The sequence below is a fragment of the Mauremys mutica genome, unplaced genomic scaffold (genome assembly GCF_020497125.1).
Source record: "Mauremys mutica isolate MM-2020 ecotype Southern unplaced genomic scaffold, ASM2049712v1 000799F_np12_subseq_33995:85158_obj, whole genome shotgun sequence".
In the NCBI taxonomy this organism is placed as follows: domain Eukaryota; kingdom Metazoa; phylum Chordata; order Testudines; family Geoemydidae; genus Mauremys; species Mauremys mutica.
In genome coordinates, this window is record NW_025423053.1 from 1 (window position 1) to 51,164 (window position 51,164).

General features: G+C 42.0%; 1 protein-coding gene across 1 annotated transcript; it reads left to right on the forward strand.

The window, feature by feature from the left end:
* Positions 1–22,217: 22,217 nt before the first annotated feature.
* On the forward strand, positions 22,218–40,450 carry LOC123357566 (1-phosphatidylinositol 4,5-bisphosphate phosphodiesterase zeta-1-like; the record flags this gene model as incomplete). The annotated part of the gene is made up of 4 exons (XM_045000722.1): positions 22,218–22,390; positions 34,239–34,371; positions 37,445–37,594; positions 40,257–40,450. Coding segments are annotated over 4 exons (539 nt in total), but the record flags the coding sequence as incomplete, so codon positions are not given.
* Positions 40,451–51,164: the final 10,714 nt, after the last annotated feature.

Consider the following 51,164-nt stretch of genomic DNA (forward strand, 5'->3'; position numbering starts at 1 on the left):
ACATTTGTAGACTATTAGCGTGCTTCTTCTTAAGTCAGTCCCTCCAGCCTCCCAGTCATTTTCATTACTCTTTTCTGAACTTTCTTCAGAACATCAACATCTTTGTAGATAAGTACCGAAAAGACATGAATCTCCCTAAGGCTTGAGAACACAGAGACTTCAAGGTCTACTGAATTTGTTTCATGTGGAGATATACCGTGGATATTAAAAAACTCTGTTGCAGCCGTCAGGCCCTGTAATGGGGTATACAAACCCCACACAAGTGGAGAAGGGGTTAAGCAGCTGCTTTGGACCCAGGCAGCTCCACCTGCAAAGCACGCATGGCTTGGAGGAAGAGCTCAAAAGGAAAGCAGCTCAGCTCAGGAAGGCAGCAGACAGTGGAGGTGAACTGCCTTCTGAGCCCTTCCGAAGGAGCTCCAGCTACCTGTGGTGTGGCAGTAATAAAGTTGGCAAACTCAAAGGGAAGAGACTTGTGAGTCTCAGGAGGTCTGAGACTTTATCTTTGATTCCAGGTATTTAATGCCTTTACTTTACTGTTGAGAAAGAGGGATCTGGTAGGGAGTGATGAGGGAGGCAGCAGTATAGCACTTTGGTGGTACAGACAGAGCTGCTTACACTGGGCCCTGGATTGGAACCTGTCAGACACGGTGAGCCTGGATTCCCCTACCAACACCTCCGGGTGCCAAAGGCAGAAGCTGACCCCCAAAACAAAGAGTCTAAGGAAAAGAAGCGTCTGAGGACAGAAGGGTTAAGACGCTGAGACCTCAAGCCAGAGGGAAGACCTGGACCCCTGCACCTAGCCCAGAGGGCTGCCCCATTGCTGGACTTTTTATAAACCCCAAAAGGGGATGGCACAAAACATGTGACCTGGCCAGAGGACTGAATCACAGAAGGGGCAGACCCCCGCAGGACCAGAGTGGCTGCCAAGGGGAAGTTCCAGGAAAGAATAGAACCTGCCACACTCTGCTCAACCATGGGGTGGCCACTGTGGTGAGTGATCCCCTTCACAGGCCCTACGTCAACATCATCCTTGCAGATACCTGCCGGCTCTGGCAAATCCTACCAGATGTAAAATGACCTGAATCCCAACTAGAGTTCAATTAAAAGAAGGCTTTGAATTAAGTCATGTCTGTCAGGATTCCAATGTATTCCAGTTGTCTTTTCAGCTAAATCTGTGACTTTGAATAGTTTATCAGGGACCTAGCACACCAAAAGGTGGCATAATATAGCCATGGATTCCTTCCAGCATGCTGCCCATGATTAGCCAGTTGTCCATCTGTATAGTTATGAGAACTGCCACTAAGCACTTTGTGAATACATGTGGTACCAGCTCCAGCCCAAAGAAAATACAAAGAATTTGTAGCAGTGTTCATATATGACAAATCTGAGATACATTATGTGCTTAAGAAGTACATCCCGTACTACTAGTGTTTGTGTGGTTCATAGCCCGTTGCTGTAATCTAGAACAGTGGTTTTCAATGTTTTTTTCATTTGCAGCGCCCTAAAAAAGTTTCGAATGCAGGTATGGACCCCTTTAGGAATTCAACCTGTGGGCCATGGACCACTACTGTAGAAGTCTTTGACTGAAAACCGATTGAACAGAATTCAACTATAAATGTTGCGCCTGCTCAGCACAGGATTTGACACAGCATGAGAAAGGGCACTAAAACGGTGGGCTTCTATGGTAAGAACAGCACTTCTGGGTTTTGACCTGTAGGTGGGGATATTCACATACTTTTCACTGAGCAGAAAACCAGAATACCTTTTCTGGGATCTGAAACTTTCTTTTCATAGTCACCTTTTTGTAGACTCCTTAGAAGTAGTCTGCAGACTCTTAGGAGTTCATGGACCACAGATTGAAAATCACTGGTCTAGAAGAAGTATGATAGGATATACGTAGATATGCAATTTTGAAAAAAAAATACCATGAAAAATTTTAGGTCTTAGATGTCAGGGAATTGGGCAGTACCTAGATTAAAACTTATGTCCTCTTTTGCTCAGTTGCATGGTCTTGATGAGCTTCTTTGCCAGGAGACATTGAACCTTGTGCAATCTCACTTCTTGCTTTTGCTGAGCTTGAAGGTGGAACTTTGAAATAATTTCTCTGTAATGTGCTTTGTGGCCCCGCCAAACTGATTATTTATTTTGGCTGTTTCTAAAGCCTTGGGGATTTTTACTGTTCTGTGGCTTTGAACCTCTGACATATGCTGGAAAGGAACCCAAACATGCTCAGTCTGGGACTATCTCTATATTAGGACATTTTAGGAAAAGATTCCCATTGGTGCTACCATACTACCACCAGAGAGAGTTTGAGTGTAGGAAAGACTCCAGTAGCTTCCAGTGTTTTTACTACTACGGCAATTAAACTTGCTCCTTTGCTTTCCCATTCAGCACCAAAAGGCCCTTGGTATTGGCACCCACACCAAAGCCACAGAGTTTGTTTCAGATTGACTCATTATTGACTCAGAGGATATCAGCACAGAATCCTTCACATTGGCCACTGAAGTGGATTACGGAGACTAAAGCTAGTCTTTTCTGAGTCTGCATAGAATCAGAAGACTGAATCTTAGGCAGCTCAGAGGATTTCACCTTCAAGTCTTCCTTAAAACAAAGCCTGAAACCTGTACTGGTTTTCCTTGGCAGTCCAGGATGTCAAGGACTTTATACACCAAACACTAGCTAGGGGATTGGCCTCCCCCCCAAGAGGACAAAGCAGTGAGTTATGGTATCTGGATCTAGGAAAATAGCGACTGCATTTTAACCTAAGGCTGGGTCCACCATATCACCATCACCAAGCCAAAATCAGTCCAGCAACTAACTCCATAAATATGAAGAAAGTTCAAAAAATGACTTAAAAACTAAGAAAATTACTCAAAGATGACACCCTTAACTAACACTGAAATTCTAAAAGTAGTGATTTACTAAGGGATTTTTAGAGAAAAAGTGAGATTTCTGAAAACCAAACTGAGCTCTGGCGTTTCTTGGTTCACAAGCAACTGTGGTTAGAAGGCAATCAGGGGTGCTGTATGTCCCATATATAACCTTGGTCTATGAACATTTGGTGCTGCAAGACGCTCATATGGCATGCAGTGGGCACAGCTTCTAGAAAGTTCCAGTGGTCCCGCATCACTGGCATGCATCCTATTGGTGGCAATGAACGGAGGCCACCCTGAAGAAAAGTAGCTTAGAATATCATTTGTGTTGTAATAAATATACAGGACAAGTAATACAGCTAAACAAATATTCCCATTGGGATCTTTACATTGGCCTTCTTTTCAAAAAACTTTCTGTGGTTTTTAGCTGTGCTACATAATGCTGTATTTAACACAGTTGGTTGTTTTTGGCTTTTTTTGTATTTGCCATACATAATGGCAAAGGGGGAGATTCCAGCTATAAAAATGAGAGTTTGGTGACCTCCAATGGAAGTAGAGCACCTAACTGTCTTTTGAACCTTTAAAATCCCTCCCAAATGTTTTTAAATTGTATGCAAGCCCCAAGAATACTATATGTGAATGAGCTGAAGGCTGGTGGTTTACATCTTCCAACAATTACTTTAGTCAGTTAGGTAAGACTTAGTCAGTCCAGGGTCAAGTAGCATCTATTTAAATATTTTATTTTGAATATATCCAACTAAAAATGAAAAAGATAAGATTAACATTATCCTAACTATGGGCCAAATGCAAAACTGATGGAGATCAGTGTAGCTGGATTAAAGTCAGTGGAGCTATGTTGATTTTACCATCAGCCTAGGATCTGATACATTTCCAGTCTTCAACACAAGAACAAGATATTCAACTAGGAATCCCATCTGGTTCTGCCAGTTTGGAAGTGGCACACAATATTAGGACACTTATAAAAATTACCCATGGCCTATAAGTGTTATATAGTCTTCTAGAAACAGATAATATGGTGTTACCTTGTCTAATTAATTTTTGCAAGTAAAGAATGGATTTTGTGAATAAAAGAAACTATGATGAAGAAATATATTAATATATAAACTGATTAAAGGCATCACTTTTGAAACCAACAAAGAAATCAAGCATTCAAGCAATATCTTGAGTCTCCTAGATCTTATTATAAATGGATACATTTCTTAGTTTGTTGGTTTATTATAAGCATATGAAAATATGTTTTAACAAAGCTTACTGAAGCTGCAGTGATCATGGTGCACTGCGGTACAGTTCTGTTCCCAAAAGACTGCCATCTGGAAGAATTGCTCCCAGACGTTAAGGCATATAAAATGGGTAAGGTTGGACTAAGATGTCAGAACAAGTTCATGGGCAGTTAAAAGAACATTGTTTTTTATTAAAAGTTTTTAGTGGATAGTATGTAAGTATACAATTATGTGTCAGGAACTCAGATGGCTCCAGGCATTGTCACCTGGCAACCTGAGTAGCTGGGGTATTTTGCACCGTAAAAAAAACAAAAGAAATAGTATTTTTCAGTTCACCTAATAGAAATACTGTAGTGCAATCTCTTTAATGTGAAAGTTGAACTTACAAATGTAGAATTATGTATAAAAAAACTGCATTCAAAAATAAAACAAAGTCCACTCAGTCCTACTTCTTGTTAGGCCAATCGCTCAGACAAACATGTATGTTTACATTTGCGGGAGATAATGCTGCCCACTTCTTGTTTACAATGTTACCTTAAAGTGAGAACAGGCATTCACAGGGCACTCTTGTAGCCCGCATCTCAAGATATTTATGTGCCAGATGCGCTAAAGATTCATATGTCCCTTCATGCTTCAACCACCATTCCGGGGGACATGCATCCATGATGAATACAGGATCTGCTCAATAATAATCCAAAGCAGTGCGGACCGATGCATGTTCACTTTCATTATCTGAGTCAGATGCCACTAGCAGAAGGTTGATTTTCTTTTTTGGTGGTTTGGGTTCTGTAGTTTCCACATCTGAGTATTGCTCTTTTAAGATTTCTGAAAGCATGCTCCACACTTCATCTATCTCAGATTTGGAAGGCACTTCAGATTTTTAAACCTTGGGTTGAGTGCTGTAGCTATCTTTAGGAATCTCACATTGGTACCTTCCTTCTTTGCGTTTTGTCAAATTTGCAGTGAAAGTGTTCCCTAAAATGAACAATATCTGCTGGTCATCATCTGAGACTGCTATAACATGAAATATATGGCAGAATGTGGGTAAAACAGACCAGGGGGTATACAATTCTCCTCCAAGGAGTTCAGTCATAAATTTAATTAACGCATTTCTTTTAATGAGCATCATCAGCATGTCAGCATGTCCTCTGGAATGGCAGCCAAAGCATGAAGGGGCATATGAATGTTTAGCATATCTGGCATGTAAATATCTTGAGACATCGGCTACAACAGTGCCATCAGAACACTTGTTCTCACTTTCAGGTGACATTGTAAACAAGCAGGAGGCAGCAGTATCTCCTGCAAATATAAAAAAACTTGTTTGTCTTAGCAATTGGCTGAACAAGAAGTAGGGCTGAGCGGACTTGTAGGCTCTCAAGTTTTACATTGTTTTGTTTTTGAGAGCAGTTATGTAACAAAAAAAATCTACATTTGTAAATTGCACTTTCACAACAAAGAGATTGCACTTCAGTACTTGTATGATGTGAATTGAAAAAACTATTTATTTTGTTTATCATTGTTACAGTGCAAATGTTTGTAATAAAAAAATATATACTTTGATTTCAATTACAACACAGAATACAATATATATGAAAATGTAGAAAAACATCCAAACGAAACTGCTCCAGAGTGCATGTACAAGTGAGTATGGAAAACGATAGATAGGGATGAGGAAGTAGGCAGGTAATATGACAATGGGGTTATATAGACAAGCTATGTGCAAACTTGATATTTCCAAATAACTTTAAAAATGGAAGGTTTGAGGGTGGGCTGGGATGTGGGAGTTGCTACTGATCTTTCCACTATTGTTAGATGACTGATTTCTTGTAGGCATCACAGCAGTTGTGGGTTCTGAGAGGGATATGAAGGAGAAAAGCCTTATAGATTAGTTTAGAGTGAGTGAGATGTGGAAGGGAGATATGGAAGAAAGCACCAAGATGAAGGCACTAGTGAGAGACGTGGACAAGGAGTCAGATGAGATTACCATCGTAGTCAGATAGGGGAAAGAGATAAGAGAAAAGCAATGAAGAAGATAGGCACAGAATTGTGACAGCCTTGAAAGTGAGGTCAAGAAATGTGAACTTGTTGCAGTGGAAAACAAGGAACCTGTAGCGGGATTCAAGTGGGAATGACAAGCATAGAGTGCTGGTCAAGGACAATTAACATGCTCATTGAATAGTAAAAAGACATGAACTAGTCATTTAAGTAATCTCATGAGGCTAGGATAATGGATGACTTTAAAAACAATTAAGTGGCACATGGTATACTGAGCTGGCAGGCAGGTGCACTTGACTGATGACAAAAAAAAGACTTTATAGACTTCAAATTTGAGTAAACCGTTCAAATTAGATAGATAGGGACGGAGCATGGAGACAGATTGTAATTAGCTGTGCATCGAAAAAACATCTTCCACTTTTGGGAGTAACATTTTAACACAGATGGTTTCCTGGACAGCAGCAAGATTGTGTCATCATCATCATCCCCACATATCCCAAAGGGATGTAGTCTCCTTGCAGATTGAGCACCACCTGGATCGATCTCTAGCTAGGTCAATAAAATGGGCTGGCAGATTAATTTGTCCATGTTGGCAATCGTATCACGCCACAGAAACTTTTCTAACCACATGATTGCTTTCCTGTGCAGTAGCATTCCTTGGTAAATATGTTTCATAATTTGTTGGTCTTCTAACCAAATAATATCTATATACCAGGAAAGATGCCAGAACTGAACCAGTGTTGATGGAGCTGGTTGGTGGGTTCAGTTCTGAATATCCTCATTGCTTATATTGCCCTGTCAATTAATCTGGAGCTGCAGAAAACATGACATGAATTAAAAATGTCAATCCACCCCCTCGTTGGCCTTCCTCAGCACCCACGTTTGACTGCTGTACAATAATGGTATAACCAGTAAGAGCAAGTATCAGAGAGGTAGCCGTGTTAGTCTGGATCTGTAAAAGCAGCAAAGAGTCCTGTGGCACCTTATAGACTAACAGCTATATTGGAGCATGAGCTTTCGTGAGTGAATACCCACTTTGTCGGATGTGGGTGTTCACCCATGAAAGCTCATGCTCCAATACGTCTGTTAGTCTATAAGGTGCCACAGGACTCTTTGCTGCTTTTACAGATCCAGACTAACACGGCTACCTCTCTGATACTTGCTCTTACTGGTTATACCATTATTGTACAGCAGTCAAACGTGGGTGCTGAGGAAGGCCAACGAGGGGGTGGATTGACATTTTTGATTCATGTCATGTTTTCTGCAGCTCCATATTAATTGACAGGGCAATATAAGCAATGAGGATATTCAGAACTGAACCCAACAACCAGCTCCATCAACACTGGTTCAATTCTGGCATCTTTCCTGGTATATAGATATTATTAGGATAGAAGACCAACAAATTATGAAACATATTTACCAAGGAATGCTACTGCATAGGAAGCAATCACGTGGTTTAGAAAAGTTTCTGTGGCATGATACGATTGCCAACAATGGACAAATTAAACAGCCAGCCCATTTTAATGACCTAGCTAGAGATCGATCCAGGTGGTGCTCAATCTGCAAGGAGACTACATCCCTTTGGGATATGTGTGGATGATGATGATGACACAATCTTGCTGCAGTCCAGGAAACCTTCTGTGTTAAAATGTTACTCCCAAAAGTGGAAGATGTTTTTTCGATGCACAGCTAATTACAATCTGTCTCCATGCTCCGTCCCTATCTAATCTAATTTGAACGGTTTACTCAAATTTGAAGTCTATAAAGTCTTTTCTTGTCATCAGTCAAGTGCACCTGCCTGCCAGCTCAGTATACCATGTGCCACTTAATGTTTTTAAAGTCATCCATTATCCTAGCCTCATGAGATTACTTAAATGACTAGTTCATGTCTTTCTACTATTCAATGAGCATGTTAATTGTCCTTGACCAGCACTCTATGCTTGTCATTCCCACTTGAATCCCGCTACAGGTTCCTTGTTTTCCACTGCAACAAGTTCACATTTCTTGACCTCACTTTCAAGGCTGTCACAATTCTGTGCCTATCTTCTTCATTGCTTTTCTCTTATCTCTTTCCCCTATCTGACTACGATGGTAATCTCATCTGACTCCTTGTCCACGTCTCTCACTAGTGCCTTCATCTTGGTGCTTTCTTCCATATCTCCCTTCCACATCTCACTCACTCTAAACTAATCTATAAGGCTTTTCTCCTTCATATCCCTCTCAGAACCCACAACTGCTGTGATGCCTACAAGAAATCAGTCATCTAACAATAGTGGATAGATCAGTAGCAACTCCCACATCCCAGCCCACCCTCAAACCTTCCATTTTTAAAGTTATTTGGAAATATCAAGTTTGCACATAGCTTGTCTATATAACCCCATTGTCATATTACCTGCCTACTTCCTCATCCCTATCTATCGTTTTCCATACTCACTTGTACATGCACTCTGGAGCAGTTTAGTTTGGATGTTTTTCTACATTTTCATATATATTGTATTCTGTGTTGTAATTGAAATCAAAGTATATATTTTTTTATTACAAACATTTGCACTGTAACAATGATAAACAAAATAAATAGTTTTTTCAATTCACATCATACAAGTACTGAAGTGCAATCTCTTTGTTGTGAAAGTGCAATTTACAAATGTAGATGTTTTTTGTTACATAACTGCTCTCAAAAACAAAACAATGTAAAACTTGAGAGCCTACAAGTCCGCTCAGCCCTACTTCTTGTTCAGCCAATTGCTAAGACAAACAAGTTTTTTTACATTTGCAGGAGATACTGCTGCCTCCTGCTTGTTTACAATGTCACCTGAAAGTGAGAACAAGTGTTCTGATGGCACTGTTGTAGCCGATGTCTCAAGATATTTACATGCCAGATACGCTAAACATTCATATGCCCCTTCATGCTTTGGCTGCCATTCCAGAGGACATGCTGACATGCTGATGATGCTCATTAAAAGAAATGCGTTAATTAAATTTATGACTGAACTCCTTGGAGGAGAATTGTATACCCCCTGGTCTGTTTTACCCACATTCTGCCATATATTTCATGTTATAGCAGTCTCAGATGATGACCCAGCACATATTGTTCATTTTAGGAACACTTTCACTGCAAATTTGACAAAACGCAAAGAAGGAAGGTACCAATGTGAGATTCCTAAAGATAGCTACAGCACTCAACCCAAGGTTTAAGAATCTGAAGTGCCTTCCAAATCTGAGATAGATGAAGTGTGGAGCATGCTTTCAGAAATCTTAAAAGAGCAATACTCAGATGTGGAAACTACAGAACCCAAGCCACCAAAAAAGAAAATCAACCTTCTGCTAGTGGCATCTGACTCAGATAATGAAAGTGAACATGCATCGGTCCGCACTGCTTTGGATTATTATTGAGCAGATCCTGTATTCATCATGGATGCATGTCCCCCGGAATGGTGGTTGAAGCATGAAGGGACATATGAATCTTTAGCGCATCTGGCACGTAAATATCTTGAGATGCGGGCTACAAGAGTGCCCTGTGAATGCCTGTTCTCACTTTAAGGTAACATTGTAAACAAGAAGTGGGCAGCATTATCTCCCGCAAATGTAAACATACATGTTTGTCTGAGCGATTGGCCTAACAAGAAGTAGGACTGAGTGGACTTTGTTTTATTTTTGAATGCAGTTTTTTTAATTCTACATTTGTAAGTTCAACTTTCACAATAAAGAGATTGCACTACAGTATTTCTATTAGGTGAACTGAAAAATACCATTTCTTTTGTTTTTTTTACGGTGCAAATACCCCAGCTACTCAGGTTGCCAGGTGACAATGCCTGGAGCCATCTGAGTTCCTGACACATAATTGTATACTTACATACTATCCACTAAAAACTTTTAATAAAAAATAATGTTCTTTACTGCCCATGAACTTGTTCTGACATCTTAGTCCAACCTTACCCATTTTATATGCCTTAACGTCTGGGAGCAATTCTTCCAGATGGCAGTCTTTTGGGAACAGAACTGTACCGCAGTGCACCATGATCACTGCAGCTTCAGTAAGCTTTGTTAAACATATTTTCATATGCTTATAATAAACCAACAAACTAAGAAATGTATCCATTTATAATAAGATCTAGGAGACTCAAGATATTGCTTGAATGCTTGATTTCTTTGTTGGTTTCAAAAGTGATGCCTTTAATCAGTTATATATTAATATATTTCTTCATCATAGTTTCTTTTATTCACAAAATCCATTCTTTACTTGCAAAAATTAATTAGACAAGGTAACACCATATTATCTGTTTCTAGAAGACTATATAACACTTATAGGCCTGGGTAATTTTTATAAGTGTCCTAATATTGTGGTGCCACTTCCAAACTGCAGAACCAGATGGGATTCCTAGTTGAATATCTTGTTCTTTGTTGAAGACTGGAAATGTATCAGATCCTAGGCTGATGGTAAATCAACATAGCTCCACTGACTTTAATCCAGCTACACTGATCTCCATCAGTTTTGCATTTGGCCCATAGTTAGGATAATGTTAATCTTATCTTTTCATTTTTAGTTGGATATATTCAAAATAAAATATTAAATAGATGCTACTTGACCCTGGACTGACTAAGTCTTACCTAACTGACTAAAGTAATTGTTGGAGATGTAACCACCAGCCTTCAGCTCATTCACATATAGTATTCTTGGGGCTTGCATACAATTTAAAACATTTGGGAGGGATTTTAAAGGTTCAAAAGACAGTTAGGTGCTCTACTTCCATTGGAGGTCACCAAACTCTCATTTTTATAGCTGGAATCTCCCCCTTTGCCATTATGTATGGCAAATACAAAAAAAGCCAAAAACAACCAACTGTGTTAAATACAGCATTATGTAGCACAGCTAAAAACCACAGAAAGTTTTTTGAAAAGAAGGCCAATGTAAAGATCCCAATGGGAATATTTGTTTAGCTGTATTACTTGTCCTGTATATTTATTACAACACAAATGATATTCTAAGCTACTTTTCTTCAGGGTGGCCTCCGTTCATTGCCACCAATAGGATGCATGCCAGTGATGCGGGACCACTGGAACTTTCTAGAAGCTGTGCCCACTGCATGCCATATGAGCGTCTTGCAGCACCAAATGTTCATAGACCAAGGTTATATATGGGACATACAGCACCCCTGATTGCCTTCTAACTACAGTTGCTTGTGAACCAAGAAACGCCAGAGCTCAGTTTGGTTTTCAGAAATCTCACTTTTTCTCTAAAAATCCCTTAGTAAATCACTACTTTTAGAATTTCAGTGTTAGTTAAGGGTGTCATCTTTGAGTAATTTTCTTAGTTTTTAAGTCATTTTTTGAACTTTCTTCATATTTATGGAGTTAGTTGCTGGACTGATTTTGGCTTGGTGATGGTGATATGGTGGACCCAGCCTTAGGTTAAAATGCAGTCGCTATTTTCCTAGATCCAGATACCATAACTCACTGCTTTGTCCTCTTGCGGGGGGAGGCCAATCCCCTAGCTAGTGTTTGGTGTATAAAGTCCTTGACATCCTGGACTGCCAAGGAAAACCAGTACAGGTTTCAGGCTTTGTTTTAAGGAAGACTTGAAGGTGAAATCCTCTGAGCTGCCTAAGATTCAGTCTTCTGATTCTATGCAGACTCAGAAAAGACTAGCTTTAGTCTCCGTAATCCACTTCAGTGGCCAATGTGAAGGATTCTGTGCTGATATCCTCTGAGTCAATAATGAGTCAATCTGAAACAAACTCTGTGGCTTTGGTGTGGGTGCCAATACCAAGGGGCTTTTGGTGCTGAATGGGAAAGCTAAGGAGCAAGTTTAATTGCCGTAGTAGTAAAAACACTGGAAGCTACTGGAGTCTTTCCTACACTCACACTCTCTCTGGTGGTAGTATGGTAGCACCAATGGGAATCTTTTCCTAAAATGTCCTAATATAGAGATAGTCCCAGACTGAGCATGTTTGGGTTCCTTTCCAGAATATGTCAGAGGTTCAAAGCCACACAACAGTAAAAATCCCCAAGGCTTTAGAAACAGCCAAAATAAATAATCAGTTTGGCGGGGCCACAAAGCACATTACAGAGAAATTATTTCAAAGTTCCACCTTCAAGCTCAGCAAAAGCAAGAAGTGAGATTGCACAAGGTTCAATGTCTCCTGGCAAAGAAGCTCATCAAGACCATGCAACTGAGCAAAAGAGGACATAAGTTTTTAATCTAGGTACTGCCCAATTCCCTGACATCTAAGACCTAAAATTTTTCATGGTATTTTTTTTTCAAAATTGCATATCTACGTATATCCTATCATACTTCTTCTAGACCAGTGATTTTCAATCTGTGGTCCATGAACCCCTAAGAGTCTGCAGACTACTTCTAAGGAGTCTACAAAAAGGTGACTATGAAAAGAAAGTTTCAGATCCCAGAAAAGGTATTCTGGTTTTCTGCTCAGTGAAAAGTATGTGAATATCCCCACCTACAGGTCAAAACCCAGAAGTGCTGTTCTTACCATAGAAACCCACCGTTTAGTGCCCTTTCTCATGCTGTGTCAAATCCTGTGCTGAGCAGGCGCAACATTTATAGTTGAATTCTGTTCAATCGGTTTTCAGTCAAAGACTTCTACAGTAGCGGTCCATGGCCCACAGGTTGAATTCCTAAAGGGGTTCATACCTGCATTCGAAACTTTTTTAGGGCGCTGCAAATGAAAAAAACATTGAAAACCACTGTTCTAGATTACAGCAACGGGCTATGAACCACACAAACACTAGTAGTACGGGATATACTTCTTAAGCACATGATGTATCTCAGATTTGTCATATATGAACACTGCTACAAATTCTTTGTATTTTCTTTGGGCTGGAGCTAGTACCACATGTATTCACAAAGTGCTTAGTGGCAGTTCTCATAACTATACAGATGGACAACTGGCTAATCATGGGCAGCATGCTGGAAGGAATCCATGGCTATATTATGCCACCTTTGGTGTGCTAGGTCCCTGATAAACTATTCAAAGTCACAGATTTAGCTGAAAAGACAACTGGAATACATTGGAATCCTGACAGACATGACTTAATTCAAAGCCTTCTTTTAATTGAACTCTAGTTGGGATTCAGGTCATTTTACATCTGGTAGGATTTGCCAGAGCCGGCAGGTATCTGCAAGGATGATGTTGACGTAGGGCCTGTGAAGGGGATCACTCACCACAGTGGCCACCCCATGGTTGAGCAGAGTGTGGCAGGTTCTATTCTTTCCTGGAACTTCCCCATTGGCAGCCACTCTGGTCCTGCGGGGGTCTGCCCCTTCTGTGATTCAGTCCTCTGGCCAGGTCACATGTTTTGTGCCATCCCCTTTTGGGGTTTATAAAAAGTCCAGCAATGGGGCAGCCCTCTGGGCTAGGTGCAGGGGTCCAGGTCTTCCCTCTGGCTTGAGGTCTCAGCGTCTTAACCCTTCTGTCCTCAGACGCTTCTTTTCCTTAGACTCTTTGTTTTGGGGGTCAGCTTCTGCCTTTGGCACCCGTAGGTGTTGGTAGGGGAATCCAGGCTCACCGTGTCTGACAGGTTCCAATCCAGGGCCCAGTGTAAGCAGCTCTGTCTGTACCACCAAAGTGCTATACTGCTGCCTCCCTCATCACTCCCTACCAGATCCCTCTTTCTCAACAGTAAAGTAAAGGCATTAAATACCTGGAATCAAAGATAAAGTCTCAGACCTCCTGAGACTCACAAGTCTCTTCCCTTTGAGTTTGCCAACTTTATTACTGCCACACCACAGGTAGCTGGAGCTCCTTCGGAAGGGCTCAGAAGGCAGTTCACCTCCACTGTCTGCTGCCTTCCTGAGCTGAGCTGCTTTCCTTTTGAGCTCTTCCTCCAAGCCATGCGTGCTTTGCAGGTGGAGCTGCCTGGGTCCAAAGCAGCTGCTTAACCCCTTCTCCACTTGTGTGGGGTTTGTATACCCCATTACAGGGCCTGACGGCTGCAACAGAGTTTTTTAATATCCACGGTATATCTCCACATGAAACAAATTCAGTAGACCTTGAAGTCTCTGTGTTCTCAAGCCTTAGGGAGATTCATGTCTTTTCGGTACTTATCTACAAAGATGTTGATGTTCTGAAGAAAGTTCAGAAAAGAGTAATGAAAATGACTGGGAGGCTGGAGGGACTGACTTAAGAAGAAGCACGCTAATAGTCTACAAATGTTTAAAGTGTGTACCAAGGGGAGAAGCCTGACTTAGTACTGTTCATGTCCTTGCTGCTATTCCATAACCAGATCTTTAGGTCAATTACATGTAACTACTTGAAAATATTAGTTTAAAGCAAGGTTTCTCAGTGCTTTTCATATTTTGATGCCACCATCTTCCTTTCACATCCTGCCCTCCTCAGATGTGCCCCAGAATCTTTTGCACCATTTCCTGTAGATCTTCAGTGTTGCTGCAATAGTTCCTGGAGGTCTGTTTACCTTTGTGCTTGAGAACTGATTAAAGGTGACTGCACAAATTTGGTTCAACAGAGGAGTAGAGAAAGGGAGTGGAATCAAATTCATGTGTTCTTGCTCCCCTTGAAAACTGTTGGTTTAGTTTCAGTATTGCCGGGGCATCTGTCTTGTTATGGTCCATTTAGAAAAGAAAGTTAAGAACCGGGGATGACAATAGAAACTTGTATTCTTTCTTTAATCCAGTCAGTCAGAATGGGAATTTTTTCAGCTACTGTTCACAGACAGGCACAACTGAATAATAGACATGCCAGGACAGGCCAAGTTCGCCAGTCACGTTGCTGATATTTTCACTGAATGATTAGGAAATAAAAGCCAAGCATATGTGTATATAGTAAAACAAAAATCTTCAACTGAAATCTTATCTCAGTTACACGTATGTAGCCATATTGACTTTAATGGCTAAATTAAGAATCTTATCCTCAGTACATTTTTAATTTCTAATTTGAGGCAAAAAAAAAAAGAAGTAAAAATACAGTGCTGGCGTTCTGGTGTATCAATTCACAATAGTATTATAGCTCTATGTTTGTACCACAGTAGTATGTTACCTAATACAAGACACCATCAAATATTCCCCATTGCTTGTTACATCGGGTTTTTCTGTTTAGCAGTTTATGAAGTTTAGCAAAGTTAGCAGCAGTTTCATTATGTACATTCATGTAGTTTTTCATCATGCAGAAGTTACAAAAAACATTTGCAATTTTTTCACTGCTATTTGAAGCCATCACTGTTTTGTTTTTGTCTTGATTCACTTCAGCTACACACTTTAAACTATACCATCACCAAAGACATGCTGACCTACTTTATGTTATAACTCCTTGGTAGTAAACGTTCCAGTGCATTCATTGCTAGTACTGGCATCTTGCTTTTAAAATCTGAATCTGACATGAAAGGATTAAATGAACTCCAGGTTTCTTGCAGTACGAATCATAAACAATTGGATGTTTTATAAATATCACTACAGAAATCAAAAGTGAATTGGTTAAATGGTGAAGAAGTTTTTGTAAGAAAGAAGGATCCAAGCTTCTTGCACTTTCTCCTTGAGACAAAGAATTTTGAAATTTGCTACATATTGATTTAGTAGATTGTATTCTCTCATTACTCCTGGGGGAATTCGAATTCATGTCTCCCGCAGACTTCTTTGCTTCCCCACAATAAAATTACTTTCTGACAGGGAAGCAAAGAAAAGCTGCAAGAGCAGTCATGCCCCACTCACTAGTAGCACAGGTAAAACATTTCAGACACCCAGAGCAGCTGGCGAAGAGGTAAATCACCGCGGGGCTGGGGACACCCCAGCCAGTGGCTCCTACCCTGAGCCAGGATCAGCTGCCAGTCCCAGCTGGCCTAGAGGCAGGAAAGCACAGGACTTCCTCTTCCCCTGCAAGGAGTGGCTGGTGCTGTGTCAGACCCACTCCCAGAACCTTCCACAGCTGCAGGAAGCTCAGCATCCTCTCCTGCTTTCTTCCCCCATCACTCCTCAGCTGTGGGGGGAGGGGTCACTGTACGGGGAGCTGCTCCTCCATCCACCCAACCCCTGTGCATCCGGACCTCCCATACCCAGACATTCCTGCCAAGCCTCACTCAGTACATCCAGAACCCCCATAGTCCTCCATACCCAAACCTCACCCCACTGAACCTGAACCCCTGCATCTGGAGCCCCCCTGCACCCAGACAGCCCTCCACTGAGTTCCCTGCACTCAACCCCCCACCCTGATGCCCCATCCCCTGCACTATCCTGAGTTCCCACATCCAGACCCCCGCATCACAGACCACCAACTAGCTGTACCCAGACTCCCACCCCACCAAGACCCACTCCTCCAGTACCCGGACCCCCCCTGCTGAGACCCTCACCCCAAACCCCTCTGCTGAGCCCCAACAACCTCCACCTAGAAGCCCCTGCAGAGTCCGATTGCCTCTGCACCTGGAACCCACCGAATGAGCCTCTGTGCATCCAGATCCCATCACACCTAGACCCCCCCACTGAGCTGCCTGCACCCAGATTGTCCCACACAGAATCCTCTCACCCCCTCCCCCCCACCTGGATCCCCCCCACACTGAGCTCTGCCACACTTGGATCCTGCCCCACCTAGTGCACTGAGCCCAGAGGGGCATGGCCCCAGGGTGTTTCTAGGGCAGGCCCAGGCCTTGTGCTGTGTCAGGGTCGGGTGCAGCCTCACCACTGAGTCCGTGTCATGGCGGGGGGGCGGCGGGGCTGCATGGTGGATCTTCCACCTTCATACAGCCAGTGGCCTGTGCTCCCCACTGCCATGCCGGAGCCTCTGCATTTATTTATTGACAAATAAAATTTGCAGAATTTTGCAAAATGTTGTGCACAGAATTTTTAATTTTTTGGTGCAGAATGTCCTCAGGAGTATCTCATGGAACACAGAATGAGGCTCTCTTCCTGCATTATTATTAGAAATGACTTATAGTACTTAAAGGCCTCATTTTTTAGCTGTCAGGACATCAAGTAAATACCTTTTTATCATCATGCTGTTTAATACATGTCATATTAGTTCTTTACTTGTTTGACTAGTGAATTTTCCATGATGAATATGAACGAGAAACTCCAAGATGCTGGAACAGAGGAAAATTCATTAAGTGGCTCTAGAGCAGTGTTGGCTTTATCTCATGAATTATAATATCTTGCTAAGAAGTGCGCTGTTTTATTTCCACATTGCAGCTGCAGCAAACAGAAAATGTTCTGAGCTGCTGGGAAAAGGAAAACGTGACAGGTGTGAACGGATAAAAATCAGCAGCTTAAGCTCTGAGGAAGAATTTTGTTCACATAGCAATTAAAAAAGTGTTCACAATCATTCCTCACCATACATAAACATATTTGCAATGAAAATTTTTAATTAAACTTGAAACTTCTTGGGCTTCCTGGCCATCTTGTCAAAAGTGACACCCATTTTTGATTAAATCAGTACAATTGCCACTTGTAGGCTCACAGTCAGGCCTCTTCCCCTTCCACAGCAGAACTTCACTGAGCCAGGGTTCACTTATAGATGCAGTGCAGATAGGACCAGATGTTCTGATTTTATAGGGACAGGCCCGATTTTGGGGACTTTTTCTTATTTAGGCTTCTATTCCCCCCCTCCCCCCGCCCCGTCCTGATTTTTCACACTTGCTGGTCTGGTCACCCTAAGTTCAGAAGTTAGAAAAAGATGCTGAAGTATTTCCCAAGGGTTGCATTTGTAAAGTATATGGAAAGAACAGAATACAGTGCAATAGCAGAGAACAGAGGGTAACTCTTTGACGCTCACACACTCGCACTCATGTTACAAGGATAATCTCTTAGTGCAGTGTTCTTCACTAATTTTGAAGTTGGGGGCGGGGCGGCACTTTGGCAAAAAACCTTCAATGTGAGAGCCACATCAACTACTACATTAACACATTGCTTACTACTTCTTAATGATGTCATGTTACAGAGCCACTTGTGTAACTAAAACAAAGTCTATTTATACAGTAAAATGATACTCCTTTTATAAAATAATAACCAGGAAAAATATATGGAATTAAAAAGGCATCTATGCGAGTAAACTTTTAAGAGCAGAATAATGTGAAATTTACTTTAAAAACTGGATGAGCGAAAGTGTGTCTGTTCCTCCTTGACTTTGTTCATGCAGTATTTGTAAGCTGTCATCTCAAGCCTAGTAAGGCAGGCCAAATGTTTGTTGGTCAACTTCTTCCTCTGTTTCCTTTTCACCCCTCTGGCTGGGGGGTGAGGGCTTTAGGGTGGAGCTAGGGATGAGGGGTTTGGGATGTGGGAGGGGGCTCAGGGCTCTGGCAGAGGGTTCGGATGCAACAGTGGGGTGAGGGCTCTGGCTGGGGGTGTGGGTTTGGGTGGGGCTGGGGATGAGGAGTTTGGGGTGCAGACAGGCTATCCCGGGGCTGGGGCCAGAGGACTCCCCCCAGCCCTCTCCCTGCCGGCAGGGGAGGGGCCTTTCTCTCTCCTCTGCCCGCAGGCAGCATGGAGCTCCGGAGGAGGGGCCCCTCTTTCCCCTCCAGCAGCAGGGAGCTCCGGGCCCAGTTCCCGCCCACCCCCTACATATCTCCTCTCCAGGTCCCTGATGCATGGCCCTTTAGAGCTGCTGCACAGATATTTATAATCTGCTGTGTGGCCCTGCAGCCATGCTGCTTACAGGGAACTTAGCGAGCCACACCTAGGGTCCAGGGCCGTCCTTAGGATTTCTGGTGCCCTAGGCGAGATTATTAAACTGGTGCCCCTGTGCCTGATCTGCTCTTAGCAACACAAATATAAGTATACAGTATTGGAAAACTTGCCACATTCACGTTATTAAAACCAGTTTAACTTAATTAAGCACACTGTAATGCTGATGCACTAGCACTAAAGAAGTAGCACTATAGAAAAAATTCTGATTTGACAGAATGATGCAAATAATATAATTTTTTTAAGTATCAGAGGGGTAGCCGTGTTAGTCTGGTTCTGTAGAAGCAGCAAAGAAACCTGTGGCACCTTATAGACTAACAGACGTTTTGCAGCATGAGCTTTCGTGGGTGAATACCCACTTCTTCGGATGCAAGTGACTTCGGATGCGACTTGCATCCGAAGAAGTGGGTATTCACCCACGAAAGCTCATGCTGCAAAACGTCTGTTAGTCTATAAGGTGCCACAGGATTCTTTGCTGATAATTTTTTTAATTTGTCAAAATTTTATTGGAAATTTATATGAAGAGGTATTGAAACAAAGATTTGTTTTTAATTAAAAGCAATCTTTCTGGCTTTTTTGGCTGCAAAATCAGTTTAATAAGCTGGGTTTCCAAACAGTGGGAAAATATAACCCTAGTTTTACTGCTAGGTAAAGCACAAAGTGACCAAAATGAAGTCAGCACAGAATCATCTCATCTAGATTAAGGTAGCACAGAAATGTTACAAAAGTCCTATTGTACCTTATTTTTGTTTGGAAAGACATTAGCAATAGCAGCACATTCACATGATAAAATACATGATAAATCACTGCCTCTAAAGTTCCATCAAAAACTGACATTTTCACAGCTCTAGCATGATCTGCTATACAGATTCTTCACAAGGAAGTGTCCCTGGCCTTTTTAACTCATATTAACTATGTATTTACTTTATGAAAGTTGAAGAAAACATTGTGAAAACGTAAAACATTGGCTGCCCAACTTCTGGGCTGGCAAAAGCTATACTGACTCACAGGAAATAAAAAAAGCAGGAGAATCTTAGTACAACATATGGTCAGTCTATACCAGGGGTCGGCAACCTTTCAGAAGTGGTGTGCCAAGTTCACTGTAATTTAAGGTTTCTCGTGCCAGTAATACATTTTAATGTTTGTAGAAGGTCTCTATGTCTATATTAAATAAATAAACTATTGTTATTATCTGAGGTCCTGGCCACTGGTCCTGCTCAGGCCACTGCCAGCTGAGTAAATGAAACCCCAGACCGGCACCGGGCTGAGCGGGGCTGGTGGCTGGAACCCTAGACAAGGATCCCAGGCCCTGCTCAGCCCGCTGCTGGTCTGGGGTTCTGACCACCAATTCCTGCCAGCCAGGATTCCAGCTGCCAACCCCCCTCAGTCCGCTACCAGCCTGGGATTCTGCTCACCCAGGCTGGCAGGAGGCAGAGTGGGGCCGGCGGCTGGGCTCCTGACTGGCAAGGGGCTGGCAGCCGGAACCCCGGAGTAGCAGTAGGCTGAGTGCTGCCGGCACCCCAGACTGGCAGCAGACTGAGCCAGTCAACCCTCCACCGGCCCTGCTCAGCCCGCCACCAGCCCACTCAGCCCACTGCCAGCTGAGTGAATGGAACTCCAGGCTGACAGCAGGTTGAGTGGTTCAGCTGGCCTGCTCAGCCCACTGCCAGCCTGGGGTTCCTTGGGGGTCCCCAGGCCAGCAGCGGGTGCTGAGTGGGGCTGGTGGCCGGTATCCCAGCTGGCAATAGGGCAGCAGCCGGAACCCCAGAGCAGTGATGGGCTGAGCTGCTCAGCCTGCCGCTGCGTACCATCAAAAATCAGCTCACCTGCCACCTTTGGCACGTGTGCCGTAGGTTGCCGACCCCTGCTTTATACACTAGTAAGGAGATGAGCATATTACAGTTGTTGGAGGGCTCTTATCAGGAGTAACAGGCTATAGGAAAGTCAGTCAACATTTTTTGTTTCTCTGATGAAAACTAGCCCACTCCCTGCCTCAAACCAAACCTGTCACTAATAATTGTCAACAACTTAATTTTCTGTTTTTGGCTAAGATATTGATTTTAAAAAAATATTGAAATTGGATTCAGGATTGTTAGCAAGAATTTTTGGCAAACAAAGTTGTTAAATGACAATCTAAATGGCACCACAGCACTGCTTTCATGCTTGGCTCACCCCCCACCCTGCTGGTCCAACAGCTGCAGTAGACCCCAAAATCCACCTCTTGGGGTGCAGAGTGGCAACAGCAGCAGCAAACCCTCAGGTCCAATCACACACCAATGGGCACCACCACCAGCCTTACGGACCATGGTGAAGTTAGCCCAGCATCTGATCTCAGGGACAGGTCACCCATGGAGCCACAGCAGCTCATCCTGCCTGTGTAGCTCCCCCCGGATGAGGTGGATCGCTGGCAGCTGCCAGCCCCGGGGGAGAGGCGCTCCCCAGATAGGGTGCCCAGATCCAGATGTCCTGATTTTATAGGGCCAGTCCCGATATTTGGGGCTTTGTCTTATATAGGCACCAATTACCCCCACCTAGAGTGACCAGACAGCAAGTGTGAAAAATCAGGACGGGGGGGGGGGGGGGGTAAAAGGAGCCTATATAAGAAAAAGACCCCAAAATTGGGACTGGCCCTATAGAATAGGGACATCTGCTCACCCTACCCCAACCCCGTCCTGATTTTTTACACATCTGGCTAACCCCAGCCCAGCCCTGTGTGACATTCCAATCCTGGCAGAGGAAGTGAGTTACTTTCACTTTCATTCCTCAGCAGGCAGGCAGCCTCTCCTCCCCCCACCTACCCCCCAGCACCTCACCCAACCCAGCCCTGACGGAGGGGAGGGAGGAGAGAGAGAGGGATGCTTCTGGGGGGGGAGGGAGAAAGGAGGGGGTGCTCCATGGGGCAGGGGGGGAGAAGAATGGATGTTATGGGGGACAACAAAGGATACTGGTTCCAGAGCCTCTGAGCCTGCCTCACCTCACCTCAGCCGGGGGGGGGGGAGGAAGAGTCACACTCACAGGTGAGCTCCTTCCCCAACCCCTACCCCCTCCCCTTCCCAGAGACCCCAGCAGCCAATCCCCTCCCTCAGCCTGTGCTGCATTCGGCTCTCTCTAGGACCCAGCAGCCTGCTCTTACATGCTCCACTGCTTCCCTTCTGTCTGGGCTCCCGGCAGAGTGGTGCCCCCAGACCTTGTGGTGCCCTAGGCGGCTGCCTATTCTGCCTATGCCTAAGGACGGCCCTGTTAGGGTCCATGGAGCTGCCACTGGCTCGCAGGCCTTTCAATGCAGAACACTGCCTTAGTGCCTACTACCAAATTGAAAAGATAGCAGCGTCCTACATGTGAAGACAATGGCATTCTGCATGTGACAGTCTATTATTATTTCATTTTAATAGTTGTTTAAACTACAACTAGTGTTAGGTTAATTCTGAAGCATTGTTATCTGCAATATTCAAAATATTATTTTTCTTACAGTGGCCTTAAATTTCCAGACACCTGGACTACAAATGGAGCTGCAAAATGGAAAATTTATGGACAACGGTTGTTGTGGCTATCTTCTAAAACCAGAATTCATGAGAGATTCTGCTACGCAGTTTAATCCATATAATGTAACAGGAAACCATAATCCAATAACTCTTTCAATAAGGGTAAGGGTGGTTTATTGACAATCTCATTTATAATTTATGGAAATATCTCTCATTGAATTAGCTGAACTATATTAACTGCCTCTCATAAGGATTTAGTACTGGTACCTTTTCTTTTTCTTCAAAAGCTCATTGTGCCTTAAGCTTATTTAGGGTGACCAGACAGCAAATGTGAAAAATCGCAACAGGGGGTGGGGGGATAATAGGAGCTTATATAAGAAAAAGACCCAAAAATCAGGACTGTCCCTATAAAATCAGGACCTCTGGTCATCCTAAGATTATTGGATAATTTAGAACTATAAAGCTCCTTGAGATCATAGTGCCAACATATTATAGTCAGTATTGCTTGTATGGTTTCTTAGTTTCATTTCACATCATTTTGCTTAACGACACTCCTTTCCCTTGATGTTTGAGGAAACAAGTAACTTGTACAAAATGGGGTCTAAAAATATAAATATGGTTTGTACTGAGGTAGATATCTAATTATCTTATGAGATGTATGAGCTGCAACAGGGTAAAACTATGCTTACGTCTTTAGTATACAGTGCTGTTGTTAAGGATATAAAAAAAGATTTGCACAGAACTCAACTGGACTCTGGGTGGTTACCATTACTGTCATGAACCTCACAGCCTTCCACTTTCTCCACACAGGTTTTGCCTCTCTGCCCCCTTCCCCAATCCCTCTCGCCCCATCACTTTGCATTTTGTTCTAATCACTGCACGGGGGCGGGGGCGGGAGGGCAGTGGACTGCCTCACATTGTTTAGGGGCACAGAGTGGCCACTCCCTCAAGCAGGGTTTTATGGACAGCTGTCCAGTGTGGGGCAGTCCACTACTATGGCCTTTCCAATATAGGAGGGGCCCATACCAAATAAGAGGAGCCCTATAATCCTTAGTGCACCGTTACTTGGGAAACCCCTGAAGTTTTCTTACTGGCTGACTGCAGGAAAACCTCAAAATCTTTGAGCATATTTCATACAGTAAAGATTATGAGGTTTTTCTGCAGTCAGCTGAGTTGTGCGGTACCTGACAGCATGGTGTATCCCTAATCCTTAGACCCTATGATGAATTTTTGTCCCAACCTCAAAATCCAGATGGCTTTCTATGGCTTGGATGGGGTAAAAGTGGCCTGTACTAGATGCCACATCTGAAGATCATGGTGGTAGAGTTGGGAAGTGACCACCCTGGCACCTCCTGAAGAACTGAGAGACGATAGGCAGACCAGCCACCCCTCGGAAGACACAAACTGTAAAGCCAAGTTAAGGCATCTGGGTCTTCCTTCAACTATAATTTATAAACTTACACTGAGCTAAAAACTGGTGACGTAAAAGAGCAAACCTGGTTAGTCTCAGCGATATGATCGTCCATGTTATATGTGGTAAAGGAAAACTTGTACTGTCACAATGGGAGCAGGATCAAGCTCCATAAGCTCTAATTTGTCATTTTTTCTTAATTTAACTATCAGGCCTAGCGTGTATACTATGATAACATTCATTTGGTAAAAGACAGACTTGTAAAAAATTTGGAGGACTCCCTCTGTGCTTTACTGTCATACAAACCCTGGTTTAGTTTTAAAAAGCCCTTACAACAGAGCTTATTTCTTTTCAACTCCAAAAAGAAACTTTCATATTCTCAATCATTAGAAAACTAGTTTCACAATGAAATATTATCGCTGATCATACTGTGTACTACTTATTTAAATGCTATTTAACTAGCATAGAATTAATGTATAATTGATGTTTCATTTCAGTCAGTGAAATAAATTGCAGGAATAAGACATTAATTAAATAGGGATTGTAGAATAATTACACAATGTGTGTGCCTTATTCAGCACATCATACTATCCTAATAGTGAACACATTGATTACATGATGGAAGTGAATTAATGATTTCAAGCTCTCATGCATATACATCAATTATATTATTCATTATTTATATAGAGTTGTAAAAGATGAGGAAAAAACCTGGGTTGTGGTCTAGGGGTTAGTTAGGATGACTAGTAACAGAAATGAAGTGATTGTGTACAGAAGAGAGAGATTGCGCGAGCAGAATTATAGGTTGATAACAGAGCTGAAGAATGTGCAGGCTAGGTAGCGGGAAGCCCAAGGCAGCAATGACATCTCAGGGACTGATGGAATGGGGGCCTCATAACATAAGAGTAATAAGGTTAAATGGAGGGGGATCAGGCAACACTGAAGGACAGGAGATGGTGGTTAGAGAAAGAAAATTCAGAGACAAGCGTCAAAGAGAAAACAGTTCACAATAAAGAAGAGATCGAGTTAATTACCAGGATCATGAATGGGGGAAACTAGTTTGCTATTTGTACAGGAAACAAGCAAGGGGAAGGCAAAACAACTAAAGAAATGATGTCCCCTTTAAGAAGGGTTTCAGAGTAGCAGCCGTGTTAGTCTGTATCCGCAAAAAGAACAGGAGTATTTGTGGCACCTTAAAGACTAACAAATTTATTTTAGCATGAGCTTTCGTGAGCTGCAGCTCACTTCTTCGGATGCATAGAATGGAACACACAGACAGGAGAAATTTATACATACAGAGAACATGAAAAGGTGGAAGTATGCAAGACTCTTCCTGTTGGTATGCATACTTCCACCTTTTCATGTTCTCTGTATGTATAAATTTCTCCTGTCTGTGTGTTCCATTCTATGCATCCGAAGAAGTGAGCTGCAGCTCACGAAAGCTCATGCTAAAATAAATTTGTTAGTCTTTAAGGTGCCACAAATACTCCTGTTCCCTTTAAGAAGGTGTTTCATTAGCCATGAGTGAAGCTGAACGCAGGTTAATTTGAACAAGTGGAACTTTACTAAACTCTGTGCATTGCTCTGTCCATGTGGCTGAGTTGCTTCCAGCCTAACTTCCTACGTTCCCTGTTTTCCTGGTGTCCCTTCAATAACTCGCCCTGTAAGGAACATGGTCCCTCTGATGTCAGTTCAGCTGATCATGCTACATGAGGGAAGGAGCAGTCTTAACAAAGTTCATAAGGGCCTTACCTCAGGGCTCTGGTTCAGAGCTCCTGAACTTAGAATCGTCAAACAAAGTTGGTCAGGCTAGTCCCCTGGAGTTGGAACGTAGGGTTGTGATGAGTTGGATCACAGAAACCCCCCTGGGAACTGCCAACTGATATGCCAAGACTACTTCTGCCCCTGCTTTCCCTGCCAGCCTGAGACTCCAGCACCTTGTCTTGCTGAGCCAGACACGCCAGTCTGCTCCAACAAAGACCCAGGTCTGAACCACGTGCCCCAAAGCCGCAGACTTAACCTGAAAGCAGCTTAAAGAAGTGTTCCTGTCTTTAACACTCAGATGCCCAACGCCCAATGGGGTCCAAACGCCAAATAAATCCATTTTACCCTGTATAAAGCTTACACAGGGTAAACTCATAAATTGTTCGCCCTCTATAACACTGATAGAGAGATATGCACAGCTGTTTGCCTCTCACCCAGGTATTAATACATACTCTGGGTTAATTAATAAGTAAAAAGTGATTTTATTAAATACAGAAAGTGGGATTTAAGTGGTTCCAAGTAGTAACAGACAGAACAAAGTGAATTACCAACTAAAATAAAATAAAACACGCAAATCTAAGTCTAATACAGTAATAAAACTGAATACAGATAAAATCCTCACCAGTTCAAGTAAGCTCCCTTTTACAGACTAGTCTCCTTCTAATCTGAGTCCAGCAATCACTCTCACCCCCTGTAGTTACTGTCCTTTGTTCCAGTTTCTTTCAGGTATCCTTGGGGGTGGAGAGGCTCTCTCTTTAGCCAGCTGAAGACAAAATGGAGGGGTCTCCCCAGGGGGTTAAATAGACTTTCTCTTGTGGGTGGAGAACCCCTCCTCTCTCCTGTGCAAAGTCCAGCTCCAAGATGGAGTTTTGGAGTCACATGGGCAAGCCACATGTCCATGCATGACTCAGGTTTTACCAGCCAAGCCACATTCCTGTAAAAGCTCAGATGTGGATGGGCATCTTCAAGTTCATTGTTGGCTTAAGTGGTTTTTGACTGGGCACTTAATTTTTCTCAAGAAGCTGACCAAATGCTCTACTAAGCTAGTTAAAATCGAGCAAGTATACAGCCAATATTCCTAACTTGAAGTACAAAAATGATACATGCATACAAATAGGAGGAACATATTCAGTAGTTCATAACCTTTACATAGATATGTTACATGGCATATGTAGCATAATACATATTCCAGTTATATCATAGATATAGCCATAAGCATATTCCCATGAAGACTTCTGGGGTACACCGTCACAAGGGTGACCACCTTTGTTGGATGGAAATAAGGGACAGGACACAATACTTTATTTTAAGGGACATTTTAGGGACACACCATTTTCTGTAGCATATCATGTATTTTTCTCTCAAGTGTACATTTCTACTGTCCGCAAGTCTACAGTGAAATTATCAGAAGCTTCAATTTAATGTTTAAAATGGTGCTTATTATTAAGGCTTTGATTAAGTCCTGGGTATTTTTAGTACAAGTCATGGATAGGTCACAGGCAATAAACAAAACTTCACAACCCATAACCTGGCCATGACTTGTACTATAAATACCCTTGACTAAATCTTAGCAGCTTGAGGTGGGGCACTGCTCTGGGGGACTGCTGCTCTGGGAGGAGGTCAAGGTCTAGCGGCACCAGCTGCCGGGCTACTGAGGCCAATGGCACCAGCTGTGGGGGCCCACAGAGCAGAGGCTGCTCTGTCCACCTCCAGGACTACTGCTCAGGTGGTCCCTGGGGCCAGCCACACTGGCCACTGCTTGGGTGGTCCCTGGGGACAGCTGCCCTGGGTTGCCTGAGCAGCAGCTGGTGCGGCTGGCCCTCAGGCCGCTCTAGCAGCGCCAGTGTGGTTGGCTAATGAGCCGCCCGGGAAGCTGGCTGCAGAGCTGCTCCAGCAGCAGCTGGTGTGACTGTCCCCGGGGCTGCCCGAGCAGCTGGGACCAGCTGCTTGGGCGGCCCTGGGATCAGCCACACTGGCAGCTGCAGAAATTACGGAGGTCGTGGAAAGTCACAGAATCTGTGACTGCTGCAAGCTCCATGATAGACACAGAGCCCTACTTATGATCAGTTTTAATATGTCAATACATCTTAAAATAAGGGATAGATGGTCAGCCCAAGGGCTAGATCAATGAAATAAGGGATGGTTCCTTAAAATAAGGGGTGGGTGGTCACCTTACTTAAAAGAGACTGTCGCCTGCATGACTACTAGTCCTTTCTCTCTCGCTCAGCTTCCTTTTCAGTACCTTTTCAGTAACCAAGCCCCAGGGCAGGACAGGGCACCTCCTCGATTCCATTCAGACTGGTTTGTTTTTAGGCTCCCAGTCTGTCCCTCAATGAAGCAGTACACTCCTTTACTCTGTCAGAAGCCAAAAGAGCTGACAAAGGAAAAGAGCTGAGAGGCAGTGTGGTCAGAAGTCTCTGACAGGTGAAGGTTGACTGAGGGACACTGGTTGGAGGAAATTTTGCCAGATGTGAGTTTGTCTGACACAACTTTCCTTCCCTTCTACTCATCATTAGAGAACCTCCAAACTCACATCTGGTACTTTGGTTCTCTAATGGTGAGTAGAAGGGAAGGAAAGCTGTGTCAGGTAATGAAAGAACAGACCTGGTAGATTTCACGGGCTTAGCGGCAGGAGCAGGATGGAAGGAGGTAAAATGGTCAACAGTTATGGAAAGGATGTGAACGGGGCTGTTCCGAGAAGGAATGACATGGAGGGTAGATATGGAGGAGGAGAAGTTAGAAGAGCCCGCTTTGGACAGAGAGAATATAAAAATAGAGCTGAGTGTCAAAACACATTTACATGCAGGCCACTGGAAAAGTAAAAAAGTTAACTTGAAAGTGAGTGGCCAAGGAAATTAAAGAAGTTAAAAATTAAATAGTTTTAAGGCAAGTGAGCTGGTAGACTGTGGCAAATGCAGTAGGCTTACTTTTGGTTTATCAGTAGGAACCTTATAGATGTACTGATGTGGCGGCACAGCAGATGTGCAAGAGGATTTGTGTGCCCTCCTTTTTCCATGATGAAACATGTGATGCTTTCTGATGATCTTTGTGTTATTGCTTATACAGAGTCCTGAAACCTTAAGACACTTTGTCATGTCAGTTCCATTCACCTCAAATTTTAGACTCATAGCTGAAAGGAAAAGACTTGTGGAATGGTCATCCTAATGGTCATTCTTGCATGTTGTTGAATAAGGTAGAATGGAATTTTTGTATGCTTTACATTTCTACAGTTACATTTTTAAAAAAGAGATTTCTTCCATTCATAGTTGAAAGACTTTCTGAATTGCATCACATTTGTACTGCGATAAACTACCACCACATCAGTACTGTATATGGCTCTTTTGTCCCTGGTTCAGAATATTGTTCACACTGGGATGATCATACAGGGCTCTGTTCTATCAGGTTTAAGTACTAAACAAAATCAGAGCACTGTACTATAGAGTTGGAGGTTTTAGTATATGATTCATCTTACTACATGTGCCTTCTTATATCGAACTTGATCATTGCCTGTTAGGTTCACTCCCTCTGGGACACCTGGCATTGGCCACTGTCGGTAGACAGATACTGGGCTAGATGGACCTTTGGTCTGACCCGGTATGGCCGTTCTTATGTTCTTATGAACAAGTCTGTTTTTAATCACTTTAATTGATTGTTCAGTGGCTGGTCATGCCAGCCACATGGACAACAGAATGCATATACGTTACATAGTACACAGTGGTGGTCATAATATCAATAACTAGCTGAGCAAGATGACTATTATCAATTCTCTCTTATACTTACATGGAGCTTTTCTGGAATCAGCTGTCTCATTCAAACCTCTTTTGGGGCATTAATATGGAAGTGCACCACACCAAGTGGAACGCAAAGGAACAGCGATGGGCATGACCTTGAAGACTGTGCATTTAGTGCCTCCCGCTATGGTCCGTCATCTCTGCTAGCCAGTGTGTATGTGGTGGGACGGGATCAGGGTCCCGTTCCCCTGTCCAGAGTCACTAGCCTAGATAAGCCTTTCTCAGGAGACCACAAATATCACATTGTACATGGCCTCTGTGTGGGGAGTGCAGGGCTAGATAAGACTTCTTGGCCCATCTCCCCTCCTCGTGCCCTAGCAATGGGCCAGGCACAAGCTCTCTTTCAGGGAAAAGCGTTACTTACTGGTAATTATTGTTCTTTGCTAATTGACTGTGCATTCACACATGTGGGTTTGGTGCCGCAGCGTCAAGCTCACAGAACCTCTATCAAAGCCGTGTCTATTGAAACTGCATGAGCAACTCCTAGTGATGCCAGCAGGCAACATTTGAATTTATATTGGGGGGTGTACCTCTCCAAACCAGTTAAATTTCTTTTTCTGAACTGCATTGTCGTATACTATGATGAGCTCTCTGAAGTAGGCAGGAGGATAGTGTGAATGCACAGAGCAGACTCTTGAAGAACAACATTTACCGGTAAGTAACACTTAGTGAGGACTGCTGTGTATTTCTGCTTGTGAGAGAGTAGTGAGCCATACCATCTCAACTGGATGGTGGCCTGAGGAATTCTTTAGTTCGGTGAGAACTGAAGCACTGCCTGTCTGGATTTGGTATCAGAGCTGGAGGCTAATCTACTACCTAATGTTTAGTGAAGGTGGGACCTGAAATCCAAGTAGCTGCTCTAAATATTGCCTCTACGGATATTTGTTTCACACATTACCGAGGTGGCTGTGCCTGTTGGGAAGGGAAGCTAACTTTTCAATACAAGGTGATCCAGCTAGACGCCCTTTGAGCCTAAATAGCCTATTCTTTGCATCTCTCTCTGTGTGTGACAGAAATGGATTTATGGAAGGTCTTAGTTTTCGCTCAGTGAAAACAGACAGTTTGTCTCTTATGCAGTATGTGAAGATGGGCATCACTGGGGAAGGAATGAAGTTTTGGAAGAAAACTAGGAGTGATACTAGGGATGAATTGCTACTATAGAGATGAATTTTAGTTAAGGCAAAGAGATATCTTTCTATATAATGGTATAAGGCGGGTCTGCTGTCAGGACCTGACACTCGCTAATCCTCCTAGCTGAGGTAATAGCTATCCAGTGTTTCAGCTCCAAAGGGGCTTGAATGGTGATTCCATGAGATTCACTATTACTAAATGCAAACATAGAAGCAGGATCCTTTGAAGGGGGAAGATGTTGACTAGCCCTTTCAGGAATTGGATAACTGTGGCATGGGAGAATCTGGGTACAGGTTGGTGATATGCAAAAACAGCAGCTACATTAACTTTTAGGGAGCCAATAAATAGGCCAGTCTCATTTAAGTTATAGCACATGTTCCAAGACTATAGAGCTGGAGGGGACTTTAGCGTAAGGCCTTTCTCTAACCTGAATTGTAGCAGAGCATAAAGTGAGTGCAAAAAAAGTTCCCAATGACAGCGTGTAATACCTATACAGGAGGAGGCTGAAGGCTTTGTGTCAGAGCACGTGAGGCGCAGATTTCCTTTGTGATTGATGAACCGCTGGCTTCAAAGGGCTGGTGTCATTGCCCTTCTTGGCGGATGGGTCTGTTGGCGGTACCAAAGCCAAAGATGAGGTTCCAGGTTTCAGCCATTTAGCGATTGATGGGTTTGGTACAGAAGTGAATTGAGGAGAATCTGCATCATCAGTTTGAACACTCGATGCTGAGGCCTGTGCTTTAGGGCCTGAATGATCCAACAGCCTTAAACAGTCTGTTCTGATGCCTTCTGGGCATGAATGCCTGATGAGGCGAGCACTGCAAGGGACTATAAACCTCACATAGGTACCCCAAGCAGCTGACAAGGCAGGAAAAGGGGTGAATGTCTCAAATCATTTCTTAGGCTTGATGCCAGCACCTAATGCAAAACTGAACTAAACTAGAGAACTTTGGCAGACTAATGGGACTGAGAATATGGAAGCAGAAATTACCACATCTGAGGTGGCAAACAAACTCAAACAGTTTAATGCAATCAATTCAGGGGGCCCAGATAATCTCCATCCAAGCATATTAAAGGAATTGGCACATGAAATTGCAAGTCCAGTAGCAACACACAGACACACACTCCACCTCCTGGCAAGTGGGACACAGCAGCTGCTAGCCTCGGTGGCTGTGCAGGCCAGTCCCTCCCTGCAGGAGGTGCACAGAGGTTAGTGTCATTTTGGGCATCTCTGGCAGTGCATCCAGGGGTAGTGCACTGGGGTTGGGATGGCCTCCGTCACTGGGGTAGCCACTGCAACCCCCCCCCAGCCAACAGGGCCCATCAGGAGCCAGGCCAGCAGCCAGACGTCGCTGTGTGCAAAGCCTGGCACTTCGCACTGGTGGGTGCCCTCTGGAGTCTGCAAAAAGTAAGTGGGTCATATGGTCTGATGGTGCCAACACCACGGGCAGCACAAAAGGGGCCTGGCACCAGGGAATGCCTAGCTTCACTAGAACTGATGCTCCTGAAACAGAAGAACTAGTCCCTGGCTATGGTAATCTCCCTCACGCCCATATACAGCCCCTTTATGTATCAAATAAAAGACAATTTGGAAATTATAGGCGAAAGTTGATTTGTAAGGGCACGTCCCCAATGTTTTATTTGTGACACATACTCATAACACATATTACAGTGTACACTCCTTTGCATGACTATTGATGTATACAAGACAATATTTATTGATTTGATGTGTAATGTGGAACGTTGGGCACCGAACGAAGGACAGGTGGTCACGCTGTGTGTGACATCCTAGCATAGTTCCTCTCAACCTGCTTGGGGACAAATCTGGGACACAGTACAGGTGAAAAAATGTGAAATGAAGACCATTAGAAAAATCTGTTGGTTAGCAGGATGGTAAAATAGGGAGAGGCCAGTTTCTGCAGCATGAATTACATTTTATTTACCCTCACCTTCTTAACAGTAAAGAGCTATAATGAACTCATAAAATAACATCAATGTAATATTAAGGTGATATATTTAAACTCACGTGTCAGGCAATGTTAACATGTATTGTCTATTGAAGCATACATTTAAATAATTTACCTAGTCATTAACCATGGAACAGTATAACTTTTCTCCCTGCTGTATAGTTCATTGTCAGGTAGGGAAGGAGTCAGTCAGTGGCTGCAGCACTACTGCAGCCCCTACCCTGACAGTTGGGTGCAGGCAAAAAAAAATCAAGCTCCTGCAATAGTTTCTTTTGTCTCAGTCATTGCGAGTGAGTGGGACTCTTTTGGGGGCAATTAATTTGACAATAGTGTTTAAAATCGCTCCCTGGGGAGGTGAAGGTTATTTGAATCACACATTCCATTGCCCATGTTCAAACTGTTGCAGCTCCTGGCCGTCTCCTGGTGCCTGCTTGGGCCCTGCAGTGAAAATGAGAGAGTAAGCGAGGGTGGGGAAGAGTGCACAATGGCAGGGGGTGGGGAAGGGGGCTCAAGGAAAGGTGGGGCAGGGGCAGGGTCTTGGGGGTGGGATGGGGAAGGGGTGTTTGATTTTCTACAATTAGAAAGTTGGCAAACCTAATTAGGATGATCAGAGGAATGGAGAACCTACCTACAAGCGGAGACTTAAGGAGCTTAGCTGAATCAAACGAAGGCTGAGGGGAGTTACGACTGCTCTCTATAAATATGTCAGAGGGGAAACACCGGGGTAGGAGAGGAGTTATTTAAGTTAAGCCCTAATGTTGGCTCAAGAATAAATGGATATAAACTCACCATCAACAAGGTTAGGCTTGAAATTAGTGAACGGTTTCTAACCACCAGAGGAGTGAAGTTCCACAAGAGGAGTAGTGGGGGTAAAATAACCTACTTTGTTTCAAGACTGAGCTTGATAAGTTTATGGAGGGGATGTTATGATGAGGTTGCCAACAATATTATATGGCTCATTTGTGACTGCTATTAGCAAATATCGCCAGTGGCTGGATATGGGATGCTAGATGGGGAGGGTTCTGAATTTCTACAGCGAAGTCTTTCCCAGGTGTCTGTCTGGTGTATCTCACCCACATGCTCAAGGTCTAACTGATTGCCATTTGTGGTTTGGAAGGATGGTTCCCCAGATCAGAATGGCAGAGGTCTTGGGATTTTTTTTTGAACTAGAATAAATGATGTATTCTCTGTAACTTGAAGTCTTTAAATCATGATTTGAGGACTCCAATAGCTCAGCCAGAGGTTATGGGTCTATTAGAGGGGTTGGTGAGTGAGATTCTGTGGCCTGTGATGTGCAGGAGTTCAGACTTGATGATCGTGATGGTCCCTTCTGGCTTTAAAGTCTACGAGTCTATAATGAACAATAGGGACCTAAGGGTGTCTAAAAGCAAACAGGACACACAGAGAGGTTACTAACACTTCATTGCAGAGGCGAAGGAACTGAAGTGGTTAGGGGCTACTCTCCCTTATATGCTTATGTCACTAGGGGACACTTGTGCAGCCCCAATGGACACATCCTGGGTAGCAGTTCCATGAATTTGATGGCAAACCCACAAGAGGGAAGTCACATAGGCCTGCCTTCATTAATTAAACAGCAACTTTCTGTAGCTAATGATTGAATAGAATCTGCTTAAAGTGGTCATTCTTTGGTAAAAAAACAAGACACAGAAGCAAGTTATTTTTGAAAAATATTATTTAGCTGCAAAGGTTTTAAGATAATTAAACTGAGAATCAAATTAGCCAGAGATAGAATTACGTTCGAAGCACGGTAGTCTCAATTACATTTCAGCTGGTATATATTCTTTAGAAACAATTCTTATGTAGCTTCCACTTTATATGCTAGACTGCACTGAGCAATTGTTGAATATACAGTTTAATGTTAAAATTACTATAATAAATTACATTTTCAAGCCCAAATGAGGTCTTATGTATCATTTTCATTTATGCAGCTTATTAGTGGTTATCAGTTACCACCTAGTAACCTCTCCAGGACTAATAAAGCTGATCCTTTAGTCCAGATAGAAATTCATGGTGTGCCAGAAGATCAAGTAAAACAACAGACTTGTGTCATAAAAAGCAATGGTAAGCAGAACATATTCTATTGACTGTACATGATTTCAATAATGTTTCAGACAGAATAGCTTAATATCATATAGAAGTTGGTTCTCCAGTAATTTACTCCAAAAAGCTGTGCTGCATAGACTAATAGCAAAAGTAGGCACTAGGTGTAAAGACTGGTCAACAAAAATAACAGTATAACAAGCATAACAAGCTGTGTCCCAACAAGATTAATCTGAAGACAGTAAACTAAATCTGCAGAATTTGAGACTAGAATTTTTTCAATTTTTTTAAAAAAACTTTCTTTGTTACCATAATGCTTGTATGAAAAATGAGGGATTGTCAGTCATAGAGACTGAAGTTGTTTGTTTACACATACAACAGGTAAAACATGGGCCGCTTCCCTGGCCCTATCTCACCATTGTGCCTCAACCTGACCTGACATAGAGGGACCACCTCTGCCCGTGCGAGTGTAGTTCCTTAATGCAGGCAGGCCTGAATCAAGATGGGGAGCATTGGTACAGAGCTGCATCAGGAGACCATCCCGGCAATGCAGACTCTATATTCAGAGGCCAGTGCATATCAGTTCCTTGATGCATACCATTACAATGCTTCGGAGCTCAATGTGGGTGGGATCAGCAAGGAGTGTCATCACAAAACCCAAGTGGCAGTGTGCTGCAGACATCATCTGGAGAAGCTTATGCAACATTGTCTTGGTGCAGAAATGGTCCTTGTTGATCAGCACAAGGCAGGTGCCATCAAGGGAGACCTGAAAACCAGGGTTTGTTCATTTACTACAGGTCCTTTGTTAGAAGCAGCATCCATTCTTCATGCACCATAACACTGGGTTTTTAAAGCACATTAATATGTGATATTGGTGCAGAACATTCTTACAAAGCTGGACCTTATCTACTCTTCTTAATCTATTTTGGTGTCTTTGGTGTTGAATATCAGTTCAGAACTTTTTTCTGGGAGCCACTGATTCTTTACACGCTAGAGTGAAGTGAGTAGCTTCAATGCATTGTTGTTTTAAGAGGTAATCAGAATGTCTCCTTGAACCACGCAAGACAACGTTTTATTACGGTAGTCTTTTGACACAGTTGTGCCCCATAGAATTAGGTTGCTGAAACTCAGAAGGCTTTAAGCAAGGTAAACATCCATGCCTCAATGTCTCGTGGGTAAAGCATTATGCTACTGCTTATAAGATGTCAGTCATCCCCCCTTTCAGCATACAAATCAACATGCTGAAGGCATGTGGCTCTTCAGAGTAGGAACACAGCCAGGACATACGATTTTACCATTTTGTACCCTTCAGCCAGTACACTTCTTTCTCTCTCCTTTCCCTCCCTTGCTCCCTACCCCTGTGAAAAACTTTCTGGCTCATTACAGAGAGGAAGCAAAGAGAGCCTCTGACAATTCTGGTTTGTTTTTCCATCATCCTTAGTTTATTTCTCTTTCATACCATAACTGAGAAGACAACGTGAGCAAACCTGTGTCAAAAGATAGGGTAAGGAAAGACCAAAAGTCCACCTTCACCATCTGTGGTGAAATATCAGATCAGATTCAGGCCATCTTGGCAGGATCACCCTGGTTTTCTTGAGACAGTTAATCAACTGGTATAGATCAGTGCAACTCCATTGACCATCTTCCATCCTGGCCTGGCTCTACAGCATGTCTGTGCTTGTGCGCATGTGTTCTGATGCAGATGGAAAAGTTTGAAGGATTAAGTGGGGGAGGGCAAAATGAATCCACAGGAGACCCAGGACATGTACGAATTAGTGTTTCCTTCTTATTACCCCAGCACTTCAGTTTTTCAGACATCTTGCCTCCTCTACCACCGTTGTGTGATACCAAAGAAAATAAGTCAAGATTAGGGATAGTCATGCTCATTGCTCTGACCTGGCGCAGTAGCCCATGGTATCATGATAAGCTGAGACTATTCAGCGAGTGAAAAATTCTTTTTTCTCTCATAAAAGATATTCTGTCACAAAGACAATTTCTTTATCTGAGCCTTGGTCAGCTTGAGCAGAATATCATGTTAAAGAAGAATGAAATTTCCTAGGTGGTCAAGAAAGTTCTTCTCTCCACCATTAAGAAAAGAACCTCCATCACATAGTTCAAGGTACTGGTGGTCTTTACTGATTAATGGATGGATAAAGCCATTTATGTGAAGGAATCATCAGTCCATTCCATCCTTAAGAGGGTTCCCTTAACTGCTTGAGGGTCCAAGGGCCATTTTGGGGGACATAATTTCTCATTTTCTTCAAGCATTCTCCTACCTGTGTCATTGCAGGGCCTCTCCCTTGGTGTTGCAGTCTAAAGATTCTCTGCGGTCCCCTTCCTTTTGAACCTCTGCATTCCATTTCCCTTTATCTCTTTTTCTAGAAGGCAGCTTTCTTAGTAAACATAACCTATGTAAGGATGATGGGATAAATGACCACTAATTTCTGTTTCTCCCTACAAGTTTATTCATCAAAACAAGGCGGTCCTCATTCTATGCCCATTTATTTCCTTTCTACCGTACTTGCATCTGCCTCAATCCCAAAGCAGTAAAAGAGGCATGCTGGCACAATCTTGAGATTACTAGGGCTATTACAAATTTTATTTGACCACAACCTCTGAGTCAGTCATAATCCCTTTTTGTTCTCTTCAAAAAGAGGTGCTCAGTCTTGTGGTTTGAATTACTCAGTGTGGAGGTAATGCATGACAAATGTTTATAAAGTACCCAGAGTGCCTAGTCCTGTCATGTTTAAAGCTCACTCCACTTGTAGAGATGGACTTATCTATGTTGACTCAACAGTGCAAAAAATGAGAACGACTTTTTGGTTGTCTTTACTCCTGAAGCCACGTGAAAGTGCTGAGCCTGTACCAGTGCAGTCAGTAGCAGTTTTGGTACTGAGTTAAATGGGCACAGAATCAGGCACAAAAGGAGGTGCTGCACGGTCTGCAGTTGCAGAAAGCATAGCTCATAAATTAATTACAATTTCTCAATCTCATTATTTTTCAGTCCGTCGATGTGTGTACAGAATGCTGTTTGTATTACAATTGTTTTCTCTCTCTCTCTGCCCCCCCACCCTCACCCCCACCCCCACCCCAGCTTTGTGCCCTAGGTGGAATGAAACTTTTACTTTTAATGTTCAAGTTCCAGAACTGGCATTAGTACGCTTTTCTGTGGAAGATCAGATATCGCTAGCTGCAAATGAGTTCCTGGGCCAATACACTTTACCACTGCTGTGCATGAATAAAGGTAGTTAGTACTTCCTCCAAAAGCAAACTACATACTGTACCACTGAGCAAAAATCTACAAAAGCATAAGCTTTCACTATTAGCCTGTTGTTCTCTTTAGGTTTATTACACACCATAAACTTTGTATTAGGTGCAACAGACGCAGAGTGCATTCATCACATTTTTGGTCATTGTGCTATGATGATTAGATTCTACATGACTGCCAACCTACACTACTGAAGGAAATATTACTTATTGGTAGTTGTATTTATTGCAGTACTACTTGGCTCACATTATAAACAGAATGCATTCAGAGCGTGTTATAGCTCCAGCTGTTAGGAAGCAAGACAGTGAAAAGAACAGTCAGTCAAGACCAGCATAAAGGCACCAGATTGCCCATGTTTTATTCAGTCCAGAACCTGAAAAAAACAAAAGAGAGGTAGGCAATAAAGATAAAGAATCAAGCGAGCTCTTTCTGCAATTTTTTCACAATGTACAAAGATGGAAATAAAATGGGGGAAATAGAAAAGTGTAATTACTGATAATTTCCCCTTCTTTTACTAGAACATCTCCTTGATTCCTATCCGATGAATAGAATTCAAATGAATAGCTGATGTAGAAGCCACTATGCCGGGAGGAGGGTGGCTTACATAAACTGGCTGCTTACTGTATTTGATTTCCAAAATAACTTCTGACAAGTACAGAACCAACTTGTACTGGTGAATAAAGATGTATAGATTCACCTACTGCACTTTGCTTCCGTATAGATGTCATCCTCCAATGTCTCAATACTCTCTGTTGAAGATGCAGTGATCCCTCTTGTTAAATGATTTTTAAGGAACATAGGGAAGGAGCTATAGGGCCTTTGAGAACCCAGATTAATACACTATCCTAGATGAACTGATATAATTGTTTAAGGGGTTTAAACTTTTCTGTGGCTATAAAAACTCACAGAGAACTTCTGGTTGCCAGAAATCCTTCTTACGGAACAGATAAAATGTCACCGTAGCTTTAAACATCGAGAACACAGAGTCATTTTCTTGGTAGCAGAGTTCAGGGCAAAAGTAGGCAATTCAATATGTTGATTAACTTTATTCATTTACAAGTATAGCTTGCCCAGTTCCATGACGTCGGGGAAAAAAATCAACATAAACAGAAAAGTGAACAAACTAGAAAAGACCGTGTTTTACATCACCATTAAACTTGCCCAAAAGAATAAGCCTTGCAGTTCTCTCTGAAGGATAAGCTTGAGCTTTGAGAGCGAGTTCTGAAGTTAGGGACAATTCATATCTCAAGACTATCAGGTTATCTCAGCCCACTTTTTGGAAAAGAGAGAAAGAGGTAAAAGTGCTTTAGTTACTCAAGAACCTAGGATCCATTTTCAAAAGTGACTTAGGCACTTATGAGTCTAAGGGCTAGTCTACACTAATGCACTACATTGGCGCAGCTGAACCGATGCAACTGTGCTGTTGTAGTGCGTCTGGGAGAGTGCTGTGCTGTTGTAGTGCGTCTGGGAGAGTGCTTTCCTGTCGGCATAATTATTCCACCTCTTCCAATGACATAGCATGGTGTGAATATCACTTTAAGTCAATGTAACTTGCATCGTTCAGAGTGGGAGGCTTTTTCACGCCCCTGATCAACATAAGGTACATTCACATAAGTGGCAGTGTAGACAAGCCCTAAATCATAGGACTTTTGAAAATGTGACTTAGGCACTCTTAAAAATGTTACCTGGACTGTGTAAGACTGGAAAACATTGAGCTGGCAGTGGGCAACTAGTTGCTTTTATACCAGTCATAACAGTTCTCCCCCCCCCACACACACACATTTTCTTCTTCCTGGGTAGTAAGTTATAAAGCTGTTTATGGATTCTTTTCATAGGCTGGGAAAAAGGAGATATGAGAAAAACAGACATTGTTATTACAGACTACTTACCATTCTACAAGCTAAATCTACACACCTATTCCTTTGTCTCTCTCTCTTCTGTTTGAATGTACATATTATTTTGTGAAACTGCAAGAAACCAGTTCTAAATTTGCTTTGTGTATGGAAAATGCAGTCAAATAAACACTGGAGTTTAGTCAGGGTTGTCAAACATCAGTTTGAGTAAGTTTCTTTGTAGAAATTTTCGGGTTGCCCAAAAGCCCATTTTTAACAGGATTTAAGTGGCCCAGGGTGGTCGGAAACCTTCCACTTCTGCCTCCCACCTCTCTTTTATTAGGTCACTATCATTGCAGCATAGTTTCTTTTACAAGAACATTGTCATTTTTCCTTCACCGGTTAATCAATAGGAGGTGTTCTAAAAGTAATATGTGCAGCACAGACTTCTGGATACCAAGAATATCCTTTCTAAATCCTTGCCAGTCCTGTAGCAGAAGTCTGCAGGATAGTGTAAATCACAACTTATGTATCAGTGGAGGCTTTGACACTATATTATCATTACCTGTGTTTATCACCACTGAATGCCAGGAGAATTAAAATGCTAGAAATGTTAGAGAACTACTGTAGTAATGAGTGTTACTCTATGTATCATTTTGGCTTACTTTAATTAAAGGGTTTATTTAGATAACTATAAATTATGTTTCATTTGTACAGTAAATATGGCCACTTCCGTTGCATCAGTTAACCCACATAAATTCTACATTTGTATTTAATAAATTAATTTACTGTTATTACATTTACAGGTTATCGTCATGTTCCTCTGTTTTCCAAACTCGGTGACAGACTTGATCCTGCATCACTCTTTGTGTATATTTGGTACTATTAATGATGACATTAGCAGTACTCCTGAACTGGCATACTCCTCAATAAAGCAACCATCATGTAGCTTGCAAACAACAGTTTAGTGCGTGGCCTGATTTTCAGAGATGCTGAGCACCTGCAATTTCCACTGAAAGCAGTGGAAATACCTGTGTGGCTAAATGCTATTTAACATGAATAAAGGCTGTAGAATTGGGCCCTGAAGTAATTTAGAAGAACTCATACAGGGTTGACTTTTGCAGTATATTTTCTTGAATCCAATCAATATTTTAATATATGGTTATTTGCAACTAATAGCAAAATAGTAATGAATTATTAAATAATAAGGAAGTATCATTTTAATATTTAAAATATTCCAAAGACTTCCAAAAGCACCAAAATTATGTGCAAAATTGAGTGGTCTTTTTAATTTGCACTGAGAAACTTTTTCCTACTGTATATTAATCTGTTCAAAAAAAGAAAACAGAAAACATACATACATATACACACAATTAAAACATAATTTACCCTTTAAATCCATAATGAGTCAATTTCTGATTGAGCTATAGCTCATCAAGGCCCATTATAAAAATGATAAAAGCTCAAGAGTGGTAACCTGGACAATATTCAGTTTTGCTGATACCAGGATCTCAAAACACTAACCATCTGCCAGATACTGCTGTTGGCACCGTCTTTGCCAGCATAGCCCTTGCCCTCCCATCAAGAGACAGTGTTCTCCCACTCATCTTATAAGATTGCTTTTGTGCAATGAGCTCCACATGGACACGTGGATCTACAGCACTCATTGAAGGTTTCAGGTCCAAGCCTCAATAACTTACCAAGCTGTTTTACAATGGCACATTTCTTACTTAAGATACTTGTATCAATGCTTATCTCAAGGATCTGCAACCTTTGGCCTGTGGCCCACCAGGGTAAGCCCCCTGGTGAGTCAGGGCCGATTTGTTTACCTGCCGCGTCTGCAGGTTCGGCCAATCGCAGCTCCCACTGGCCATGGTTCGCTGTTTCAGGCCAATGGGGGCTGCAGGAAGTGGCGGCCAGCACATCCCTTGGCCCACGCCACTTCCCACAGCCCCCATTGGCATGGAGCGGTAAGCCGCGGCCAGCGGGAGCCACCATTGGCCAAACCTGTGAGCATGGCAGGTAAACAAACTCGCCCTGGCCTGCCAGGGGGCTTATCCTGGCGGGCCGCGGGCCAAAGGTTGCCGATCCCTGGCTTATCTTCATAGTTAGATTTTATTTGTATTGTCATTTTCAACATTATTTTTATCAATATATCCCCATACACAAAATGTGTCTCTCTCTAATATGGAAAATTATACTCTCCTGTACACATATCACAGGCAAAGATTTGAAAATGTTACAGGAAATAACACTATTGGAAAATTGCCAACATTTATTTACATTAAAAGCAAACTAAAGAAATCAAGACAGTAAACTGAGCAGAATCTGAAATCAATACTGAACTTTAGGATCAGGTAATTTGATAACTAAAAGCTGGATATGATTTGTCTTCTGCATTTTTTTGAGAGGGAAGTCACTTGCTTCTTTATCTTAGAATACCTATAATCTAAAATTTTGGCCTTGTTGATCCTTGTACTGTTTATATTTGTATCATAGACAATATCTTTTTCATATGGTAAATATTTTATGTTTTTTCTTCAGCACTGAGGAGGCATGTTCATGTTTTTACTCAAGCAGGTTCTCTCTCCTTACTGACAAGTTTAATTTCCCCAGGCAATATGGTGGCTCCGTTCCAAGAGCTGACATAACCAATCTGTTTGCATACAAGAAGAATGCTGGTTTATTTGGATTCATGATATTCTTAAATGACACTCATACTGCAACTTCAACAGGTTTATACATCATAAGCTGCTTAAGCCTGATTTGTGTGTCTTAAAACTATTATCCTTTGGGTGGAAAAAAAGAATCTCCTACAGCTCTGGGCATTATATTCCACTGTCGGCCACTTTTTTAACTAGCAGGATAACTCTCAACTCTAGCCAAATACATGTTATAATATTAATGTTTACATCATGAATCAATACTTTTTTTTACTAGCCTGTGACCCTGACTCTGGAAAGACATATCGGTATGTAAGTGCCTAACTTTATGCACATGGGGCTCATGTGTGCAACTGATGTTAATGGAATTCAGTGAATCTAATGGGAATTAAAGTGTGCTTAAGTGTTTCGCTGGATTGGGCAAAAGCACCTTCAAGGACTGAGCTCATGAACCAGTCCCACTGAACTCAATGGGACTACTCATGTGCATGAAGTTAAGCATGTGTATAAGGCTTTATAAGATTGGAGGCTGTGTATGTATTGTCTCGTTCCCTGATGCAGCAAGAACATGGAATGGAGGTAACACTAATGAACAAAGATGTCTTATAATATGATCTTACTTAATTTAACCTTTTAGCAGAGTAACTATTTATTTACTTGCTGTGTGATGGTTCAAATATATTAGTCATTTACATCTGATTTTTGGAAATGTTTAAAAGTCTATGTGGAGCATTGGATTTAAATATTTGTAAAACTCTAATTTATAATATTTGTCTATTATCAAATATTTTTCCAGAATTTATTTATTTCCAAATATTTTTCCAGAATAAACCCAGTGAGATGAAACATCTTGCCCCAGATCTTAAAGTTACAAAGTCACGTTACATCAGCAAATTAAAACTTAAAAATATATGGTATGCACTATAACTAAAGTACAGTAGAGTTTTAAATTCTTTTAAATGTTCAGATTTTAAATTCTGCACATATAATTACATTTTAAATGTGAAATGAGCAAGAATTAAATGTGAAATGTGCTAGAAGTTTTAAATACAAACTGGCTATCAGTCAGGTGAACGTGCGATCGTACTAACTGGGCCATATTTAAAACTGATATAACTACACAGACATCAAGTAGAGTGAATTCAGCCCAATAAGCTCATTATTGGTCTGATCCAAAGCCCATTTAAGTCATTGGGAAACTACGATTGACTTAAATGGGCTTTGGATAAGGCTCCAGCATCACAGGTTTAGGGATACATAAAACACATCTAGCTGTATACAAATAATAGTGATCAGCAGGAACAAAAATCTTGCTTGTTGCCATAAGAAATGTTATCCAAGATAACTGAAATTGCAGGCTGCAAGCCTTTTTACACCCAGGCTAATGGGAACTTGTTGCAAGTAAAGGTAGTAATCCCATGAAGATAGCTAAATGGCAATGGATCATGAAAAAGAGATAATTTCCTTGTGATTAGTAGTTCAATGTATATATGGTTAGCGGTTTACTGCATGTTATGTTCTCAAAGGCAAATATTTCGGCTAATGTGCCAAAATGGCCCATGAGAAAAGGGAAAAAATATTAATAAATGAATATTTCAGTTATCTAAGGAAATGTTCAGATTATACAGGAAATGTTCAAATTATACTGTTCCCCAATGGGTACCACTTTTCTTCATTTAATGGGACACTGTTCAGTTGAATGTTGATAGCTCCCACAAATGTTCCTTTGCTTTTCACAATAAGCTGTAACACACGTCCTTGGAGCTCGGTCACTGCATCGTATACTACCTGCAATCATATATGGGAAAGCAGATAAAGTATAAGAAAACTAAATATTTTTTATACCAAAAGCACTTTTTTTTTGGTTATGTATCACTTACATCTAAAGATTACTACTAATGCTTAAAATAACTGACAAACTGCCAGCAAGTTCTTTCTATTTTAAGGAGGGAAGGATTAAGAGCTCAAGATGAATGTATTAGTTCTCAGAGTGATAAAAAGTTAGTGGGGATGACAGGGCTAAAACACCATCCATTTGGAAAATTTAGGTTAAGTAAGGTTATTTATATCTGTGTGATGCTTTTTACCTATACCATCTAATTTAAAAAAAGATGATCCTGGCAGTCCTGGTGCAGACTATAATGCATCCTGTACTATCAAATGGCTTACTTATATCATTGGGGTGTTGCAAGTCTTCTTTAATGTATGAACTTACATAGCATCTTTTTTTTTTTGTAGAATCATAGAAATATAGGGCTGGAAGGGACTTTGAGAGGTCATCGAGTCCAGCCCTGGCTCTGAGAAAAAACCTTACGGGAGCTTGTCCAACTTGTTCTTAAAAACCTCCAGTGACAGGGATTGCACAACCTCCCTGTGTAATCTATTCCAGTACTTAACTTCCGTTATAGTTAGAAAGTTTCCCTAATATCTAAACTAAATCTCCCTTGCGGCAGATTAAGATCAACACTTGTTGTCCTACCCTAAGTGGACATTTTTGTTGCTTTCCACTGAAATCTCTCCAGTTTATTCATATCTTTTCTAAAGTGTGATGCCCTCAGACACAGTGGATACAGTACTCCAGATGAGACCTCACCAGTGCTGAGTAGGGAAGGAGAATTACCACCCATGTCTTACATATGACACGCCTGTTAATACACCTCGGAATGATAGCCTTTTTCGCAACTGCATCACATTGTTGACTCATATTCAAATTGTGATCCACTATAAACCCCAAATCCTTTCTAGCAGTATCACCACCTATCCATATTGTAATTTTGCATTTGATATTTCCTTCCTAAGAGTAGTACTTGGCATTTGTCTTTATTGAATGTTCTCTTGTTGATTTCAGATCAAATCTCCAATTTGTCAAGGTTGTTTTGAATTCTAATCCTTTCCTCCAAAGTGCTTGCAACCCTTCCCATCTTGGTGTCATCTGCAAATTGTATAAGCATACTATTTACCTCATTATCCAAGTCATTAATGAAAATATTGAATAGTACTGGACTCAGGACTAATGCCTGCAGAACCCCAATGCAGACACCTTCCCAGTTTGACAGCAAACCATTGTCTGCTACTCCTGAGTAGGGTCTTTCAATCAATTATATACTCACTTTATAGTAATTTCATGTAGGCCACATTTCTCTAGTTTGCTTATGAGAATAATGTGGGACTATAAAAAAAGCCTTATCATGTCTGCTGTGTCATCCTTCTCCACTAGGCTGGTTACCCCATCAAAGAAGGAAATTAGAGTGGTTTGTCATGATTTGTTCATGTTGGCTACTACTTATAACCCTATTATCCTCTAGGTGCTTATGAACCGAGTGCTTAATAATTTGTTCCAGTATCTTTCCAGATATCAAAGTTAGGCTGACTGGTCTATAATTAATTTCCCAGTTCCTTTTTGTTCCCTTTTTAAAGATAAGTACTATGTTTGCCCTTCTCCAGTCCTTTGGGACCTCAGTTGTTCTCTATGAATTCTCTAAGATAATTGCTAGCAGTTCCAAGATTGCTCCTGCTTGTTCCTTATATACCCTGGGATGAAATTCATCAGGCCCTGCCAACTTGAATACATTTAACTTATCTACATATTATTTAACCTGGTCTATTTTGGCTTGTGTTCCTTCCTCCTTGAGTACGTGGTCACATTAATAAAGACAGAAGCAAAGTAGGCACCACAACCTTCTTGATGTTAACAGTTATTAGCTCTCCTTCCCCACTAAGTTAGAGGACTTACACTTTCCTTCATCTTTTTCTTGATCCTAAGGTATTTAAAGAACCTCTTCATATTGCCTTTTATGTCCCTGGCTAGGTGTAACTCATTTTGTGCCTTAGCCTTTCTGATTTTATCCCTACATACTTGTGCTCTTCATGTGTACTCCTCCTTAGCAATTGATCCATGTTTCCACTTTTTGTAGGATTCCTTTTAGAATTTCAGGTAATTAAAGGGTGCCTCATGGAGCATATTGGCCTCTTGCTATTCTTTCTGTCTTTCTCTTGTGTCAGGATAGTTTTCAGTCATGACTTTAATATGCTCTACTTGAAAACTGCCAGCTCTCCTGGCCTCCTTTTTCCCTTAGATTTTCTTCCCATGGCACCTTACCTTCCAGTTCTCTGAATTTGTTACTGTCTGCTTTTTTTGAAATACATTCTCAGTCCTCCCTTTCCGTAGAGTCATGAAATTTATCATTTCATGATCATCAAAGGGTTGAATGCATTTTATAAATTATTATTAATAATAGAAGTATCACATGGACACAAGGCTAGGCCTACTCAGCTCAGATAGGCTTCACTTGGAATACTACATTCAGTTTTTGATACCTTATTCTGAAAAAGGAATGAGAGAATTCAGGACAGTGCAACAAAAAATATTTTAACAAGTTTAGGACATACAGGTGAGGTCCATTGTGGAGTGATTAAGAGAAGGCTAATTCCATATACAAAAATCCCATGGGGTAGCATACATGTGAAAGGATTATATAAAGACAACAAGGATTAGTTATAATTACTACTGAGAGAAGAATGGACTAGTAGTAATGGAGTTAAGCTGTGACAAAGAAAGTTTAAGGTAAATATTTATAAAAGAATTTGTGTGTCTCCTGGTTAAATCACAGCAGTGAGAAACAGGATTCTTTATTCTGGGGGATCTATTCCTGACTCTGTTGGTGACTTGCTTTGTAGCTTTAGGTAAGTCAGTTAGGACCAAATTTTCAAACCAAGATGAAACTGGAACTAGAGCTGGGCAAAACTGTTTGACTGAAACGTTTTTTTGCTGAAAATTTCAGATTTGGATTTACCAAAACATTTAGCAAATTCATGTAGATTTTAAACAACTGCTTTGATTGAATTAAAAAAAATAAAGAAAAAAATCTCACAAATGTTAAAACAAACAACTTTCAAATAATCAGATTTTGGTTTTTTGAGCTGGGGGGAGTTAGGCACCACTCACAAAATCTTAGAAGGAGGACCCCCCCACTCCCAAGTGGCTAGAATCCCCAGCTGGAAATGAAGGGCAAGAGTCACAAAAATAAAGGTAGGGTGGTGATATTCCCCTTATCTCAGTGGTTTGGGCACTCACATGGAATATGGGATACCTGGTTTAAATCCAGAGTCTGGAACAGGGACTTGAACCTAGGTCTCCCTCCTTCTAAGTGAATGCCCTGGCTACTGGGCACTAGAGTCATTCTGACTGCTTTATACTGGCTCACAACTATGAGTATTTTATATAAAGCAGTTCAACAGGAGAGATTGAAACCCACCTCCCTCCAAAATTAGGCTATAGTTTGCGGGTTAGAGCACTTACATGGGAGGAGGAGAATTGCTGGCTTCAAGTTCCTGCTCCAGAGTAGGGATTTAAACTGGGTTTATCACACATGACAAGTGAGTGCCCAAACCACCGGACATATGGTCTAAAGAGGACAGCACCATAGAATCATAGAATATCAGGGTTGGAAGGGACCTCAGGAGGTCATCTAGTCCAACCCCCTGCTCAAAGCAGGACCAATTCCCAACTAAATCATCCCAGCCAAGGCTTTGTCAAGCCTGACCTTAAAAACCTTTAAGGAAGGAGATTCCACCACCTCCTTAGGTAACCCATTCCAGTGCTTCACCACCCTCCTAGTGAAAAAGTTTTTCCTAATATCCAACCTAATCCTCCCCCACAGCAACTTGAGACCATTACTCCTTGTTCTGTCATCTGCTACCCACTGAGAACAGTCTAGATCCATCCTCTTTGGAACCCCTTTCAGGTAGTTGAAAGCAGCTATCAAATCCCCACTCATTCTTCTCTTCTGCAGACTAAACAATCCCAGTTCCCTCAGCCTCTCCTCATAAGTCATGTGTTCTAGCCCCTAATCATTTTTGTTTCCCTCTGCTGGACTCTTTCCCATTTTTCCACATCCTTCTTGTAGTGTGGGGCCCAAAACTGGACACAGTACTCCAGATGAGGCCCTACTCTGTTTTTGTGAATCTAGCCCTCATTAAAAAATACCTGAAACTGACTTTTTTGATTAGCTGAAAATTCTGAAAAAAAATCAGTTTTGGTTTGTCTCAAAATGAATTTTATTTTGTTTTTACAGAACTGCCAACAAATTGAAAATATCAGTTCTTTGCCCAGTTCTAATTGTGACACATTAGTGTCCTCCTCATCACAACGTGTGGGGCCTGTTAGCATACTAATTAAGGGGAAACTGCTAGACCTTTAGATACTGTCTGCTGTCAGTCCAAAACACTGTTTAATTATGTCAATAAAAATTGGGACCTCTTGCCCTAAGCTGTATTTACTTGCCTCCCAGACAGAGGTAACATCTAATTATTAATTATAGTAATAAGTATATGGAATTGTAAGGAATGGTAATCATTAACTGTAAAACATGGTTGGTTCACTATTAATAATTACTTTGTTCATCATAAGAAAAGAGCACATATAAGAGCACAGATGCTAAAATCACTAGGATTATTTTAATCTTTAAAAATGGTATTGAGGATTAGCCAAAATAACTGTTAACACTGTGCTGATGACATTTCTGAAGCAACTCTAAATAGACCCTTTGCTTAAAAACATGGAACAGGAAAATACAACAGAAATAATGTCAGCCACCACAAAGGAAACAAGCAAGTACGTTAGAAATTAACAGCCTAAAATAAAATTAGAATGCTGATTATTTCCAGAAAGCACTGTGCTCTCTATATAGTTCTCTTTTTTTGAGCTAACTTGTTCAAGAAGCATTTTTCACACAAAAAAATTAAAAAATTAAGTTTCATGAACATGTAGTTATTGCACATCACACATAATAAACAGCTGTCACTGGTGAAATCAACAACGTTCTTAGAAAGTATATACTGTATGCATACTGTGAAATAAAGGGTTCTGAAAAATATTACAGCCACAACGTGTGAAATGGATCCATGCTCTTCATAGCTGGTAAAAGCCAATGAAGAACAGTTATACTCCCTATATGGGAAATAGTAAATGCCTTCTTCAGTAGAACACACCTACCAAACTCCATGAAAAATACTAGTTCACTCAGTCCCCCAAAAACCAGTACTTGGCCCTGAAGATCCCTCCAAGTGCTGTCCTATCCCCAACCTCCCAAACCTGGGCAAAATAACTAGAAAGAATAATCACCAAGCTCTGGCAACATATACGCCATCCACTATCCTCGATGCCGCAGAATCAGTGTTCAGACTGTGACACAAAACAGAGAATGCTCTAGTGGCATTAAAGAAGGGCCTTCTTATGGCCCTAGACACAGAAAAGATCTCCATGCTTATATTGCTGGACCTTCTGTAGCCTTTGACACAGTGGACCACAAGATACTACTAACATGCCGACATGACAGTTCATCTCCAGCAGAACTCAGAGGGTCGTAATGAGTAACTCTGTTCCTCCTCTCCAAAGACCCTCACCTGCAAGGTCCTGCGGGGATCCATAGCATCCTCTCTTCTCTACAAAGATATAATGAGACCACTGGGAGAGACAGTGAGATGCCATAGGTTTAGATGCCAAAATTATGCTGATGACACTTAAGAATTCTCAATTGATGCAACAACCAACACTCCTAAAATGTCAGAATGCCAACATGAAATCAGCTCTAGAAGGAAAAGCAGCTGGCTCAAGACAAACCTAGGCTAGATCAAAGTAATGCTGATCGGAAAGGAGAAATGCTTTGAAGAACTGTCGCAGACATTATCTCTACCTTCTACTGAAGGCATACAGACCCCATTTATCAAAATGGTATGAAGCCTTAGGGGCCTGTTTGACTTCTCACTAAGTCTGAATGCATCAATATCTAAAAATGCCCTTTCTTCATCTTCAGCTTGCTAGAAAACTGCATCCATTTCACACAGAGGAGAGGCTCTTCCTGTGATGATCTGGAGAATCTGGCTATTTATAGCTTATGCTTTCTGGTTAATATTGGGGATTCTGTATGTGTATCAGTGTCAGACTGCAAACTCCATTTTGAATATGGGGTATGTCGGCCTTCTCTGTTGCCTTTTTACCTCCACGCTGAACTCAAATTCCAAAGGGTGGTGACTCTGGGCTAACAATGGAGGTGCATTAAAACTTGGTGATCATCCATTCAAATGGAAAACTCTTGGACAAAGAGATGGCTACCATGAAGGCAAACAAGTTTTTCAAGGCTGAACTTCACGGGGGAGGTAACTAAGCAACGGATCACCTGGTGGGAGACTTTGTTCACCTGATGAGGCTATTCAGGGGGGTCACCTGACAAAGGGGATTGGAGGTTATAAGAGCAAGGGTCTCTCCCTGGCCATTTGAGAGAGAGAGAGAGAGAGGAAGGAAGGAAGAAGAGACCAGAAGCTGAGGCAGAAGTCTGGCTGCAGAAGGGAGAGGAGACTCCATGTTCCAGAGTACAAGCCTAAAGCAGGGGGAAGGATCCTAGACTTCATAAAAGACTCTATATTTAGCTCAGAGAATACTCAAGAGTAATGAGGAAACTGAAGCAGGGAATGCGTACAGGTGTTCTATTGTTTTTTTTTCCCCCAGAGCTGTACATTTCTTGGGCTATCAATAGTAAAGAGTAACTGTGTACAAAACCTTTTGCAAAGCCTGTGTCTCTATGTCCATGGAGAGGTAAATGGTAATCCAGAATAGCCACATGGCTGGAGCTCGGGAAAGGAAGTGCTTAAACCACTGTGGTATCTTGGGGGGGGGGTCAGCGGTGGTTCTGGGGCCTGGGCCAACTAGAACGCAAGGTCCCACTTCTGTGAAGGGCTAACAGAGTCCGTGCCCAGGAAGTATGCCAGAGAGGCCAGAGCCTACCCAGACAAAAGGAAGCTTAAAAGCACACAGATCCACCATGTGGAATCCAAACAAAGCCCATGAGAAAGCATGTGAGAGCTGGGGACAAAGTATTCTCTGTGGAGGGATCTGCCTATGGAACAAACTTCTAGATGAAATCAGGGGAATCCAACATCTGACCGTTCTTTAGAAAACCCTTCCTCTTCATAAAAGCTTTCCCATAAGAATGACAGTGTCAATACTGACACCAACTTCCACCCTTAAACCACTACACCAACCAAAAAATAACC